This window comes from Pagrus pagrus, assembly GCF_965226575.1.
Source record: "Pagrus pagrus genome assembly, chromosome: 20".
Lineage (NCBI taxonomy): Eukaryota > Metazoa > Chordata > Actinopteri > Spariformes > Sparidae > Pagrus > Pagrus pagrus.
Window position 1 is genome coordinate 23,600,073 of NC_140207.1, and position 72,089 is coordinate 23,672,161.

Genomic DNA, 72,089 nt, shown 5'->3' on the forward strand with positions numbered 1-72,089 from the left:
GCACATTATCACTATATTTCTTTTGTACTTAATGTATTTATTTCATTTGTAGAGGGACCATCTACAATATTAAACATAAATGTTGCCATTTGATGCATTGCACCAGAGTTAGCTTAGAGCTAATTTACATCTGCAGTCCCTTGTACATCTGCAGTCCCCCTAATCAACACAATGATACTGCGAAAGAATATGGTCAAACAAAAGGCTATTGCAAGCAAGTTGTACATGCTTTACATGCAAGTACTCCCCCTGCATGCTCTGCCCACTTCTGTTGTTTAGATTCCTGTAAAGCATTTAGTAATAATTCATTTCTTTCATGAACATGCCGATGTTTGTGAGGCCTCAGATTAATGAGGCGAGCTGAGTTTGTGTGGGTCTGTCTCATTGCTGCATGCCAAATGAGTGTGCATTCTTGGCATGGGGATGTCGTGTCTGTAGAGGGCATTTAACGGTGCCGCTCCGCCCCTCGTCAACTCTGTGACTAGTATAAGCTCCAGTAATGAGGTCAAACTAGCAGTGTACTCTGGCAGCTCTGGATACACTAACAAGCCCTCTTTTATTCCATTGTTCGTTATATCTCTGGACAGACTGGACTGGACTCTGATGTTGTTTGCCTTGTAACCATGTTTGCCTTTGCAGAGCGAATCTTTCAGTTCCCTTCAGCTGCTATTACTTTTAATTGAATTTTGCATTATTGGTATTGACTTTTGTTTAGGTTAATGAGAAAGATGCAGTGCATTCCAGCAAGTGCAAATAATGGCCACGTGAGAGAAACAAACATGAGAAAAAGCCTGTAGAAAAACCTTTTTCATCATCCACATGCCTAATGATGGTCTCCATCAGCCTCAGCAGGAAAATGACCTGCGAGAAAAACTTGACTGCAGAAAATTACATAGTTGTCAACAATGTTCCACTTTAGTGCGAGAAAATCGTCACCCACTCCAATCTATATCTTGGGTTTTAATTACAGTGGATGCCCAATATAGCTAAATGAGATGTTATTCGAGGCCAACGAGGTACTCTAATTGGTATAATTCTGGACGTTAGGAAAGCTTTGATTGTACAGCACATCGCTTGGATTTGAGTTCTCCTTGCTGTAGTGAGGACCAGCTGAGGCTCTTTATGTGATGAAACAAGAAGAAAGCTTTGGGGTAGTCACGTTCATAAGACTACACAATGGCGGACGTGACTTGGGGAAGTCACGTTCGAAAGACTATAAAATGGCGGATGTAATTTGGAGAAGTCACGTGCGGACACAAATTCAGGAATGATGATAGTGATTTTGCTGAATCGTGTATCTTGAATTCAAGAATGGCAGACGTGAATACGTCACCCACAGGTGGTCACTTGAGCGAATGTGCAGGATTTGAACAACGGCAATGGTTACAACACCGTTGGCTTCATGTGCATTTCTGAGGGGAAACCTCCTTCTGCAGGGATATGAGAGAGGCTGGTTGCACAGCTCTTCTCTTGATCTAGAACCTGGCAGCGAGATGAAAGACTGCGGCCTAGGTGGGTTAAATCCAAACGTTTGTGTGCTCCCTTTGAGTAACAGTTGCAGGCGAAAGCCAATGCTTGTAATGGACGCTGTAGGAGAGATGAAAAACGTCATGGGAGAGACAAGAAGTGAGTAAAAAACACCCTTAATATGTTTAGAACTACAAATGAACTTATATTAGTGCAGTAATTTATTTTAGACAAAGAAAATTTTACATTTACATCAGTCTGTTCCAGGCCAGCATTCTGAAGGGCCGTCATTCCGAACATTCACTTTCATGTTTCAGAATGCCGGCCCTTAATTATTTTTGAAAGAAGGGCGCCATTCCGAACCTGAAACCCTAACCATAACCCGGTCGGAATGGCGGACCGTCGGAATGGCGGTCCTTTGGAATCGGGGTCACCTCCCACATCAGCCAGCAGCGGTCTTGACGTGGAGGGGTGAACTTCTGCTCTGACTGCAGCTGGGAGGGACTATTGCGCGAGGACTGGACCGCCTGTGAGTGCTTTGAGACGGGGGAAGGGCCCACGGCAGCACCCGCTGCTCATTGAGAAGAGTAAGAACGATACGTACTTTCATGTCACAGTCTCCAATAATACCAAAAAAAGTCGCTAGATTTGTCGCTAGTCGCTTTTTTGAAAAAGAGTCGCTAGAGGGCTCTGAAAACTCGCTAAATATAGCGACAAAGTCGCTAGGTTGGCAACACTGCTGCGATGAAACTGGCGTGCAGCTGTAGCTATCTTCTCTGTGTATCTGGTCGCTGGGGAACTGACGATGTGTTCAGGTGTAGAAAATGGGAGATGGGAGGTGTCAAACCGGGGGGACTGTGACAAGCAGGCGCCACCTACTGGACATTAGGGTTAGTGCACTTTCCTTTGCTTACCAGGCTTTGTTAGTGCAAAGAGGCCGCATTTAAGCTTTGGTCTACATGCAGGCCGCCCAATTGTCGCAACCAGAGGGTCCCAACAGCTTTCTTGTCGAGAGTTCAACAAAAAAATAAGTACTACTCTCATGTCTGTGTGCTAACTATTGAGCTGGAGCCAGTGGGCAACTGTCTAAGTTGAGCATAAAGACTGGGGCAAGCTAGCCAGGCTCACTCCAAGGTTAAATATTAAACCTACTAACACTGCAAAAGCTCAACGATTGATATTTGTGTCTCATTTGTTTACTTTCAACACAAACAGAAATGTAAAAATTAGAATTTGGTGGCCAGACGCTGTTGTTGGAGTATAACCACAAATTGTTGTTGTTACATTTCTATTTGTGTAATGATTAAACAAAGAAATAAAAACAAATTAACTATGGAGTTGCTAGTACATGTTGGACACTTCTTTAACTTTGTACTGAGCCAGGTTTGCTGTTCTCCCTGCTTTAAGTTTTTATGTGAAGCTGAACTAATGGCCCTTAGCTCCAGCTCTGTACTCTGTACTACGTATTGATCTTCACATTTAATGCTGGTAGGAAAATATATCTGCGTATTTCCTATTATTCCAACTCTACTGTTGTTTTAAATGGGCATATCCTGTAATGCTCACTGATGGAGAAAGACCAGCAAAGAGTAGAAGGGTCAACAGTAGTACAGTGTGTGTGTGTGTGTGTGTATGTGTATGTGTATGTGTGTTGAATGACCTATTCCAGAGTGGATGTGATCGTGGTACACTTAAATTCCAGACTGACCCCATAAACTACATATTAAATCCTCGCTAATTACAAGTGCATGCTTTCTGCAGCCTCTGGAAACAGCCCTGGGAAGAGTTAGAGCTGAACTGTAAAAAAAATGTTTAACTTTGTCATTCAGGCCCGGTAAATTGAGATCTTTTGACTTGTTTCCATGGTAAATCAGTGTTTCATTTAGGGTCTTCTGACACTGCCCAATAAAACTGTATTGGAGAAGCAATTTATGTCATAGTATATTGAATACTGGCAAACACAGTTTATAGGTTCAAACAAGTTTTTTTTTTTTTTTTACTGTAGACTATAAAAAGGATGCGGTATTATTGTACTGTGTGTTCTTTTTTGTGAACATGCAGTACACACCTTTACTTGGTTTCATTTTGTGTCATCACATATTCTGCTCATGTTGTGATATAAGAAACACTTTAAATTTAACAATAATGTCATGAACAACTCCATGTGACCTCACCATGTGACGTGGTTTTGTTGTACAGCCATCCTTTAGTGGAAGTAGAAATGCAAAACAGGTGTAAAAACTGTGTGCTATTCAATAAGGGAAACTGAATGTCAGAGAGATCTTTTTCCTAGGCTGTGTTTTTCTAAGATTACCGAGACCTGTGATGGTGCCAACCAATGAGATATTCACATCTGCAACTAATTATTGTCAAGTAACAACACATTAAATGAGACGGTTTGGCTGCGAGCCAGTATGAATGACACAACACAGTTATTTTCAATAAGGTCATGGTTCGTGGATAATCATAGACTTCTGGGTAGTGATTGTGGCAAAAGATCTACTCAAAACTTTCAGCAGTTAATACGTTTTAATATTAAGATAATTCACAAAGAAAACAGGGTGGATGAAAATGATAAACTTTAGCTTTTTTAACTGCCTTCTGTCTTCAGTGAGATGCAGTTAATACTTTCTGTTTGATCCGGCTGTATGGCATTCATTCACAGTGCCATTTCTGCATCACATTCAAACTTTTCAGCCTTTCTTGACCCTGCAGACATGCAATGGGGTATCAATATCCATCAAACCACACCTCTTGTTCCACTCCAGCAAAAGCAAAGTCACATGGAAAAATGAACAATATTTGGGAAAGCATGTGCCCCTGCAGTTCAAAGGAAGAGTAATGACAAACATAAATAATGCAACAGCTCAGCAGGCCGTGCAGATTAGAGAGAGAACAGAAAACAATCCGCTCGTTGCTTACAAGTCAGACTTGTGTTGATGGAAGGCTTTGCACGCAAGAGAGACACGACAAGAGAAAACATGAAAGAATGGAGGGGATAACAAGATGACAATAGGAAAAGTGGGGAGGAAACACAAGTGAGAGATGGCTGCGTGAGTTGATGATTAAAACAATGTGTGTATGTGTGTTTACTGTTATTTCTGTGCTTGTGAGGACCAAACCTGAGATTTCACAAATCATCAAAAGTGAGACTTTTCCTTTGTAATCTATCAAGGGGTAAAGGTTAAGCTTAAGTGTTGAGGGTAAGGGTTTCTTTAGGCTATCTCATATCCAATTGTTACCCCTACCCCTCATTTGTAAGTGCCCTCTTGCCACTCAGAACAGAGTTACAAGGAGTAGTGGTTGAAATCTCTGCTTATGAGATGAGACATCCCTTTGAGACCATCATACGTCATCAGTTGTAATTGATGGCATTAATTTAAACAGATGCAACCAAACATTACCAATATACCATCTTCAGCTATGGTGATTTCTCTTGTGTTACCATCAAATCCTGATATTATCACAATTCCATTTGCCAAGTCATCAAATAAAAAAGAACACTGCTTCATTACCTGCAGTGCTTTATGGACAAACATTCGCAACCCGTGCTCCTACCCTGCCAGTCTGCACTGACTGAAGATAAAAAAATGTCAAATTGCAGGACTGTCATGCAAAGATCAACAATAACAATGTAACGAAACAAAGTTTTATGCTTGTACTGAAGGAAAGGACCATAAAACATTGAAATAACAGAGAGTTCTAATAACTCTTATACTTATACTTATGAAGTGAGTGTCTGAAAAAAAATCTGTTTTGAGGGCCATGTAGCCAACCATCAGGTTGCTTGAAACACAACTCAAAATGAATGCTAATGTTGCCCCATGTCTGCTGGATGTGTGAAAAGTCAACTGTTTCCTAACACATTCACCAAAACGTGTAAGCGTGGATTATCTCATCATTTTACCTTTTTCAGAAACAGTGTTTCCTCAAACATATCTGCGGTATTTCTTTACTTAAGTTCAAGTTTAATTATCGTTCCTCATATATACTGATATACTATTGGGAAACCTTGGGTGCTGGCATTCATGTGAATGCCACTTGACACGCACCACCCATCCAAACACTGTTGTGGACCAAGTACACCCCCTCATCACAACAACACTACCCGATGGCAGTGGCCCCCCAGCAGGACAATGTGTCCTGACACACTGCAAACACTGCTCAGGAACAGCTCGAGGAACACAATAAAGGGCCCAAGGTGTTGACCGGGCCTCCAAATTCCCCAGATCCCAGTTTGATCGAGCATCTGTAAGATGTGCTGGAGCAGGTCTGATCCATGGAGGCCCCACCCCCCAACATACAGCACCCAGAGGGTCCACTATAAAACGCCCTGGTGCCAGACACCACAGGACACCCTCAGAGGTCTGAAGTCCACGTCTTGACAGGTCAGAGCTGTTTTGGATGCACAAGGGGAACCTTCACAATGTTAGGCAGGTGGTCATAATGTTATGCCTGATTGGTGTATGTAAAAGGATAAAATCATCCTGGATGATATATCAATGAGGCTCTAGCAACACAACTCAGTGAGTGTATCTATCTAATATTCTAATTCTAATATTTAGAGGGAACTGCCATCTTGTTTTGTTCTTTATCCTGTCTGAAGTGTTTGTGTTAGTTGTTAGCTGAGACAAGAGGGGTTGTTGGTCTAACAATCAGCACAGGTGACAGAATGTCCGGTATCCATTGCTAGAGAGAGTTGACGTAACATTAGTCATGTTTAGCAAAGGAACATGCTGATTCAAGGGTTTTAAAGTTGTTATTGTTGTAAGTTGATTTGAAACCACCTTAAAGCTACATCAGTGGATTTGATTCTGACCGTTATCCCACCTATAAAACCTCTGTATGGCTGAATCGTTTTTCATTTTTCTTGTCGAGGACCACAACACCAGACTGATGTAAATCTGTGAAAAAAACTGTAGATGTGTACGACAATTTAGGCTGTGTGTGTGAGTATGTGTGTTTGTGCGTGTGCATGCACCACTGATTTATTTCTGTCAGTATGTGAACGTTCGTATGAATCTATTTTGTGTGACTGTTTGTGTCTTAGCTGGTCTACTTGTGTGAGCGAGTTTATGCCTCATCTGCCTGTGTGTGTTTATGACTATGTGTGTGTCAAACAGACTTCCACACAGATCCAACCACTCTGGTTCCACAGCTGCTTTGTCACTGTCAGATCATGACAGCAACACAGTGGTGGCTTGGCCTGTCTGGTCGCTGACTTTCTGTCTGTTGGGTTGCCAGATCCAGGGTGGTCTGTACCACCACGCTCATCCCACCATGTCTGCTGTCAGGAGAATTATGCAGATTTAGGAGCACTACCTCTCTCCTTTTATCCTCTTCAGACCATGCATCCATCCCTCTCTGTCACCTCTCATGCCAGTCATGAGAATATCCTTTCCACTGATGTCTGAGCAGTTGACTCATCACGAAGATGTTTTCTTTAGTGTGTTCATTATTATTTCATCCTGTGATGTACGTGGGGCGAGGGCCCGTTCATCGCTGCTTGCAGTTTTAATTGTATCAGGGAAGGACATAACAGGGAAGTTATGTGAATGGCTGTCCACTCATGCAGACCAATACAATAGGCAGTCACACAAATGGCTTTGCTGATTTGACAGACAAGACTTTGTGTTGAAAAGTGGCAATATAAGACTAAAAAAGGGGGGGGGGGGGCATTGAAATATGAAATACAAACTAAAATTGTTTTTTAAATTTAGAAATTTAAAAAGGATTTAGAGTTTTTAAGAAATATTAAATTATTTCACAATTTCTGGGTTCTGTTAATATGCCATCTGTTTGTCTTCCTGTCATGGTTTGTTTCATTGTGATTCAATTATTTATTTAAAAGTTGAACATTTTTGGCCTAATGGTAACAATGGTCTAACAGAGGTCTTTTTGGACACATTTGTTGTTATGTGATCCTTGGTAACAGCAGATATCAATATCACGATTTGTCTGTAGTTTAAAGAATAAAAGAAACCTCCCAGACTTAACACAATACATGTTGCTCCAAACTATTTATGCTTTTAGCTCTCTGACCATAGAGAGATCAACTACAGGTCCAGAGATGTTTCCACCATGTTCCCTGTTGGTTTCTGTACATTTAATTCTGGGATTAGGAACACAGAAGTCATTAGCAGAATGTCTGCATCATCCTGGGTTTTATGATAAACCTAAAAGACATACAATATATATATATATATATATATATATATATATATATATATATTGTAGCATTGCATGACACCAATGCAATAAAGTTTCTTGTTTTTTTCTTTTTCCAAACTCAAGTTATAGTCTGGTTACAGGAGGTATTACATGGGACTTGTATCTTTGGGATAAGAAAAGTAGTGTACATTATTTTACAAAGCTGTGACAGAAACCACAGTATTTTCTTTATTGGAAATTCCTTAAACTGTGACATACGCATGCACTGAAACTACAACAGATGTGAAAAACGCCAACAAGTAAAACTCCACAGCACACAGATTGAGTTTACGAAAAAAAGCCAAGATGTAAAGTATTGACAGGACAAACCTGAGTGGTCTTTCTCCCAAACCAAACTCTGCTGCCACTAAGGACTCTCCAATTCATCTATAATTCATGGTTAAGCCTCTGCTGGAAGGCTGGAAGGCCTTGCACTGTTTGTGGCGCACTGTTAGCCAGGCTGAATAATTAAAGACAGACGTTTCCTCTCAAAAGCTATACACTGTGTACCTTTGTAATTTACATAATCAGTCAGATGGATACAAAAGGGAGGGTTCTCAGAAAATGGCAGCTGGCAGTGCAGGACCTGGAAGCTACCATATACTGTTTTTCTTAAGAATGTGGCAGCTGTTGTTGGTACACAGTATGTTATGTAAAGTTTCTCAGCTGGCCAGGCATTCATGTTGCTCATCTGGGTGTACTTTCACAAAGTGAGGTAATGTTTTGCAAACAGCTCTCCCAAAACTCTCAGAGCAAATTATTTTGCAATGTCATTTCAAGTGGCGTTCAACTCAGGAAATCGAAACAGCTCTGTAGTGTTGCCCTCACTTTATGTTTTCTCCTCTGCTCAGTCTGTACAGCTAATGAAAAAATTCTCACCAGAACAACAGGCTCTGTGTCGCATTTCTTAGCCATGATGGAGACCAAACAAAAACAAGTTTTCTGATTTTTGGCCACATGTGAGAGAATGGGTGGAGAGGAGGAGGATGATGTCAGTTACAGGGGTTGGATAGCCTCTTCCCCAAGCCCCTGACCCCTTTTATTGAGATGCTAGAAACATTCAAGTCAACAGTGAAATTCCTCAGTGGAAAGACCACAGTGGTTTAACAACAGCTGGATCTCTGTGTTCAGGAGCTGAAATATTGTGTAAAGAAACAGATTGTATAACACTGAGGAACTAGCTTTAGTAGACAATAGACTGATCCTGCTACTGGCTGAAAAACTGTATTCGTTGTGAACAGAAATACAAATTTCCTGCAGTGGCCTCATCATCATCAGTGCTCCCTCGAGTGAAAACAGGGCTTAAAGCCAGCTGCTGGCTGTCCAGGTGCCTGTCAGTCAGAGTATGTTCTCAGCACAAGCTCACTGATTTTTACTGTCAGCCCCCAGATGACACATCTTTACATCTGGAAACATATCGCCATGGACAGATGGGTGGAGCCAATCAGTCTAAAACCATGGAAGAGCGTTTCAGGATTGGACTCCGATGAGAGGTTAGGATGATCCCTAACTCAGTGTTTTTAGCTCTTTCACAGTCTCATACATAGAAATCAAAGAATGTAATTCTGACCAAATAACAGTATGGTGATTATTACTCAGGAATGAATGGGTTAAACAGCCATTTGTCTGTGGAGACTGAGGTACACCTAGGTCAGCTATCCTCGACGAAGGAGCTGCATGAAGCTAGGATAGAACTTTTCCCAAAGGTCTGTTGGACCTTTCAACAATCCATCTCCAACACTCACCCTACATACACCTATACAATCTGCAGATGCTTTCTCACCTTGTGATCCTACTGTTCATTCATCTGACAGACAAGGCTGGGATCCTTTTTCACGCAAATCAATTGGACAGGTAATGGCAGAAAGACTACAGATGTAATGACATTTATAATGTGTACAAGACTATGTGAGATGCCTCGCTGGCATTTACACAATTAAATAGAATAAAGCCATCACTAATATTATCAGTAATATAATCATCAATATTACCCACCGAGGGTGTAGTGCTATGCTGCATGCTGCACATGCGATTCACACTTTTTTGCTTTTCCAAAAAATGAAAGGATGTTTTGCTGCCTTCATCCTTAAAAGTTCATGTTAGATAGCTATAAACTGGTCTTCACAAAGACCACCGACATCTTTTAAGGTGGATCATTTTCTTGCATGCAGGGCCGTAGCCAGGATACTGAGGTCATGCGTACTAGAAGGAGCAGTATCATAAACAAATTAGAAAATCTTATGACAAAAATCTTTAGCAGCACAATGACCCAGAAGAGACTGAGTTCTCCCCTCATGCAAACAAGACTTATTTATTGCCCTGATATGATCCTTCTTGGAAGCCCTTTTCCACCAATTAAGACTTAGCCCTGATAAATAAATAAAAATATATTCTAATGGTAAAACATAATTTGGAGGTAATGAGTCATGAATATGAGATTAAAAGTCATAATTATGAGTTAGAGAGTCAAAATTATGAGTTTAATGTTGACATTTTATCTCATAATTATGACTTTCATCTCAGGATATCAACAGTTTTCTTACATATCTACAACTTTTTATCACATTCATTGGAATTTCTATTTAATCATTTTAACTTTTTATTCTCTCTTCCTTTTATCTCATTATGATTTATCCTGGGAATATTTTTTTCATCAAGCTTAGTTTTCATCTTATCCTTTTTTAACAGGCAGGAAAGGGATAACAGATACTGGCCTAAGGCCTAGGGCCGTCACACACTCCAGGGCTTAAACAAAATGTTATTAATGAAAAGGCAGTTAAGACCACGTTCCGTCGCATGTCTTGATGCGAGTCCATGCGTCTTGAAACACAGCAAAGCATGCTGGCTTGAAAAGATGTTGTGGATTCACTGGACACTTGCTAATCTCAGCAGATTTATCTCAAACCAGTGCAAGTAGTAAGTAGGAGAAAAAGAGTGATATGAGGGTGTTGAATATTACTCCATGATGCTGCTATAGCAGTAGCTCCCTCTGTTGGCCAAAACACACGATTGAGATTGACCCTGAAAGCTCTGCTGCTTGGTCTTTCTTGCCATGTGAAATGTTTTTTCTCTTTGTGGCCTGTTTTTAAAGCACAGTTATAAGCGGGGACATTTCCGAGGCGAGGCCACTGTAAACATGAATACTAATAGGTTATCCCTCGCTGTTCAGCTCAGGGCATTTACATTTGACTTATTTTTAAAAAGGAACAGTGTACATTTATCAACAATCAAGATAAATGTAGTTTCTTTTAAAAAATAATGAATTCATGAACCAATCACACCCAACGCCCATGGTATTCATTATCAATACATGCAATGTGGAGACTTTTATTTGACAGCGCTCTTAAGTGAACCATCTTTACCAGAGCTCTCCTCCATTGATGTGCATCATCAACCCAAACAGCAGCAACGGTGGAATCGGGTCATTTAGGTCATTTGGATCGTCAGCTTGGTGGATCTTCTCACCGGTAGCAGAGTTGAGGAGATAATGGTGGATCAGATGGATAGAACTGCTTTCTGTGTGTTTATGCCCTGAAAAGAGGTCTTAAGCAGAATCAGCCATACTAACATGGACACCTGTGTTGGTGTATCCTATATTTATATTATATTTGCAGGGTCTGTAATCTGCTTTATACACTTTAAACACCTCTTTCTGGGAAATAATCTGCATATTTATGTACCAGTGATCAACTGACAGAAGCCATCATAGCACATTAGGTAGAGCTGATGTAAAATAAGTTATCAACATAATTATCCAGAATTCAACAAGAAACACCCAAGAAGTACATACAATTCTGATAGAAAAGTTTTTTTTATTAATGGAAATGAAATTATGACAAGAGGAAAAATGAATAATAATAATCAAAATAATTATTTGATCTTCAGTGTGGATGACAACCCCTCAAATTTCAGATAACATGATCAACAGGCCAATGGAAACGTTTTATGGAGCTGAGTGACTAGGGAATATTTTACATGGGTGGACAGAAGCATGTGACTGGTGCTCACGTTTGTTTTGTTTTTTGTAGTTTTGTTTTTTACCTGAACGGTAAATCTGATTTCACTCAGTTCTGTTCTTCCCCACGAGCAAAATGTAGTGGATCTAAAATGACTAGGAAAAAGGCAAACATTGATGTCATCATTAATCAGTCCTTGACTTTGTAGCTTAAAGCCACAACAGATCAGAGTGGCACTGAAAAATTCATTCACGAGTTCTCACAAAAAACAAATGGCGAGTTTTTTTAAGGCCCAATACATTTCTGACCTGCTGCTACGTTATGAACCATCCAGACCTCTGAGGTCGTCAGGTACAGGTCTGCTTTCAGTCCCTAAACATGGAGAAGCAGCACTCAGTTATTATGAACCACATATCTGGAACAAACTCCCAGAAAACTGCAGGTCTGCTCCAACTCGCACCTCTTTTAAATCAAGGCAGAAAACCTTCTTGTTTACCACTGCCTTTTATTGAAGGAATTTTAAGGCTTTGATCAATATCTTGAACTTAATACTTCTTGTATGCTCAGTCATTTGGTTCTCACAAAAGTCAGCACTTCCACAACGGTCACTTTTTCAATGATAGCGTGACCAGTCCATTACACCCTGGCAGCTACACCTGATGCAGGACGGTCATGCTTCAGGGTCCTTGATGGAAATAACATATTTTAGGCATTCGGCCAATAAAAAAATTGTCACATGAGCAATGTTGAAAATACAAACCCACCGGGATCTGACTCTCCAGCTCTGCATAGCAACAGTCTGTGTCCCTACACCAGCACTGTTATGTGTAACAACATGTAACAACATACACATGTTCACCACCATTGGCTAATTCAGGTTTCGGTCAGATTTTTTATTTTTACTCGTGGGTTTCTTGGGAAACGGCTTTCTCTCTTTTTTAACACTCTTCTGAATGCCTGAGTGACTGATATGTTCCTGTTCCTTCGGACAGCTGCCGACGAAGTGATAAGGAAGTAGGATGATAATGGATTAGGGCCAATTTATAGCAAACTTGGTCACACAGAGGTGATTTTCATGTCTCATTATTTCACCACAGTTTTCCTTACTTCATGGAATATGTAAGAGGCCTTTATTAATATTTGGCCTCAAGAAAAAGGGTGAGGAATGAACAGAGCAAAAATGTCAGAGGAGGAAGGAAGAAGGCCTTCATAACATTTTTAAGAAAACCACAACTATGTTGTAATTATATCATAAGTGACAAGATAACTGATCATTAGAAATAATCACAAAAAAAAATAGTCACAAAAGACAAGCCAAAGCTTAGTGTATTACTATTGTTATTTCAAGATCTCAATTATTGCCAGCCAGGGCTGTTGTCAACTTCTGTCAGCTGTGGTGTGACTTAAATGAGAACCTAGAAGGCAGCCAGAAGCAACACTTGTGTGAGTGCACATCTCGGAGGTAACACATTGTCCATGCATACTTCAGTATTATTATGTGCAGGACACAATTTACTATGGGACGTGATGCCTCAAAGACAACTGTTGTATCATGTCTCTACTTGCTATCTTCTGTTGCCGTTACAAGCTATGATAGCATGTGCAGAGATGATTAAAAAAGTCTAGTATACTCCCACTTTCATTTCAACATCTTCACATCCGTAAAACTACTTAGAAGTTGGCAATGAAAATTACAAGTTTTTATATAATCAAACTGAACAAATTAATGGTTAGACAAGTGATTCTTTAAATAACAGAAAACAGAGAAAACAAATGATTAAAAACATTATTCTCTACTTTTAGCTATAACTTCTGAATTGAGTGCAAAGAATTAATGGACTGGTTATATAAGAGCAGTACATCATTTGCTACTGTCAGCAGTCAGTTACGAGCCAAACTCGACAGTTTCCTCTGTGATGGGCTTGAACTCGTAGTTCCCTCTCCCGTCCATGTGGAGATAATACTTCATGACAAGGGAGAAAAACACAAAAATAATATGTCAGTAAGGAGGAAAGTAAGAAAGAAAGACGCAGCAAGTACAAACTAGCTGAAACAGAGTAAAGGCGCAGATATTTGAGCAAATTGTATTCTTCACATACACTGTTATACCATAAATAGAAATGCTCAGTCTGTGTTAAGTATTAAAGATGGTTATAAAGAAGAAATATAAAATATACACAAGCAGTGGTTTAGCCATCTTCACGAGCAGTCAGCAATGAAGCAGAGTAAGGGTGTTCCGATTTATTGGCCACCAATCGTTATCGGCCTGCATTTGTTCTAAATAGTTTGGTTAGTGGTCTCTTTGAAGGTAATCAGGTAAACACGAGACAGTTTCTTCTGTGCACCGCTAAAATATCATAGCATGCTGCAGGGCTCGAGACTAACAGCCTATCGTTGTCTCCAGGTTGGGGACGACACAAAATGTGCTTGGGACAAACGCGCTTTGCATATGACAAGTTGAACTGACTACACTGAATACAACGCAGCATGTCTTATCATGCTGTTACCATAGGTATGTCTCTCTCCACAGTGCTGTGTCAGCATAGTTAAAATCACTGGCTGGCTGCTCTGCACGAGGCTTAAGAAACATATGAAGATTGAGAAAAGTCCTGCTGGCAGGACCTTACAAATATGTTGTGCTGACTAAACCAAGAAGGGGCTGCAAATCTGTATTGAAATCAGCAGGAGGAGAACTAGTTAGCTAATAGCTTACAATGGAGCTAAAAACACAGCAAAACTGAGTTTATGTTCAGAAGAAGATGAAGTATTCTGTTTAATGCGACAACACAACAAGTATACACTAAAAACATTTTCAGTGAAGTACGTCAGCTGGGAATAGTTTGGAAGTAGAAGTACTTAGGGTCCAACATTTACTGTAATTCTCTGAAAACAGTCTCTCACAGTCAACCCCACTTCACACAGATTGGTCAATTGTGTGGAGGTGTGAATTCTGTCTGTTATTCTTTTTTTTCTCCAGCTGATTCTGTCCTGTTTCATGTTTTCAATTGGTGCAACGAAGCAAGCTCTTCACGCCGTCTTCCTTTTGACATCATCACTGACACACTGGACGATCTACTTTGTTTCGTGCATACAAATCAAAGAGATTAGGCTGATGGGCTTGTCAGTCTGACGCAAGACTGTTTTCCACATCATTATCCTGTGTTGTTCTGTGTACAACAGGTAAAACTACATTTTTAAAAGCAAAGTCTGCTCAGAGAAGGAAACTGTGACAATGGGGGATTTCATTTGAACTTGTAAGAACACAGATGACATTCTGTCCTTACCTCATGATGCTTCCACAGGGACTTTCTGTGGGACACTGTGAACAGGGTGATGCCCACCTGTGGAACAAAATAAACAAACAAGTATTAGCCAACTTGACTCCATACCAGTTCAACATTGTACAAATAAAAAAAACTCACTCTTATAGTAACTGGGTCAACCTCGACCACCCTGAAACTCAGAACTCAACTGTGACGTCAAAGACTCATCAGCTCCACTGACGTAGACAGGGGTGTATATGTTTGTGTAAGAGGGCTACGGTAAGGTGAGACCTTTAACCCCAAGAACACCAAACCTACTGTCAAAGCATGGTGCTGGTAGTATTATGCTGTGGGGCTGTTTTGCTGCCAGTGGATCTAGTGCTCTAAAGAAAGTACATGGGATAACGAAAAAGGAGGATTATCTCCAAATTCTTCAGGAAAACCTAAAATCTCCAGCCAGAGATTGGGTCTTTGGCGCAGTTGAGTGTTCTAGCGGGACAATGATGCCAAACACACATCAAAAGTGGTAAAGGAATGGCCAAAATCAGGCTGGAATTGAGGTTTTGGAACGGCCTTCTCAAAGTCCTGACTTGAACCCCATTGAGAACATGCTGACTGTGCTTTAGAAATGTCCATGCCAGGAAGCCAACAAATTTAGTTGAACTCCAGCAATTCTATCAGGAGTAGTTAAAAATTCAGCCAGAGGACGACCAGAAGCTTGTGGATGGCTTTCAAAAGCACCTAACTGAGGTTAAAATGGCCAAGAGACATTTGAGAGGTGAAATGTCTTCAAGAAACTGAAACAAGTCCAGTTGCCTACGATACAGCATTTACATTTACCATGACCTACTGTAGATGACTGAGAACCTTCATCAACAGATAGTTGTTATACTTATGTTCTTACATTTATTACCATTACCATATTAACAATTGCAAAACCATTTTAAAAGAAAAATGTGGCTCTACTGTTACAGCACAAATTAAGAGGCAGCGTGGGAGACGAAAGTGCAGCAGATTTATGTCTCATTCTCTCGGTTGTGTGCACCAGTGAGGAGTCTGATGTGTTGCAGTGTAAAGCAAAAGGGAGAGAGGGGGCTTTGAAAGTGCTGGAATTCTTCAGTAGATCACCCTGCTGATGGAATGTTGCAAAATCCCTACAGGCTTGACACACTGGGTGCATGTGCAGTGCTGCTGATTGGCGTTACCTTTTGCTTTTCATTTTGGTGTCCATGTAAACAGGTTAGACTGTTCGCACAGGATGCTTGAGATGTGCATCTCACGCGTGTCAAGTGTTGTCTATTTCTACCGCGATCATACCAGTGTTTCACTACAGTTTTAATGTCTGTATGTGTAGAATCTCACTTATCACAGGCACACTCCATGTAAACAGAGAGGGCAGGCAGGAGCCGCACGAACACGCAAGTAAGCAAGTGTCATCTTTGCCCTTCCACCGTTTTCTTTCCAAAAGAAACACTTAAGGTTCTAAGTCCTCTACCCTACTTCAGTTTAACACCTTAGGAGCTCTCTTCAGGGCCAAGATGCATTGGGAATAACTAATCTTTACCAAGATCTAAGGAAATGTTCATACTTTCAAACTTCAGAATTCTAAGAGTTGTCTTAGAATGTTGTCACTAGGAGCAAATCTTTGAGCTAGGAAGCTTTGTCAATAAAGCCCCAGATGTTTTTCAGCGATGTATTGCATTTGGTTGTGTGATGTGTTGTTGGGTCATACCGTCCTGCAGTGGCTGTAGATATAATCCTCCACATCCACACTCACTGCACTGGTGCACTCATCCAGAATGGCAAACTGGGGCTTGTGGTAGAAAAGTCTGGCCATCTACATACATAAAGAGAAACAGACACACATTGTAATACCAGAATCATTACTACCTCATTAAAAGGTGAAAAAACTTTATGTGTAAAGCCTAACTATCAAGTCCAGTATTTCCTGCTGATGGATCAAAGAGCCCATAGGCTGGCCTTATTCGTGTTAAACTGTTACCTCTAAAAAGATTTTAATAATAAACTTTATAAACCCAGTGACACACTACAAGTATTTTGGCTTAATGACTTTTGACCCTCAGCCAATATGATTGTCAACAGTGTTCTTTGACATGTTCAAAAGTGAGCATTTCTACCATTATATCTATGTTAGTAATTGAGCTGCCCCACTGCAACTGTAGTTTAAAAAAACATCTAAAAATGAGACCTGGGATAATATGCTTGCTTATCTGGTGATTTGATTTTACCAATATACCTGGATGCTGATTCTATTCAGAATCTCAATTCAGAACCGATTCTGGATCGAATGAACAGAAAAGACAGGACTTTTTCAGTCATTTGCTCCAGTATACTGTGTACCATTCACTGGTATACACTGCTATACATGAAACATAACTGGCAGATAACTGATTCTTAGTCTTTTAAATTTAAAAGTTTACTCCATTAATTGATGATTTGTTTTGAAAGCAAATTACAAAATCTCCTGCCTTTTTGAGGACAACAGTATGAGGGGGAGGTGGAGTGCTCCACAGTGTTGTTAGCATCATGTCTCGGTAGAGAGCGGCCTCTCTGCTGCACTGTTAGCTCTGGTGAAAGCCAATCCCTGTTCAAGACGCTTAACAGGCGCAGGGTTTTTGAGGTCATTGAGGGAGAGGGCCGGTGTTGTGTCAAAGTCCGTTACCCCATTGATATGTGTCACCCCTCACCACCGGGACACGATACAGTTCAAAACTGGCAATTTTTCTACTAGATCAGTAAGTAACAAAAAACTTACCTGCTTATTAATATGAGCAGGTGTTTTCCTCTGCCTTTTCATAGCACCGAGATCAGGTTTTCTAGGTAAAATTAAGTTTTTTGTGCTTTGGACAGTGGCCAGGCTGCTAGCAGTCCATGTTAATCCTGTCTTTGTGAGACTGTGCTAACAGTTGTGCCATAGTGAAATGTTAGGAGGGGGACTGTTGAAAAATTGTCTTTTTTTTCTTAATCAACATAATCATAATCATTTGTCGGGAATACATTAGTAAACACTAATCAGCAAAATAGCTTAAGCAACATTTGGAAGATCCATGTTTTTTGTTTGTTTTCTGACACAAGTGAACAAGCAACAACATTTTAGCTTGAGGTACGAGTATGAGCTGGGATAGCCCCACACTACCCTTAGCAGGATAGTAAGTTTAGAAAATGAATGGCTGGATGGCCTAGCTTGTGTTTTAAGTAATGTAAACCAATCCCCGCGTCATGTTTCCTGCTCAGCTTGTTGACAGGGAGTGAATGAATCCTTACAGCCATCCTCTGTTTCTCTCCTCCACTGAGGACGTCCATCCAGTCCTGGACTGAGTCCCAACTGCCCTCCCTGTTCAAGATGTGACCAAGCTGAACATTGTCCAAGTATTCCTTCAATACCTGGGCACAAGAAATGGCGAGACAAGTTAAGGTATACATGTATAACACATACAGACAATGGAAGTGAATGGGAAGTGTGTTTTGTGTCCCACCTGATCAGAGATGCCTTTCCTCCTCTGTTCCTCACAGGTGTCAGGGTAAATGACTTGGTCCCTCAGAGAACCCAGAGTCATGTAGGGTCTCTGGACAAACACAACAGGTTTGCATGAATTCCTCCAATTTTAACATTAAGGTTGGTGTTACTTTTTACTTTAGATTGGCGTTCTGGAACAGAATTTTGGTAGATACTACCCCATTACATTCACTACACAAGTTCACACAACTATAGACATTGCAGTCCAAAAACAACTTAGTGAGAGAGTGAAGTTTAATATTCAAATGTACCGTTACTGTGATCTTGTTTATTATCTGTGAAAAAAGGTTTGGTCGTAGTACATGTATTTGTCATTGTATTAGACTTAACTGATGAGAGCTGGGCGATATTGACCAAAAATCATATCTTGGTATTTTCGGGCTAAATGGCTTAATGTCAGCAATCTCAGTAATTTCTACAAAGTCGGCTACATGTTCAGTTGCTGATCAAAATAAAATGCATTGGCCGCAACTTTAAAACCACTGACAGGTAAAGTGATAACATTGATCATCTCGTTACAATTGAATGTTCCCCTGTGAAACCTTGGGTCCTGGCATTCACTTGACAAGTACCACTAACCCAAACGCTGCTGTAGACCACGTAAACAACCTCCTGGCTATGGCACTCCGCAATGGCCATTTTTTTTAACAAAAGGCCAAATGCATGATTAATTAAAAAGTGATTTGAAGTCCACGAAAATAATGAATTTAACTCCCTTTGCAAGTTAAACGGCAGATAATCGGGGGGCAAAGCAAGGTGCATGGCGCAAAGGGGCAGTATTGAGACTGAACATTACTCAAGGGTGTGTTTTTGGGCGTAACAGTGGAATAAACTTCATTGATTATTATAAGTCCTCACTCGCTGACATGATCAGTTAGTATCTAGTAGAGTCAAGATTCATACAGTAAAATAGTTTGCAGCAACTGTAACTGTAACTGTAATAAATTCTGACATCCTGTCTAAAAATACTTATTTCAGAAGATAAAAGTTTAGGTCTGAGTCAGTCTGGAACAAGCAATGGCAATGCAGGTGACTGCCTGCACAATGACACGCTTTGTGCCAAGCATAAGATAGAGCCCACTGGTGTCAAAATTCTGTATTGACAGGAAAGAGGCAGAGGAGAAAATGGCGAAATAATGCTGGGGCAGTGCAGGCAGGGCATCAAGGCCACTTTGGTTGAAGGGCATGTCATTTTTTGAGGGGCAAAAGGCCAAACTGAGGGGGCACGGCAGCCATGGCCATTGTGGCCACTGTGAAATCCTTACCCTGGTAGGCAGGGTGGAAACTATCAGGGTGAATGTAATGCCAGAGCTGCTTTTTATTTTTGCTGCCTTAATATAACTGTTTAGTATCTCTATTCAAATTCTTGGACAGGAGTTTTCCAAATTCAAATTTTAATATCAAAGGCCCAGAGTGAAACTCAAAGTTCTCTGCTCCCACACAAAAAAGGGTGGTTAGCCTCAACTCATTTTAAAAGTTACTATTACTACATGGATACTGTTGCCTCTATATGACCCACATAAGCAATCAACACAATCAGCAAGAAGATTGGCAATTTCTATACAATCATAGTTTTTGTAAATGCCTGTCACCGGGTTGGATTCTGATTCACCCTGGTGGGATACATCATAAAATTCAAACTATGTTATGAATAGTTGATGTAGTTGTAGATGTAGTTTTGCCAGCAAAAAAGGCTTTTGATACAGGTAAAATGGAGAGAAGTAAAACATTTTTCACAAAAAAATGTGGGAAATCTGCAAAATTCCTGTTTATGGATGTGAACTGCATGTAAGTAATAACTTGGGGATGGCAACTCCAGAGGGATATGCATTTAGTCTTCTGTTCTAATTACTAAGCAAAGTGAATATACTGTAAACATTTAATTGGATATTTTGGGGGGATGTGAAAATATACATCACTTGTCTTTTGTCTTTGTCTTACTTTTGTCTTACCAGTTTATGATATATTATTTTATTTTTATGTATGTAAAGCTGTGTGAGACTTATTGTCAAGCAACTATATTAATAGAGATCTTTACCTGTGGCACGTAGAAGAGTTTCCCTCTCTCGGGTTTTGTCAGGTGTCCACCAAATAGAGGCCACAGCTTAAAAAACATGTATAAAAAACATACACGTAGAACATGAGTACATTATTTGTCAGACCAAATTGCTGAATTGTGCTTTCCATTTAGTCGTTGTTACTGGAAGGTTTCTTACCTCTCCAAGTGCTCGGAAAAGAGAGCTCTTTCCACAGCCATTTGGTCCGCACACAAGAACATTTGTGCCAGACCTCACCTCCAGAGGACAGAGAAAAAGTTGGAATATAAATGGCCTCATTCAATTTAACTCACAGGTGAGTGTAAATGTCCATATGGTAAAGAAAAAAAAAAAAAAAAAGACTAAACCAAATGTCAGCTCAGTTTTTCTAACAAAAAGAATTCCATTATAAATCAGTCAATGATAGTTAGCCTGTCTGGCTGAAATATAACAATGAAAGAGGAAGTATTTTACCTCAAATGTGAGGTCTCTGATCAAGATGTCTCCGTTAGGTGTTGCAAGTGGGGTATGGTCAAATCTGCAAAATAAATAAAATGTTCCTGTAAAGCTGAACTCATCAAAAGAGAATCAAAAGGAAAAAAAATATGCTGATGTAATATTCAAGTGTTGAAAAGAGACCTACTTGATGATGTTATCTCTGTTGATAATCTGACCACTTCCAGGCACCAGTGTGATTTTCTCTGCATCGGCTGATTCTAAGATGAAGGGAATAACTCAAAAATCAGGCTGGTTGCACAGCTCCACTTATCTAACACATCTATGTTTTGTCAGTTAAGAATCATGTGTACCCTTCTCCTGCTGGGAGACCATTGTGCGTTCATATTTGCCAGCATTCAGCTCCTTCAGGACTTTCATCAATTCAGTGATACGAGCTGTAAATCTGTCAGGGGACATACATATTAATCAAAAAATCAGATTAACAGTTGAATCTAAGCTGCACCTTTATTGTTTTCTAAAGCTACTAGTTGATGATGTCGGAATTGGTTCTTAAGTGTTTAAAATTGTGAAATAATGTGTATATTGAGTGAAGAAACTTAGAATATTTTGTCCAGACACAGCTGGACAATAGAGATGACATGCTAGCTATCACTCAAAGCAGCACTGCCCATTACTATGAATATTTTTACACCTTCATATAAATTTAAAATGTGAGTTATTTGAAAATTCACCACCTATACAGTTGTCATGAACGAGGAAAATAGCTATTAAAAACTATTTTTCAAATGTTCATTTTGGCTGTAAAGTAACTTGTGCAATATATGATAAATGTGCCTGTGCAAATGTGCAATGTGCAGGGGTCCTGAGATAATTAAAAACACCAGAACAAAAAAACAATCAGTCTTTGTGACATGAAGTGTATGGTTGATTCAGTGGAGAAAGGAGGTGTTGGGAGCTGTGGTGGTGGTGTTGTGTAGTCTGATCGCTGATGGTATGAAAAAGCCCCCCCGAGCGCTTTGAGGCACGTGGTTGGATGAGTCTGTGGCTGAACGTGCTCCTGAGTTGCCTCAGCTCAGCGTAGAGAGGGTGAGAGGGGTTGTCCATTATAGCTTGCAGCTTTCCTCTCATCCTCCTCTCTGTCACCGCCTCCACACTGTCCAGTTTCATCCCCACCACAGAGCTGGCTTTCCTCACCAGACTGTTCGGCTTAATGGCACCACCGCTCCCGATGCCACTTCCCCAGCACACTGCTGCAAAGAACATGACACTGGCTACCACAGACTGGTAGAACATTCCTAGCAGCCTAGTGCTACATTGAAAGACCTGATCCTCCTCAGAAAGAACAGTCTGCTCTGTCCCTTCCTGTAGAGGGCCTCAGTGTCTGACCAGTCCAGTTTATTGTTCAGATGCACCCCGAGGAACCTGTAGATGTCCACCATCTCCATCCCCTCCCCGTTTATGGAAACAGGTGTTGGGGGGTTCTTCCTGCGCCGGAAGTCCACCACCAGCTCCTTGGTTTTCCCGATGTTGAGCTGAAGGTGGTTCCTGCCACCCATCCCACAAAGTTCTCGACTAGTTCTCCGTATTCCTCCTCCTTATTGTCTGTGATGCATCCAACAATGGAGGAGTCGTCAGAGAACATCTGCAGGCAGCATGTCCGGGAGTTGTATCAGAAGTCAGAGGTGTAGAGGGTGAATAAAACCGGTGAAAGAACAGTTCCCTGGGGTGTGTCAGCGCTGCTTGTCACCACATCTGACAGGCAGTGTTGCAGCCTGACATACTGCGGCCTGTCCGTGAGGTAGTCTGTAATGTGAACTGTGAACAGCTCCGGATCAAAGCACAACGTGATTTGAATCTGGGTGTTAATTCCTTCAGAAGGCCTGACTCTGCATCCGACTCTCTCCTCGAGAGCTGCCTGGCTCCAATTAGCTGAGCAGTGGCAGCTATTAATCTGTTCATGTTCTTTTTTTTATAATCTATACCACTCACCCTGAGAGGCGGGTCATCTCTCTGCCAGCAAGTACAATCCTGCCCAGGGCCTGGGACATTCTCAGGAGCATCCTCCCGCTCTGGTAGTAGTCCTACAAGCCACAGAGGTCCAGTCACATTACTTAAACTTCACAGTCCCAAAGCATAACTTCATAACATTTTCATAGCAAGCTGTACTGTTTATATGATTTCTAGTAGGGATACATTGATGATTCTTTATTTTAAGGTGCCATCACTGGAAAAAAATATGTTTATTATTGGCACGATGATTTTAATGCTGTGTGCTTTTGCAGTTTTATGTGCTGTATTGACGTTTTTGCTGCACTTACATACAAGACCAGGTTTCCATATGTTTCCATTCACTTCATTCATTCATTTTGATATTGTATGGAATGAACTCAAAAGTCACACCTGTCTCAGCATCATTTAAAACATCAAAAACAAAATGTGTGTGTGTGTGTGTGTGTTTTCTCTGACCTCCAGCAACTCATGGTGTGAGCTGTGCAGGTGTCGGGGATGTGACAAGTTTAGGAAAGGCCGGCTTACAACCAGGTAGCCCACCACAGTGGCAATGTCTGCATGCGGACAAACAATGAACAGAGTATTAAAACAAATAGCAATTCTTGATTTGAGTGGGGTACAATTCATTAATGATGGTTCACACAAACACTGTACTGCATGTTTTTACATAAATTTTATAGAATTCACCCCGTCACATGGCCAGAGGAAAGGGTATTGCCTCTCTCACAACTTTGTTTAGTGTTGCAACGTTGTGTCATAACCATGCAACAACAGTCACAAAAGTTTACAGATGTGTAGTTAGAGATCAAAATAAAGGCCTAGTTTAAAGATGGGCCCCGTCAAGAGAAGGGGCCCATCACAGCAGTAGGGGCATGTCACGCCACACCCCCACTTTACACCCTGGACCACAATCGAGGTCCTGTTGACACCTGTTGTAGCGAGAACAAGCACAGAAGCATTTTTGGGTCTGTCAGTGAGTGTATACAGAGTGTACAGACTGCATCAAAGCTTTTCAAGAAATGACATTACTTAGTAGGAATCAGTAGTTCATTCAGAAGTGTTCTATTTTGGGGGCTGACTTAAAATTGATATCATCTTGCTTTTGCATTTACAAAAATAATTCTATTTCTGTAGCAACTGTGTATTACTGACAATGTCATCAGGATAACCTAGCCTCATGCCCTCTCACTGTCAACCTTCCAAGTACACTCACCCCAACTGTTCCTACTCATCAATGCCACTGCTATGAAGGACAACCACAGAACAGAAACCATCACTGGGAAACCGAAACCAAACAGCAAGGCATCATTATACTGCCATGTGAATGTAAATGTGTTTTATTGACAATTTTTAAAAAATTATAAGTTAACATCCGTTTTATTCACAAAAAGGATCGACCCATGTCAAAGGGCAGGTGGCTCAACCCTGATTGGTTTGTTTATCTCCCCAAACACCTCGAGATGGACTCCTCTGAGGGTGGGACCCCTCACCAGATGCCTGCTTCAAAAAAGCCCCAGACGATTAAATTCCTGCATTCTGATCTTTTATATTCACACATTTTTATATTACTTATTATGCATTCATTTCTTAATTTGTAACATATTCAATATGTCACATTTAATGTTATATAAAACAATAAGCAAGTTCATGTAGGAGCCATTTTCTTTCTACCCAACTACACTAGATCAAATGTGCATTTTCTCATGGACAGAGGGTTTTGTCGATGACAGCAAGGAATGTAAACATTTATGGCACATCCTTAGCTGAGCTGTAATATTAGCTAGCTTAGCCACATAGCCACTCATCTGTGAGGAGAGGCATGCTACCTTCCTACATGAAACTGCTCACATCAAAGTCTGTAGAGTATCTTAAGTAACCCGGTCAGGATTCCTGATTAGACACATGCTGTTGAGTGTTTCAAACATACTTTTTTGGACACTTTAAGCACTGTAAGTCGGGTGCCATCTAGTTCCATTATATGCAAGAGAATGCAGGCATTCCCACGGCAGATATCTCCAAAACTCGTAAACTCACACCAAAAAAAATTGATGAATAAATTGCACTACAGGTAAGAGGAAAAATATGTATTTTTAATTTTGGGGTGAACTGTCCCTTTAAGTATGTGAAAAACTCCCAGTGAGGCTAGCTACAACCATTACAGACATAATTCTAATACTTTCAGAAATAGACATCCTGCACAGAGAGGACTACTGGACTCTGCGAAGGTCTGTGTTCTCCGAGGGCCCTTCTAGTGTACAGTATGTGTTTTTGTTTGCTCCGTGTTCTGTTGACATAATGTGCTAAATATGCCTTAATAGGATTTGACCTGAATTTTGTCAATTAAAGTGAGGAATACATTTACTTACACTTGGCAATTATGCTGTCCACAAATCCCATGGAGAAGCGAAAGAATATGAAGTTATGCAAGTGGTCCACCTGAAAGAGAGAAAATATGGTCACATTCTGAAGTTGGCAAACCATGAGTGCTGTCAATCATCCTCCATGATCCCATTCTAAGGTCATTTCTAATTATTTTTAATATTCAAATTATAATCCAATTCTTGATGCTCAAATTTAGACTATGTTTAAGAAGTACCGATACACTGTATGCAAAGGCTTGTGCTTTGGCAATGGCACTATGAGCATACAGTATATACATACATACATATACACATATACATTGCACAAAAAAATTAAGGGAACACTGTAATCCTACATCAGATCTTGATGAATTATTCAAGTTGAAAATCTTTACTGACGTACATTGTATAATTTATTGAGAACAAAATGACAAAACGGTCAATGGAAACTGAAATCATCAACTCTTTTAAGGGCTGGATACAAAATTACACCAAAAATCAAAGTAAAAAATTGAAATCACAGGCTGATCCAACTCATAATGTGTCTCAATAGTGTGTATGGCCCACGTGTGCCTGTTTGCACTCCTGATGAGTCGGCAGATGGTGTCCTGGGGGATCTTCTCCCAGACCTGGATCAAGGCATCAGTGAGCTCCTGGACAGTCTGTGTTTGTACCAGCTGTGGAAGGTGTGTGCTGCTGTCCTGCATCTGCAGATTTAGTTCACTGAGTTTCTGAAACATGTCACTGAGGTATGCAAGTTTCATGAGGAAGTTGTCGTTGGGGCAAGTTCATTACCCTCTTCCTCCAAGAAGAAGAAGATTCTGATCTCATCCTGCGGTTCAAACACCCTGGATAAAACCTTCCCCCGTGACAGCCATCAGGACTCGCTGTGAAGCAAAACAGCTGTGTAGGCAGATCCCATTTCCTCGCACAGCGCGGAAAAAATCCAGGATTTGACGGGTCTTGTTTTGTTATAGTTTACAGCGGCAATGATGTCTGTAATTACATCATTCAGCTCGGGACTCAGCTGTTTAGACGCTAGCGCCTCTCGGTGTATCATACAGTGTGTCCACTGCACATTGGGGGAGACGCGCTTGATTAGCGCTTACAGCCCTCCTCGTTTCCCAGCCATTGCCTGAGCCCCATCTGTGCAGATCCCCACACAGTCCTCCCATTTCAGATCAGCCTCAGTCGAGTAAGTGTCAGTGATTTTGAACAACTCGTCTGCAGTGGCTCTGGCAGTTACACGTTTGCAGAAAAGCAAATCCTCCCTCAAATCTGCGCCATCAATGAATCTAACATATGCTATTAATAAACAGTCCCTGTTACTGTCAGTCGCTTCATCCATCTGCAACTCTGTACGCTACTTTGTAGGAGGCGAGTTGGACATTTGAAGGCACAGATGCTGCTTTAGTAAAGCAACTCTGTTGTGCACGGCAGTTGAGTAGTTTTTTTCTGAAAAAATCGATGGGCTTCTCTTTGTGCTCGGGATATGAGGTCTCCAAGTGGCATCTTGACTTGTTCGGCTTCATACCGTACTGCACATTCCCATTTTGGGGGGTTGTCTTGCGTTTGCTTCTCAACTGCACCCGTTGTGACTTTCATTTGAACCAAAGCAGGTGAAATTGATTCACAATCACTTCTATCTTAGATAGATGTAATATGCAAAAGCTACTGAGGTTGTGAAGGAGGCGAACACCTTTTGTCAACGCATATTCTCACCTTGTAGGACACACAACTGAACTGTTACCTACCAGTTTCTTGAATGTGGCGTGAATGGTCTGTTTTTCCCTCATGTTCCCATTATAGAAGGCAATCTCCTCGCTAAAGAGAAAGAAAGAAATATCAGTCAAGTGTTCTGGTAAACAGAGTTTTACAAAATACGTTTTGAGCAGATGTTGCCGTGTATACCTATTGGTAATGAGGCGAGAGTTGACATAGCGATACTCTCCCTCATAGCGTTGCTCAGTGACGGTCATCTTGCCTATTGGCCTCCTCAGTCTGGTCAGGAACAGACCTGAGATCAGCAGGTAGGCCATCATGATGGCTGGGCCCTAGTTAGGGGAGGAGAGATGGACAAATAACAAATAAGGTCACTGTTTAGCACTCAGAGCATAGCATCTGTGGTTAATATCATGGTGAAATATGTATTATGTAATATGTATGTAGCCACAGCATATATTATTTATTTTGAACTATTCTCTCTTTACTCCCACATGCAGTCAGATTTGGGGTCTCATTTAGAAATGTTATGTACGTACAAAAAAGGGTTTGAAATTGTAGCTAGCTAGCAAACATTACTCTCTTGTCAGACAAGTTGGGTTGCCCAGAGCAGTCACTGCAGAACATTACCCCATCATCAAAATGCACCCAGGCAAATTAATCTCTCCAGCTGTTGAGGAATTTTTGCTCTCTCTTTGATTCATACAGTTGTGAGATTAGTTCTGGTGCTTCCCCTGTCACTTGGCCTTAAGGAACATGGCTGCCACTATACATGAGGTAAAATGAGAACTGCGAATCAGGCATTCCAAGTAAAACATTTCATGGGGCAAAAATGCATCAATTTCAAATCAGTATTCTGAGCGTGCGCATTTGACTAAATAGCAGATTAATAAGTGGCACAAATACACAAACTCTTTTTTTTTTTTTGTTTGTTTGTTTATGTCTTAACTTAGCCCTGAATTTGCTTACCTGAGCCCCGATGGCACTTGTCAGCTTGAAGAGGTACAGACCAATATCTAACAAAGGCTGCAGGACAGAAAGAGGAGAAGAAAGATTCACAGATACTCTAATACTCCCACGGTCTCCTGAAAAATTCTTAAGGATGGAATTGTTTAAACTTAGTTTGGTGCAACATATATATATATATATATATATATATATATATATATATATATATATATATATATATATATATATATATATATATATACATACATACATATATATATACATATACATATATATATATATATACACATATATATATACATATACATACATACATATACACACATACATATACACACACATATATATATATATATATATATCTACACATACATATATATACACACATATATACACACATATATATACATATATATATATGTATACATATATACAGATATACATATACATATATATATACATATATACATATATACACACATATGTATATATACAGTATATAAAATCACTGTAATCAATGCATGTAGCCAACTCCTTCAGTAAGTTTGGTACCTTGCTGAGGTTGGAGTAAAGGTCGACCACACTGTTGCAGAATTTCTCCACATCCTGTGTCAATAGCTGGTCGGCATTTGCTATCCGGTTATCCAGGTTTCCCATCTTGTAGAAGGTGAAACCTCTGAAAAACCAGAACATAGGGTGAAGACTCAAAGAAGCCAGGAAATATACAGAACATGTGCTTTCATTTGTCACTGAACAGCGAGAGGACAATTGTGCCACATTTGTAGAAACTCTATATATTATTGATCATTTATTGATATTGCATTCATGAGAATGGTAATGGCAGATATGAGTAAACAGGGACCATGACTTTTGTCCACCGAAACCTACTCAGTTCGTCTTTGAGTCCAAAGTTTTAAAATGTCATTCACAAACATTTTTTTGTCATAGTTTTTGTAAATGAAATTAACACTGAGTCACAGTGACCTTGCCCTTTGACAATCAAAGCCTAATCAGTTCTTCTTTGAGTCCAAGTGGACATTTGTGCAAGACCTGGAGTCATAAAAATGACAAGGCGCATCTAGAGCAATAACTTTCAGGTAGAAAATCCCCAGCTCGCATACAATTTAACTGTCTTTTTAAATCATGTTATTTAAAAGTGTGCCACTCCATTCTTTAGAGACATGCTATACCCCCTTGTTTGCATCATTCTGGAGAAGGATTAAGAGTGGAGCACGATAACAACCCCAAAAACACATTAAAGCTTTGCATGAATGACTTAATGATGAAAGAGAACCAAGGAGCCCTGATTGCATGGACTTTCCTCCACATTCACCTGACCTCAACCCCATTGAACATTTTTGGGCATTCTGTGAAATCACAAGTTTGGATGGGCATTTAAAGCAAAACTGCTATTCGATAGCCACCAAGAACTACTATTTTATAATTCAAAGACCTGCTGGTTGCATGTACTGTAGCATATAGAGGCACGTGGCATGACCCATCCCTAATCACAAAAGCCCACTTGGAACACTGTCAAATCATGCTGAGATTACATGAGTTATCAGGTGCTGACACAATTTATGGAGTCCATGCTAGTTCAAGTGCATGCTGTCAGTAAGTCAAAAAGGGCACTTACCAAATACCAAGATATTCTGAATTTTTTAAAAGATTCAACTTTTCACTAAATTGTTACGCTGATATTATCATTTGTAATGCAAAAAAAAGAATTACATTCAGATAAAAGTATCCTGACTAGTGGTCTTAGACTTTTGGACCCTACTGTTGGGTTCGGGATAGGGTTCTGCTGGTGAGTTTTGTCACTGCCAATTTAAACAATGCAGCATATAATGGATACAGCCTATACAAGGTGAACTTACTGGTGCATTTAAGCCACGTTGGATTTATTCATATGAAACTAATGTCACTGTTAAAAAGAGAATTTAGTCAGTTCATACACTTAAATGATGGACCAGAGAATTTTCCCACTGAGCAAGTCTCTGTTATCTGGTGTGTGCAGCGCTGTTTTATTCCATATGCCATGCGGCTTCACATTGAACTGGGAACATTTTAGGAGTGTCATTCATGCATTATATTTTTGAGTTTCTCAGATTGTGTTTATTTTGTCATTTTTCCTTGATTTTTGTCCTTCTTCTGTGGTTAAGTAGACTAAGGAGATAAAACATTTCATTATTTGTCTGTTTTTAGTGTATTTACTGGTATAATTTCCAACTTCGTTGTGCTATAGATCCTGAGACTGCACTGGGTGTTTCATTGTGAAAATTGGCTGGATGCACTATGCCGTTCCGATGGCTTGATCTGCTCCGTGCAGCTTGACACGGCTGCGGTCCGGGGCGCTACTAATGGTGCCGTGGAGCAGCCAGCGGAAAACAGGCATCGTCTTAAACTGCTGTAATCAGCTCCCTAACGTGATGAAGACAGGCCCAGTGGAACCTGGGGGTTACACAGTATAACACAGTGTAACATATGTCAGTCCACCTTGCTTTACTATTTAACTTTAAATGTTATTATTACAGTTGAAAAAGAGAAAAGAAAGAAAGAAATTCCCAATTTCATATATCTCTTTAATGCAGATCAACAATCAGATGTCTATTCGGAAGTGACTGTTGTTGTTATATTTATTTATTAATTATAATATTTATTCATTCAAAATGATTCATTCATTTTGATATATGTTGCTTATATTCATTTGCCAACTGACTTAAAAACATGGTTGTAAATGGTTATAAACTGGGACGGACACATAAAACTTGAACGATTAAGATTTAAACCCAGCATTAATATTGGTTCTTTCATAAATACCAGTGCTACAGAATAGACCAACTAGAATCAAGACCTCACATTTCTATGCTTCCGCCCACCAGTCAAGTTGATGTTCATGAGCTATGGGGTTGAAAAATGGCCAGACTATTTTTGCAGAACTTTATGTCACAGTGAAGTTTGACCTCATAACTTTATAATTTTACCCTATTAGACATTTGTGTAAAATTGCGTCACAATTATCCAATGAATCTAGCAATGGATCAGTCAAAGAAGTTTCAAACCTATTTAGCATTACATGACCCTGATCAAAGAGAGGCTGCTGTATAATATCGACAAGTAAGGTTTCAATAAGATTGATTTTTTTAATTCTTGCTTGTTTTGTCCTGTTTAGCGTATACCTGCACATAATCTTTATGTTGTACACTGTTGGAGGTCAGCCTGCCTCTTTTCTGTAAGTTGTAACTAGTTGAAAGTCATTGTGCAACTAATGTTTATTTTGGTAATCAATTAATCTACTGATTATTTTACGATGAATTATTCAATCAGGAAATGGATTAAAATGCCCATCACAATTTTCCATAGCCTTAAGGAATGTTTTTAAACTGCTCCTTTGATGCAACCAATATTTCTCGAACAGTGATGTTTGCTGAAGGAGGTAAAAGCTTAAATGATAATAAGAAGATCTCATGTGAAGGGAAAGCAGCTTTACAAATGCTGTCATACTTACTGCAGGTACTCGTCGTACAAGTTCTTTGTGAGCCTCTCACGGAACCTCAGCTTCAACTCATTTAGACCCAGCTTCAGGAAGTTGTTCACCAAGGCTATCTGAAATGACCCAGTCACACATAATATATGAATGTATCCATCTTTCACAAGAGGCTCTTTGCTTTAGTATGGTGAATAAGTGAATAGGTGAATTTAGTATAAGTGACAAGGTTTTACAATCCTTATAATATTCTTGCTTACTGTTTGTTTTGTTTTATTTGCTATACAATTTATATGTCCATCTTTTCATGGGATTTGCTTAAAATACATAAAATAAAATAGAACATTGCCAGCCTTATAATTTTACATTAAAGCATACAAAGGTTAGGGCAACAGTGAGAGATTGCTCATGTGATCTTAAAAGAATGATCATGCTAATTGGCATGAAATGACTCAATGAAATTAGTTATTACACAGAATGAGACAGAAATTTCAATGTTTTTCATATCAGGTCTCTGTACACACTGCCAAAAACTACAGTATGTGCAACAGTACGAATTGCCACTGAATTACAAATGTGTTGCAGAATACAGAGCATATAGCAATTAAGATCACAAACGTGCAAGACAAAAATGAAATAAAGAAATCAACACACTTACAAGTGGCATGAATTTGATAAAGCTGAACAAGAAGATCTTGAAATCTTTTGTTGAGCGTCCAATAATTGCACTGCAAACCAGAACATGCACAAAGATGAGCAAACATTGCCAAGAGCGTCAGGTAAAATACTGAGGTTGATGAAACATAATTTATGTTTCCTGTGAAACCAATGCAGCTTTGATAAACTGCTAAAAAAAACACACACAAAAACATCTGCTTAAACGTTAAGTATGAATTGTTTTACTGATATGAAACAGACAGTAACAGAGACCTGACATAAGTGAACACACAATACCATTCAATTTATGTATTTCCATGTTATTTTCATACATTTTCAAAATGACTTTTTGCTAGATTGTTGGATGGCTGTGGAGCCATATGAAAGTGTGTCTTCAGAAAATGTTTTCCTGTTAAGCCATACAAATAGAGTCAAATCTAATACAGTGGCAGGAACCAGGCCTTTACTTACCACAACAAGAGGGAATCAGGCCTTGAATTTAGTGCTTGTTTTTTTCCATTTGCACATGTTGTACTTTAACAAACTCTTCCTGAAGTATTAACCTGATTGAAGTCAAATTTTGTAAGGTCATTCTTAACACCTGTGGGATCAAAGTTATTAACCGCTTCAACTTTCATTGAAGGGCATGGCAATTTTTGGATGATTCGCCATGAACCGGAAGGTGCTGTAAAGCCACTGTACATGGTCAAATCTGCACCAAACTTCACACATTAAGTAAGAGTCACGCCCTGAACACCATAATATGTAAATATTAAATTACAATCATCGCGTCTTCAACTGGCAGCAGGAAATTACATTCTTTGAGGGGTGAGGTACTGGCTTGATTACCAAATCTGTCTCAAACATGGTGAGTAAACACTTAAGACCATGATGATGCTGTATTGTGAACAATATGAGTTTCCGTTGAAGGGCATGGCCTTGGCAGCACAGCGAAGGCTGATGTAGCGCCATGAAACAGGAAATTGCCATAACTCCACTGTACATAGTCAGATCTTCCCAAAATTCATGTTTGATAAGAGTCCCAGCCTGAAGACATTGACATGCCAATACTCTGTCACAGTCATAGCACCACCCAGTGCCAACAGTGTAGAGATAGGAACCTTTGTGATGTATGTTGTAGCAGGGGGGACCAACTACTCGCTTATGGGACCTGCACCTGGCTGGCGTGTCTCTGATGTGCTCCGTGCCTCCTAAGGTTTTAGACGTACCTAAGAACGATCTAACATGGTGTCAGAAGTTAATTAAAAAGTCAAGTTAGTTATTAGTTAGCTGGCGGTTTGTTATTTTTCATTATAACGAAACACGCAAAACGAGGCGACAACTACAGTTAGTGAGCTAATTAGCCACAGTACCATTACCGGGACAACGTAACGACAACGTTCAACAATGTTCAACAATGAACCAGCTTCAAGTCACCCCACCGGAGAAATTCAGGCAGTGGACTGGCCAAAATGGATCTAACAGTTTTACAGATTTTGCATCGCTTCAGGATTGGAAACTCAAGCAGACGAAAATCAGGTCAATGCCTTGATCTACACAATGGGCGAGGAGGCGGAGGATATATTAACTAACTCACTTTGTCGCCCGCAGGAACATGACATTTGAAAGGGCAAAGTTTAATCAGTGGCAGCAAGAGATGGGCGAGTCGGCCGACTCATTCGTTACCGCGCTACATTGCCTAGCAGAGCACTGCAGATACGGGGCTCTGCATAATGAGATGGTGAGTGACAGACCTCACCTTGTGGTAGGACTGAGAGACAAACGTTTATCAGAGAAATTACAATTAAACTCTGAACTGACACAAGAAAAAGCTGTCATTATAGCTAAACAAAGGGAGCAGGTGAAAAAGCAAAATGAACTGCTAAAGTCTAACTTTAAAAGGAGGCATCGTGAACACGCAGCTAGACAGCATGCACGCATGTGGTGGTGCAAAAACAAAACAGGTTAAGCCACAGTCCAAATGAATGCTCAAAAAAGCACAGAACAGACAGTGCAAGAGATGTGGGGACACAAGAGGGCACAGCCTAGACCAATGTCCAGCAAGGGATGTTTCATGCAACCAATGCAGAAAAAAAGGACATTATGCTAGAGTTTGTAGGTCTAAAAAACTGCATGAAGTGAAGATAGCCACACTGTTGGAGGATACTGAAGATGACTATCGCGTCGCCTTCCTGGGCTCAGTAGACGACGTCAGCCTGGATGCAAAAGAAGCGATAAAACAAGAATTCCCAAAGCTTTTCTCTGGACTAGGAAAGATGGAGGGTGAGTACACTATCATACTAAGGAATGATGCAAAGCCTTTTGCGGTCTCAATGCCCAGGCGAGTTTCACTCCCCCTCCTACCTAAGGAGCAAAAAGGAGCTAAATCGCATGGAGCAGCAGGGTGTGCGCCCATGGTGGTCGTGCCCAAACGTGCACAAGACGCTGTGAGGATTTGCACAGACCTCACTGAGCTGAACAAGTCAGTGGAGAGACAGAGACATCAACTTCCCTTGGTGGAGAACACACTACGACAACTAACCAGGGCCAAAGGATTTTGGCAGATTCCCCCAAAGAATCTTCTCTGCTGACTACAATTATCACTCCGTTCGGACGGTACTGCTATAACTGTCTATGTTTTGGCATTTCATCAGCATCAGAACATTTCCAGAAATGCATGCAGCAGATCCTAGAGGATCTAGGTGGTGTAGTGTGTCACATGGATGACGTGCTCATCTGGTGAGCCAATCAAGCCGAGCACGACGAGAGGCTGTGCAGTTTTCAAAAAACACAATTAAGTTCATTGGGCAGATCATCAGTAGAGCAGTGGTCAGCGCAGACCCCGACAAGGTGAGCGCTGGCAAAACTATAAAGAAGCCCAGAAATGTCAGTGAAGTGAGAAGCTTTCTGGGGATGACAAACTACCTGGAAATTCATGCCTCACCGAGCTGAGAAAACTCACCCACTCAGAGAGCTGACAAAGAAATCGAACATGTGGGTGTGGGGGCCGCAACAACAGCGAGCCTTCGACAGCATAAAGGAGGACCTGACTACCCCTTCAGGTCTAGCTCTGTATGATCCAAACGCTGACGCGCTCATCTCTGCAGATTCCTCATCATATGGGATGGGCACTGTTCTCCTCCAGCGGCGAGACAACACAAAAGAGTGGAAGCCAGTAGCATACGCTTCAAGGGCGCTCAGCAGCACAGAACACAATACGCCCAGATCAAGAAGGAAGCTCTTGCCTCGACATGGCCGTGTGAGAGGTTCACAGAGTTCCTCATCGGGAAAAACTTTCACATAGAGACTGACCAAAAACCTCTTGTTTCGCTGCTGGGCTCGAAAAGCCTTGACGAGCTGCTGCCGCGCATCCAGCGTCTATGCATGCGCCTCATGAGATTTTCCTACACTTTATCCCATGTGCCAGGGAAAGAGAATGCTATTGCAGATGTGCTATCCCAAGCGCCTGAAAACAGCACGTCTGCAGGGCTGACGGAGGAAGACATCGACTTTTATGCCGACTCCATCATAGCTAGCCTACCAGCAACAGAGAAAAGACTCAAAGAAATACAGACACAACAGAACTGAATGGTTTCTCTCAATACTAAACTATGTTTGATGACTTCATTTTCTATTGCTCTGAATGGTTTCATTATTTAATTAGATTCCAGAAAAAGTTTATTGCTTAAATATGTTGCACTTCAACATCAGCAAAACTTTTGTTGTTACAGAAATGTACATTTCAATGAAACCATAAACACATAAATTGAATGGAAGTCCATGTGAACTTTATGGCTTGAAGAAAATCGAGACCTCAGACAGTAAACGATGAAAAAGCATGACACGAAACTAATGCAAAGCAAAATGTTAAAACCACAGGGTTAGTGGTTTACAGCTTGATTATCCACTTCTATGAGAACCATGTGTTAGAAAGTTACCCCTGGTATGACTGATGCGTAGGAATAAAAGTGCCTCTTGAATAGAGTGACATCTCTGCTTATAATACCGCTGTGAAGAATAAAAAAAAAAGTTATCAGTTCCTTCAAAGATTCAAACAACAATGCAAGATGGAAAACCCCACCCACTGTCATTATAATCTTAATGAAGAAAGCCACATGTCTGCATGGAAATCAGTATTGAATGTCCAATAGGCTTGCCACAGTAGTCAGTGTTTCAAGTGTTACACGGTCGCCGCCCCTCAATAGTTGTTTTTTTTAACTTCACTGGATGATGGAATCTACAGTTACAAACTGCCGCTGCCGTCTACTCCGTGCAGTAGCAGGGCCAGCAGCAGAGTTGCACTTGTAATGTGCGGAGAGTAAAGACAGTTGACTGACAACACAAAGGCAGAGGATTTTCTGCCAAAAACGTGTATTTGGCAATTTCCGATTTAAAACCAATGCTGAAAGAGAACCTGATAACATTAATGAGAGAAAAGAAGTTGATACCTAACTGAAAAGTTGAAGATGTGCAGCCTGCTGCCTTCCGCTCTTCATCCAACAAATCTTGTTCCATTACTCCCACAGACTGTATATTTAACTACTCCCTGACATATTTAAAAATGATCCACTGTCAAAAATGATGAAAATGAACAATGTTTTGCTCTGTAGACGCATTTTTGGACGAACGATAGCAGTGCCAAACTCACTGAAGAAATTGCATTTCATCTGACCAGCCTACTTCAAAATAAAAGTCAACTTACGTTTCAACAGTTAAAAACTGCAGCAGTAGTAAAGGTTCTGTTTGCATTAGCAGTAAATTAGCATAGTGCTCTAAAGACAGTGAGCGTCTCTTGTAAAAAGCTGGTGTACTGGGTATTACCAGTTTTGGTACAAGCTTAATAGTTGGTGGAAAACATTACATCACCACGGCAACCCTCATGTCCAACTGAGAATTGAGGAGAGGTGAACAATTTTATGGAACATTACATTTGACAACTTCAAGGAAATCAGAAAGAACCTGTGCAGTGTCAGCAGCTCCAACAGTCATGACAAACAAAAAAAAAAGTGAATGCAAAATAAACAAGCCTTTACTTCATGAAGAGTGCCCCTGTCTGAAGACCATACACTGTACACAGATTCCCTGGACATGCAGAGGACCAAAGTACCAGCTCCAAAGTCGAAGTAGAACCAATCTGATCACATTGCATCTGCTCTTAGATCTTTGCATCCGCTTCCAGACAGAATAGATAACACAATTTTCCTTAGAAAAGTTTGTCTCTTAAACCTCTCAAATTTAAAGTTGTTGAAGCAGCCTTTGGGTTTTATGGGCCTGGAATGACCAAATAAAAGGCATTACATGTACCGTTGCTATGACAACTGCTGGCAATGAGCTGAAACCAACAATATATATTTTTTTAAGTCATAAATTGCTAATCTTTATTTTGAGCTTTGAATCTAAACATTAAGTCAGACTCTGACCTTTCAATCATGGTGCCGTTCTGGATCATCCATACGTCACAGTAGGTCCTGGCCACCAGCATTGCCGCAATAAAGATTAGGTACCCAGTCTAAGGTGAACACAACAACCACAGAGAATAATTAGAAGAGCCTGTAAAACACACAGATCATTCAGTTCTTTATCATCCTGCCCTTCAGTCTCCTCTTATCTATTGAACTGACTGGATAAGACTGAATGGAACCAGAGGAGCCATGTGGCTTTGACCTTGGCTTATGGTGCTGTTGCATCTGTGCCAAAGGGCTCTGCTGTGTTGTGGGGTTTAGAGGTAAGAAAAGTGAGGTTGGGAAATCGTGATAAATATCAAAATGAGAGGTCGTTTTGTAACAACATACAATGTTTCTGACATCTTTTAAGTTGTGAATTGTCAAAGCTAGAGGTAAAGCATAGGGCTAGCGTTAGCACTGAGTAGCTACTAACGCAGTATTAGGTAGTAATGTTAGCCTATGTACTGTGTGAAAAACACAGATAATGCTGTTAATTTGAATAAAGGTAGTGCTGTGTATGTGTGTGTGTGCGTGTGTGTGTGTGTAGACGTCTGCTTATGTATTACAGGCGAGATAACAGAGGCAGAAAAATAAATAATAAACAAAAGAAGAATTAAGCTTGATGCTAACAAACAAGAACCCTAGCAACAGTTGCTATGTTAACAGTTAACGAACACTGGCTACAGAACAAAAAACACAAAACGACCTCTCATTTTGATATTTATCACGATTTTCCAACCTTACTTTTCTCACCTGTGTGCTGGGTCCAGCAGGTGAGCTGTCTAAAACAGTACTCAGTACTGTCTAAAACAGCTTCCACATCTCACATCTAAACAGCCTTGGAAATTAAAACAGTTTCAGCCGTGCAGGATATTAGTGCATGGTGTGCAAATGGAAGTTTGTCACTGACAGCAGTTTTTTCACTGCCAATCAAGTGGTGTAGCCGAATCGTTTTCGATCCTACGTTCCCTGAAGGCAACCTGATAGGGGAAGGTCTGTCTCAGTTGATGCCACGCCCCCCACGCTAGATCAGGGTCAAAAGTCTGAAACTGAAAAAGAAAGATCTGAAACTGAAAAAAAGGTTTGAAACTGTAAAAAAAAATAAGATCTGAATCTGAAAAGATAAAACATGCAACTGAAAGAAATAGGATCCCAAATATCAAAACATATGAAAGTGAAAAATGAAAATAAATGATTTATTCAAAAGAATTACCAGAGTTGATCATAATTATTTTTAACCTGAAAAAACTTTTTGTACATTTATTTTTATTTTGAATACGTTGATGTATTTTTCAAAATTCAAGATCAAAACTTGAAATTTCAGTTTCAAATTTGACTTTTTCAAGTACAAAACATTTGACCCCGATTTAGCTCCATAGGTTACCATAATCAAATTGATAACAATAAATATTATAGATATTATATTATTACAGATATTAAAGATACACTCCTATTGTAATCAGTCAAGTCGTCTACACTTGCAACTTAATGACTTTAGTTATTCTCACTATATATGCTTAAACTTTATCCCAAGCACAGTTTTACATGATGGGGAGTTTAACTATTTATCAGTCTCAGTCAGCTGGGATGCAAGTATGCCGTTGATAGAAGTGCAAAAATGTTTAACACACCATACAACATTTTACTGCCCCTGAGATCTCACCAGTCTGTCTAACTTTCCTACACCAGTTGGGATGAGTGCTGGAAATATCAACAACATGGTAAAGAAAATATCAGAAGTTTGATGTCATACCTCCATGCAGAAAAATCGAGGTACCATGATCCGCAGTATCTGGAGGATTCGGAGAAAGAAAACCTTGTCCACTGCTGCACGGTCTTTCTTGCCATCTTTCTGTATGAAGAGAGAATACAAAAATGCGATTCACAACAGCTAACTATTTAAGACAACTTTATAGGGCCCAGACACTCAAACATGGCAGACTGATATACCTCAGTGCTCAGCAGGAGATCGGAGCCTCCTTTTCTTCTGGAAAAAAAAAAAAAAAACAATAATTCAGTCAGACAAATTATATTTGTTGTTAGGAGTGGGCAGTGTCCACTGAGTGTGCTTGCAGACATGTATGCGTGCTGCCCTCGCTCACATAGTCACTGTTACTGCTGGACTTATTACTTGTACATGTAGTCTAAGGAGTACTATGAAGTACTTTTACTGTGTACTTTTTGCGAAATCCTCTGTCGAAGCCCCTTATAGAGAACAAGAATAAGGCTTTTTGCCTGGCTTTGATTTGGGATGAAAACTGTAGTTACCTACCGTAATTCCAGATTTTAGTATAGGCAATGCGCTCCATGACTATTGCTTGTGGGTACCTCATGCAACTACGCAGCACTGACACACTTAAGTGTACACCCACCTATGAGATGGGCTCCACTGAAGGTCTCACTTGGAGCATAAATTGCACTGAGACCAGACAATCTGCTCCCGAACAGAGTGTGCACACTGGATACGGTGTATTTTTGCTGACATCAGAGACGAAAGTAGCACATTTTTGGCTGACAGAAACTTAAGCCAAACCTGATCCAGAGGTTCGGAGGGGGCTTTAGTCAGTGAGCGAAAAAGAAGCGGCTGAATGGGAATTTGGCCTTCAGCACAATTAAAACTAACAGCTGGAGAAATATTAGCACATCAGGCAGTGGGCCTGTGGTGCCCTCCCCAAAACCTGGGGCCTGCCTGCTGAAGGCACATACCTTTTCTCCATCAGCCCCTCTTGACTCTAGGTTTTATTCTGATGTTCCGATGTTCATCTCAGGCAGGTCTATCATAGGTAAGCTTTGCCATTTGTTGATTCACATGCAGCTTGTAGAGCTGATTTTTTCTTCCACCAGCCACAGGGGCTCAAAGCTTCATGGTCCTTGATAGCCTCCAATTAAACATTGTTGTGCCCACAATAAAGCTATTAGGCTGCATTCAGACAAAACGCAAAGGAAATATTTGTGAAGAAAAATAACCTTGAAAGCACGGCACCCAGCTGGATGCATATCAGCGTCTGGGAGCCTGGATGACTGCAGCTTCCAGTGCTACCTGAGGTTGACCGGCACCAAGTTCCCGCTGCAGAGCACCTGTTCATCTGTCTCCGCTGCTTGTCAGAAACCCCTGTGAAATCCTGTGGCACAAACAGCTGGTCTGCCACCAGGAGGGTAGTTGAAGCCCTCTGTGGGTGTGAGAACAGTACGCGCTGCTTTTCTGCACAGGTTTTTGACCATCTTTACAGCTGACTCTGCTTTGCCATTGGCTTTGTGATGGCATTCTGTTTTTGAAGCCCCACCTCCTTGCAAATGCCCAGAAGGTGCTGCATGCAAACTGACATCCGCAGTCAGAGATGACCTGGTTCAGTATACCATGGCGTGTGAACTGAGCTTTGCACCTCAGGACCATGGTTTCAGCCGAGAGGTCAGGGAGCAGATCAACCTCTCAGAGATCAGAGAAGTGGTCCACCACACTCACAGAAGTAATCCTACTGTCTCCCCTGTCATTTGCTTTTGGGTCCAATACCTGTTAATCAGCATAGCAGCCATGACAGAATGAACTGGACTGGCGGATGAATCCTGACTTCATAGTTAGCCGCTGTATTACCTGATGCCCTGTTGCCAGCCTCCTGCTCTTGTCTCCAGACAGGTTGCCGAGGGGTTCCACCTTCACTGCTGCTTCAATCTGCTCCTTTTTCTTGTTCTCTATAAGGGTCTTTGACATAGGATTTCTAAAAAAGTACTCAGTAGAAGTACATCATAGTATTTCTGCATGCAGTTTAAGAACGCAGAGTCCAAAAATATTAGGTTCATGACCTACTAATTTTTTATTCCACATCAAGTCAGGTGAAAAGACTGCAGGGTTTCCCCCAGAAAACTTGTTAAGCCCGGTGGTAGGGTGGCCCACCAACGGCCCACCGGTGCCCAAGCTGTTTTTTTGTGTCAGGGGCCTGACCATTGACTGATGGCAGGGCCCTATAGGTAACAGATTCATTAATGGAGTAGTAGAAGTTAGAAGGAGTGATTCCATAAGGCTTAAGATCAATGTTAAAAGTTGACTGGAAATTTGAAAATATTATCATTATCATGTGTTATTATAAGACATTTATGTAACACCAGGTCTTACAGATTGCACTCTTGAAATGCTGTTCAACCAACCACAAAAATAAATAAATAATAAAAACACTATTTAGATAAATAATATCAACTGTCTGCACTAAAAACTAAAAAACAACTGCCTGGTGTCTCCAGAGATTTTTATTTTTTTCCTCAGAGATTTTTACAATCTGGAGTCACATGAACATGACCACGCGTCTGTTTCCGGTCAGTCGTCATGGAAACGTGACAATGACGGATCTACCAAAGATACTCTGTAATCTACTGTTTGGACCAGAGAAAACAAACGCGAACCGTAGGAGCTGAAAAATGAAACGCTGGGTCATTTTCACATCTGGTGAAAGCAGCTCGGCTCACAGAAGTCCGGAGCTCTGACGCTGCAGGGGACGACGTGCTAACAGCTAACAGCTACTAGCCGCTGCAGCAGCTGGCTGAGCGTCCAGAGCCGCGGCTCGGCTCACATTAACCGCTACGAGGTCGGTCAGCTGGTGAAGCAGCGGTCTGATGAGCATGATGTCCATGACATGTCCCGTTTTGCGAACGAAGTTGTGACGTTGTCAGGTGATGAAAAAGACACCTGATCACGTGTTGATGGAGCGCAAAAACTGATTTAAAAAAAATAAACAACACTTAGCCTGGCGGGGGGGCAAGTAAGACCTGGCGGCCCGCCAGGCTTATAATACACTGGGGGAAACCCTAGACTGACATGGGATTTCTCAAAAACTACACAGTAACAGTACTTCATATTACTTGTATGTACGTGCATGTAGTCTAAAGCTTGAAATATGCTTCTGCTTTGAGTTGACATCATACCTACGGCGTAAGTATATGCCTTACGCCGTAGCCTGAGGTCCACTTCCCCAGAAATATAACTGCGTGTCGCAGCGACATGGACCACAACAACTGTGGTTGGTCTGCTTGGAAGCATCACATTTTCCGCCTTTTCCTCCATTGCTTATAGCGGCAGTGCAAATAACTGGGATTGTGACCTGCAGTTTCCCCAGGAAACACACTACACTCATCGGCTGTTGCAGTCCCTCCTGCAAAAAGTCCAAAAATATTAGGCACATGTAGATGTTGATGAAGGTACCAAATCGTAGACAACTGGACTTCGATATAGCAATAAGAATTAGGCTCACAAACTACTTATGGAAGAATGCCTTTCATTCCCACATCGAAGTCAAGCGAAAAGACTTAACTTTGACAAGTGATTTCTGAAATTCTCCACAGTAAAGTACCAGTAGCCCCATTCACACTGCCCTTTGAGTGTGGGGATCCTGCGCCAATTCTCCGCATCCTTCTCTGTGTGAAAGTCTCAGATGCGGTGAGGGGTGAAATTTCGCTGCACCTCTAATGCGCCTCCGGAGGTGGTATCAGAGGCGCAGAATTGGCAAACCAAACCAGTGTGAATGGATAAGCTGGTGGCGCGGAGTGGGGGCGTCTCGATCTGATGGTGTTCACAGTCTGATAACTAAACAGATCCTTCACTCAACAAATAAAGAGAAATGTCCTACAAAGCAACGTTACATGAACAAACAACAGTAACGTAGTAACTGGTAGTGTCCTTGGTAATTTATATGAGGAAAAAAATACCGCAGTTATACGTGGAGAAGTGTCTGTCCTACCAACTCTTTGTCACATTTCTGCTCGAAAGACAGCGTCTGTCCCCGGCAAAAACTTTAACTCACCATGTGTTTGTCTCCTTCCACTATTGTGTTGTTGTAGTTACTGTCTTGAAAAAAATCACTGCGACGGTCAGCCCTCCCAACGGAGACTTCAGTGAACTTTCCCCCAGAAAACAGCATCCCTCCCCGCGACTGACAGAGTCAGACAGTGTCCTGAAAACCGGAGGTTGTCAAACGTGTATCCTCGCGTTTACTTCGCCAACCCGACGCAATTTGATATATTTTTTATATTTGGTGTGTTTGCGTCGTGTATAATACACTGCATGCCTTCTCTTCGGGTAAGACTTCCATAGTGCAAACTTTCCTTTGGAAATTGAGAGAAATGTCATGATAGAGTCGCTAACTCAGCTCGCGGTGAGCAGTTTCTATGCATACCATAAAGGTCAGAATACGGGCCCACTCCATATTTAGGGGTGGCTGATTTGACAACATAAAAACGCGAAGCGGCTGGATTGTCCACAGTTGGTGACTGGGGAAACACTAGGCAGATGAATTGTGTTAGGTTGCTTTTTCCTCCGACCAAAGTGTCAAAGGAAGACAGATTCTGCTTAGGAGACAGAACAATCTATAATCTGGTCATGACGGTCTGATCAGTCAGCATGGTGGCCATCCTACGCAAACCACCTAACATTCAGGAGTGTCCCTGGAGCAGGTCGCTGTCACCTGTCAGAATGGGGAGCTAGCAGCTGCTTATTAGCATCCTGGCAGACGTAACAAACCTACCTGTTGGCCGCGTTTTCTGCACTTCAATACGAACATCGACATTCTTGTACTACTGTCCACTTACCCGACCTGTTTGGGCGCCCGTCGTCTGCGTTTCAGCAAGTATAAAACCAACAAAATACCGCCTGCTATGGAGGAGTTTTTCGCTGTCAGATATTTACTGAAAGTCGCCATGTTTCCGACACAACGACCGGCTTGGTTTAGGGTTTACTTCAGTTCAACAATGGCATTCTGGGAGTCTCACGCCATTTCTTCTTCTCCTTCTTTTCTAAATAACAGCTCCTATCGCCCCTAGTGGTCGGAGGACTTAAACTACCAATATCAGAAAAAGATAATTGGCTCAATAATAAATAAATAATAATAAATAAATTCAGAGCCCAATCACTATTCACTATATCACTATTATCCAATATCCTGAAGCTGACATACTGTGCATGTCAGCGCAGAGTATGTTTGAACACTACTGGCCTACAGTGAAACTACTGAGCTATCTTGTTGGCATGGCATGTATAGTTGGGCCATGCACTCTGATGTTGTTTAAATCAATAGGTGAAAAGCTGACCCCATGACACTCTTGGAATGACCCTTAATTTGCATAAAGAAGCAGATATGTATCAAGAGATGTAAAAGGCAAATATATAAATAAATACGTGTAAAAACATAAATGAATTCAAAAATTAATAAATTAATAATTTAAATGGGAAAGTACATAAATAGCTGAATTAATGTAAAGGTAAATATATACAGATTTGATTTGATTTGATTTGATTTGATTTAGAGCCAAATTAAAGCAGAAATATCCATGCAACGTTTTATAAATTAATTATTCCTGCATTTTTTAATTTTGTTTTTTTGTTTTTTGGTGCATTGTGCATTTGTATTTATTAAGCCACTATTTATTTATTTATTTATTTATTTATTTATTTATTTCTATTTCAGTCATACTTGTGGACCAGATGCAGTATTCTCCAGTTTGACGTTGTTCTATTAAAGTACCTGAGTTAAATGTTGTCTGTTATGAATGTAGCACCAAATGTCATAGAACTATTTTAGTTGTATTATACTCTCACACTTTTAAAGATAATAATACATTTTAAGGGGTCTCCTTTTTCATCCTCAGATTGTTTCAGTTTAAACCACACTGTCTGTATCTCCAACACCAGAGGGCACATCTGCCAATGACTCTGATTAGGCTATGCCGCCTGTCGGTGAAAAAATGTAACCTATATTGAGCTAGTCAGTTAAATGTTGCACTTGGTTTTGAATTGGAACTGAAATAAGTCATATTTCATGATAAATTGTTGCTTTTATTTATTTCCTTATTTATTTACACCTGTTTTTCTAGTAAAAGTGTGTTTGTCTGCATAGACTTATCAAGCGTTCTTGTCCACAGTAGACTATTTGTTTGTTTGTTATTTGTTAATTTATAAATCTACATGGGTTCTTGTTTTTTCATGCACTGACACTGGTAGAGCCCTGGTATAAATCTGACTTTTAACTGCAAAAACAACTGTGGAAAGCCTCTACTTATATACATGTTCTAATTAGTTGAAAAATATAATGTGACAATTTACGCTGCATTGTGTGACAACATTCCTGGCGATGGGGCAATTTGTCACAAATACACATCCCGTACTTAACCATTTATAACTCTAGATTAAAGTGAGAAATTATACATTTGTGTACAAGAATGTATTATTCAATTTAATAAGACAAAATTAATGACTGTGATGGAACGTTCCCCAAACTGAAAATTGTGCCCTCTGTTGCTACTTAGAATACTGTTACTAGCTATTTTAGGTCATTCCTTAAATTAGGCTACATATGATACGAGCCCAGCTTTGACTGTAAAATGTCGTCCACTCAGCTATGCATTAATTCCTTGTCCCCTTCCACACACTGTCTTATCAACTGTTTCTTCCTAGGTAATCATTTTTGCCTGTTGTATCAGTTTTGGGGGCGGCAGTAGGCCTGAAGAGGTGCCAGTTCACTTCTGGGGCACTGCCAAGGTGCCGTTGAGCAAGGTAGCAAACCCCTTACTGCTCGGGGCATCTGATACAGGGCAGCCCCATTGCTCTGACATCTCTCCATAAATGAATGCTTGTGTATATGTCCTTTTCTGCTTTTTGGGTCTGAAAAAAATAGCAACCGAGCGAAAAAAATGAATTTCCTTGGAAGTGATAAATAAAATGCCACCCTAAGTGTCTCTCAATGAGGTTCTACTTAATTAATATTCAATTAAACGTGTGTATCTCACAAAACAACCACAATGGAACAAATGGTGAAAGTCAGTTATATCAACTGCAAAATATACCTGGGCGCGAATAACTTTCCTACATTACCAGTTTTAGTTACCTTGCTCAATCTGGGCTGTGATTAAAAGAGACAGCAGGATAGTTGGCAGGCTGTGTACTGTGACTCAAACAAAGGGGAGACGAAGGCTGAATTTCCTTAGATTACTATTTTATTAGAGCTAGGCCTACAGTTAAACAAACAAAAAGTTATCTATTTTATATATTATTCTATTTTACCTCTTCAACAGACCATACCAGCCTATCACAAATCTACCAGGATTCAGGCAAAGAGACACTAATTGCCCTTGTCTGACTCTACAGGGCAGTGTTCTAACCTCAGATGTCAGCCCTTATATCAGGATATACAGTAGAGATCAACAGAGGATGCACAATTACAACAGAGGTTGTTAAAGACTCACTGAAGTGGAAGTAAGGATCTCACACACAGTGAAAAATCTACTTTTTCAAAATGCTGCGTTGTTCCCATATCTCTCAGATGCATAATTTTTCCAGCTCTTTGTGGTTCCTTCTCTTGGACTGAGGGAAGAAATAGTCCCAGTTGACCCAAATATGGCACCAACACCTAATTAATGGCATCACAAATACCCACAGCCACCCTATGGTTGTCTGAAAAACAATTAACAGTAGTTCGTAACAATAACACATTTGCAAATGGAGTTTCATGATCAATCAGCACCATCAAAGGACTCACAAAGAGACAATGGTCTGAATGTTAGATATTTGTTTCAAGCACGGCTGTTAAACTTCACAATCCGGCCGTTTTTTCTACTCATATACTGACTATTGCTAAGTGCAGTCTAAAACAGCTTGCTAAGCAGAAGTTTGTCACAAGCATCAGTTTTTATGTTACGTTATGTTTATTTATTTGATATGGACATCACAAATACATTGAGACTGTTCCAGTGGACAGACCAGATGCTTTGCTTAGGTGTGTTTAGCACATGTGCTAATTTTCAACACCAGTCCATAGGCGGCTATTCTAAAAGCACAGAGCATATTATCAACAGTATGAGATAAAACCAAGTGCATGACACAACATCACAAAAGTAGCATACTAATCTAAAAATACAGAGCACAAGATCAACGATCTTAAAGATCACTTTATATGATGAATATGATGTATAGAAAGTGTACCCACATTTCCTAAAGGCAATGTAAGTGAGGAAGGCCCTAAGCCATCTTCGTTATGCTGTCACTCATGATTCCTCGCCCCTCTCAGCTGATGTCATGCCCCCCACGCCATATCAGGGTCAACAGTCAGAAGGTGAAAAAATTAGATCTGACTTTGAAAACATTACAGTTTTTCTCAGTTGCTTTGGTGCTTTTCTCAGATCAGAATGAACATTTTCATAACTATTAGTTCAACCTCCACAACATTTAGTCATTTGTGCACATCATAGTAGCAATTTCTCCTTCCTCTGTCTGCTGATTTTGAAACACTACTACTGGGCTGCTTACTCCAGGACTCTTACCTACTGGAAATGCAGAGGTGAAAGGAACCCTTCATGGTTATAGCTAGAAGCCTCTGCTGTTAAAAATCATTCACTTCCTGTGTTTTTGTTTTCAAGTTCTGCGTTGGTGAACAAGTCAATTCAAAAAACAAAACTTTTTAAATTCTTTGCAAATATTATTTCAGATAAAAGTGGCTCACCAAACTCCTAGTGTTTCCATACATTCTCCCATATGCCAAAATTACTCATTCAAGCCTGGACAGATAGATGGGGTGTTTGCAGTCTGGAGAGAGAGAGAGGTATCAGGACTTTTTTAGATCTGTACATTGATGGCCAATTTCCATCATTTATTCAATTTAGTACTAAGTTCAACCTTCAAAATTCTCATTTTTTTATATCTTCAAGTCAGACTAAGGAAAAGTGCCCACGCCCACCACCCATCCTTTTCTTGAAAGTCTCTTGCTCCCTCAAGATTCCAAGCAGCTAGTATCAAAATTTAAGAATTGCTTTTGTAACCAGAGTAGTTTAACCCCAGGTTATTACTAATGTATTTTGAGAATTTAGCTAGCACTTTAATTAATTGTTGAATTAATATTAATGTGCTTTTATCCTTCTGAAAAATAAAATTTCAATTTCACAAGATGATAAAGAGACATGGAAGCACTGTGAGGATCATGTTCTTTGATTACTCCAGTGCTTTCAACACCATACAGCCTGCACTTCTGGGGGACAAGCTGGAGCTCACAGGGGGTGGACCAACACCTCACGTCCTGGATCCTCGACTTCCTCACCAACCGGCCAAAGTATGTGAGGATTAGGGACTGTGTTTCGGACACAGTTGTCTGCAGTATGGGTACCTCACAGGGAACAGTCCTAGCCCCTTTCCTGTTGACCCTGTACACTGCAGACTTCTCCCACCAATCACCCCACCGCCATCTACAAAAGTTCTCTGACGGCTCTGCTATCGTTGGCCTCATCAGGGACGGGGACGAAATAGCCTACAGAGTAATTATTAAGGACTTTGTAGACTTCTGCCAGCGGTACCACCTCAAGCTCAATGCCGGGAAGTCCAAAGAGCTGGTGGTGGATTTCCGCAGGCACAGACAACCCTGCACACAGTGGAACATCCAGGGAACGGACATTGAAATGGTGACATCTTACAAGTACCTGGGAGTTCACCTGAACAATAAACAGGACTGGACTGATCACACTGCAGCAACATGTAAGAAAGGTCAGAGCAGACTCTGTCTGCTGAGGAAACTCAGGTCCTTTGGAGTGCAAGGGGCACTCCTGACAACTTTCTATGACTCTGTGGTGGCATTGGCCATTTTCTATGGAGTAGTCTGCAGGAGCAGCAGCATCACAGCAGCAGATAGGAAGAGACTTGATAAACTTATCAAGAAGGCCAGCTCCATCCTGGGATTCCCTCTTGACCCAGTGCAGGTGGTGGGAGAGAGCAGGATGATGGATAAGCTGTCATCACTGCTGGTGAAGGAGTCCCGCCCCCTGCAGGTCACTATCACAGCACTGGGCAGCTCCTTCATCAATAGACTGATGCACCCCAAGTGTGTGCAGGAGAGGTATTGCAGGTCCTTCCTTCCTGCTGCTGTCAGACTCTACAACCAGCACTGCTCCCAGTAGACCACCACCAAAAACTCCCATATTTATTATTTATTACCAACAATACACTGCCACACTGTTTACAATTACACTGTTCATATTGTACAATGTATATGTGTGTATTCCTATTTCTTACCTTTTTGTTATATTGTTTATTTTTAACTATTATTATTGTTTATTGTAATATTACTGTCCTTTGGCTGCTATGACAGAAATTTCCCCATTTGCGGGACAAATGAAGGAATTCCGATTCTGATTCCGATTCTGAAATATCAAACTCAGGCTATGTTACTGTCCCTTTAAGTGAAGTTGATAGTTACATGCTGCTTCAGTGTGCAGAAGGTGCTAGGAGTGGTCATCTTAGTCTGAAAAACTATTTTAGTTTTTCCCCTCGCCAGCTGCTCAGTTCTGTGTGGATGCTGGAGTTAACTGAGTGCTGAGCTTGATAAAAATAAATCCTAAGAATTTTGAAACTGAGGAAAGACATTGATGTACAATAGACGATTGAGGAGCTGCAACTTCGCTTAGAATGGCTTAGAACATTAACATTGATATCCCGGTGAGTAATGGCTGCTACTTAATATGTTGCATTAGCATGCTAACTGCAATAACAAACACTAACAATGGGTAAATAAAAGTTACAGATGAGCCACGTATGCTACTTAAAGTCAGGATAACCTTGGACAGGTCTGTTTTTTTGGGGAGCTCTTCAGTTGGAACTTCCTGTGCGTCCACCGTCATCTGCTGTCACCCATTCATATCCCACATCCAAGTTGTCCTCTCGCCTTCAGCAAGGGATCATCCACGTCTCCCCCCCATCAAGCCTGCAGTAGTCACCTTGGACCACCTTGTGGGACATTCATTGTAAAGAGGGCAGTAGGACTTTCTGAGTGCGCTCATTTTATTTTCCCTTTTTGTTTATTTTTTCTCTATTCATTTGAACTTTGACATCATTTTTATTTCCTTTTCTCTGAGATCTCAGAGGTTTTTGGGTTAAAATAATTGGTTGACTAGTTTTGAGTCAGCAGGATCTGGAAAAAAGGAGACATTTAAAGTGTGGCAAGGTTTTGTAAATCCACTTGTGTGATTGTTATATAATTATTAAGATTGTTGTTATACACACCATTTTTGTTGTTACTTACCTGATTTGGTGAAAAGAGTAACAAGGTTACTTTAATACGTGTACTTAATAACTTTCGCATTCTGAGATACTGTGACCATAGGATGTTTATTGGTTGCAATATAATTCCCTAAAATCGCCAGTCCATTGTCAGGTGTGTTATTTGGGGTGGATGTCACAGGTCTACTTTAACGGTCAGACAAGTAAATTTAAGCCCCCCTGTCTCATATGTAGATATTCAACACCATTAAGTAATAGGTTCGGGGCATTACACTTTACTATTTTGTTTTCTTCAGATCATATTAGGAAAGCCTGGGCCAGTGACTTGAATGCAGAGTTATCAGCAGAGTTCTGGGAAAAGGCAATGTCCCGTGTTCATTGTTTCTCTATTAATCACGTTACAGGTTAATTCAGTACAAGGTGATCAAAAACAAAATTGAACCGCATCTTCCCATCAGTGTGTTCTGATTCTGACAAGTGTTGCTCTGCAGTAGCATCACTAGCACATCTTTTCTGGTTTTGCCCTACATTATACATCTTTTGGACTACAATTTTTGAGTGGCTCTCAAAAGCCTATTCCAGGGAGATTCAGCCCAACCACGACCTGGCCATCTTTGGATGCTCTGCAGAGACTTTTGAGCTACCGTAAGACATGCAGATTGCTCTGCAGCTAGGAATGGTGGTTGCTAAGAAACGTATTCTTCTGACTAGGAATTCTACCACTCCACCCTGCTTTGTGAATTGGCTCACAGAGATGTTGTCTATTATACAAATGGAAAGACTGTGTCTGCACAAACCCAACACACAAAGTAGATTTGACATAATTTGGAGACCATGTAGTGTCATATTACCCTGCATCGGTACTCTGACCTGCCTGGCTACATGAGTGGGTGTGGTGTTTAACTCGATTCATTTATTCATGTCACTTTACCTTGCTCCCGAGTAACTATTGTGACAACATTCCGGAAAGACTATTTAGGTCATTTTGTGAACTGTCTGGCAGCCTTTTGTCCTGTTTTGTTCTGTTTGTGTTCCACTTGAGGTTGTAGTTTCGTTGTATTGTTTTGAATGTCATTTCAATATATTTTGCCATTGTAAAATTGTGTCAAAAATTGAGCTGCCTCAAACCTCCGCCTGTGCTTCTGTACTATAGAAGGCTGCCAGATAAAATATTTGGCGTCTCTTAGTGGTAGGAGTGAAAAGGATCTGACAAAAAGGAATAACAATAATCCAGCCTGGATTATGGACTAATTATTCCACATCTTTTTAAGACAGGATGTTCCAGTTCGCCTGAGGCAATTAGGAGTGAAAAGAGTCTGGAGCAGGGGGAGCAGGATTTGGGTGTCTGGCTCTGTAAGTTATCTTATAAAGCTTACCTACAGCAGCGCTTAAAGCTTGGGTATGTAATTCTGTTCAAAAGCATTTTCTATCATATTTGTATAACATTTCTTAACATTCAAAATATGAAATGATTTGAAAAAAAACAGAACAAAATGGTCTCTGGCAGCTACAGGGCTGTAAAAACTTCATTCAGTCAATTTTACCGGCCCGTCAATATTTTATAGACGGACTATCTGTCAATCAATCTGCCTTTACCTGACCACCCTGCCCACCCTGTGCTGACTCCTTGCATCACTCATTGCGCATGACCGGGTCCATGAAACACACTGCTGGAGCTGTGATAGACTGTTTACGACTAGAATGGCAGAGAAACTACAGCCACACTTCTCATCACCAGTGGTACCTACAGCATCTTACACTGCTGAACAAAGAAAGAACAGAAAGACACGACTTCACTAACTCTCTCGACCACATTACAGGGCCGAACCCAGGTGCTGTCCAGCTTGGGGCAGCGGCCTTTTACCCTCTTAGGTCCATACACCCAGGCAAGATCCCCAGCCTGGAAGTCCTGCCCTTTGACATGCATGTCATAACATCGCTTCTGACGGACCCCCGCCTGCTGTGCCTGGTGTCTGGCAACCTGTGGGCCATTTGCAAGCGGTCCTGTAACTGTCTGGCATACTCCGGGCCAGCCATGGCATCTGGTGCATCGGGCGGTCGTCCGTAGACCAACTCTGGCAGCGTTCTAAGTTCCCTGCCCAACATCAACAATGCAGGAGTACAGCCAGTGGACTCTTGGACCGCACTGCAGCACGCCATGAGGATAAGGGGCAACTGCAGGTCCCAGTCACCCTGATCTGGGGCAGTGGTGAGAGCTAATTGGGCGCTTAAGGTCCGCATGACTCACTCCACGAGCCCGTCCCTTTGCGGGTGAAGTGGAGTGATTCTTGTCTTTTGGATACCAAGCTGGCTACACATAGCAGCGAATCCTTGTGATTCAAAGTTCCGCCCTTGGTCTGAGTAGAGTTCTGAGGGTGTTCCAAAGTAACTGAACATTCCTTGCACCAAGGCTTCTGCCACGGTTGTTGCTTCTTCGCCAGAAAGGGGGTATGCCTCTGGCCACTTCGTAAAGTAGTCGATGGCAACCAGTACATACCGGCTCCCTCTAATGGTACGGGGAAGTGGGCCCAACACATCGAATGCCACCCGGTCCATTGGTGCCCCAACACGGTGCTGCTCTAAACGTGCGTGGGACTGACCTTGGGGCCCTTTATGGGCGGTACAGGAATCGCAGCAGCAGCAGTAGTCCTCAACATCTCTCCTGCTCTGGCCCCAATAGAATGCCTGCCTCAGCCTCTATAAGGTCTTTGTGACCCCAAAGTGACCTACTCCGGGGGACCCATGATGTGCCTCCAGCACTTCGCCCCAGAGGTCTTTTGGCACAACCATCTGCCAGCGTGGTTCTCCAGTGGCTGGCTCATGCCAGCACCTCTTTAGGACTCCTTCCTGCAGCTCCAACCAAGGCCATTGAGACCACAGACCTCTGACTGTGGCTGACTGCTCCACCACACCTTCCCAGGGAGGCCGGCCGTCTGCTTCCAGCCACCCCATGACCATTTTAAGGTCAGAGTCTTCAGTTTGCAGCTCACCCCACCCCCTGACATCATTGGGTAATATGGCTCGACAAATCACCTCTCCTGTCTGTAGATTAGCTGCCTCCCGTTCTTCAGCCCGGTTGCAGTGTTGACAGCCTGGGGTACATGGTTGACGGGAGAGGCTGTCTGCATTTGTGTGACTCTCACCGGCTCTGTCCTGTATGGTGAACTGAAGGGCTTGGAGCTGTTCAAGCCATCTAGCAACTTGTCCTTCCAGCTCTTTGAAGGAAATTAACCATTTCAAAGCAGCATGATCAGTGCGGATTGTGAATGGGAGGCCGCAGAGAATGTTCTTGAAATGGTTTACTGCGCTGATCGCTGCCAAAAGTTCCCTGCGAGTGACACAATAGTTCTTCTCCAACTTATCCAGGGTACGACTGTGGTAAGCAACAACCCGTTCTCCATCAGGGGTCAGCTGCGAGAGTACAGCTGTTTTACCGGCACGTGGCCGGGGAGTTACGGGTAATTGGAAGGGGCTTTTTTCTACAGCGTCGGGAACGTCGTTTTCTTTTCTCCTTACAACTCGGCTGGCCTCCGTTGGCTTTATCCTCGGTGTTTCAGGTGGGGTGTGCGGGTTGAAGAGGTCGGACTTTCCAGTTCGTTCAGCCATCTCGTCCCGCGGTGTTAGCTAGTGGTCGTAGCCTGCATATGTGTGGGAAATGGAGGCTTGGCGATCCCACTTCTGACACCAGTGTAGCGTTAGTGGCCCAACAATGCGGGCTAGCTAGCAATATGACATGGACACCATGATTGAAGTTTTAACCAGAGGACCGGGTTTTATTCCCCTTTTGTACAGGCTAACAACAGGGTTGGAGGAGTGCCTAAAACAACAAAGGCTGATAGCCGAGCTATCTAACTATGGTGTGTAGCAGCTTCTCTTCATAGGGTTTTTCCCCGAACTCCTGCCTTTTTCCTTCCACTTTTCCTCTACCTCTCTGACCCCTCCCCCAATCCCAAACTAGCCTATCAAGCTGAACTAGGAGCAACTCCTCCCCCCCATGAACTCCCCATCATTCCATCCCATTACTCCTGCAGGGTCGCTACATTGCCCACCCCCCCCTCTAATTCCTTATCCCCGAGGAAGAGCAAAGTCATGTTAGCCTACTGCTTGAGACTATTGCATACTAGTAAGACATTTTTAAAAAGAAAATAGACTTTGCATTTCAATTCATGATCTGACTGTCAGCTGACCACAGTAGAATGTGGGAAACACAGAATGCACCCGACAATCCCTATGAATAATTGCTTGCCACCCATCACATAAGCTTCCCATCACCCACCTAACCCCAGACTTCTTTTTTTTTTTACATAGCAACAGTCCTGTGTTGTCTTTGACAGAATCAATAACATTTTTAGGCCCCATAAACACATTAAGTTCTCCATCCTTATCCAGATTTCTGTAATTATTATAATTTTTTCAGTGATGATGGAACTCCTTTCTCTTAGGCCAAGTACTCCGAGGTGTACAACAAAAAGTCCAGCAAGTAGAGCTTGTACACACTACTGTTAAAATGCATAGAAAAATAATGAGAATGTGAAACTATGTAAATTACTCTGACAGTGACATTTCCCAAAAAGTAGAATTGGTAAATATGAAATGTCTGTAAATGGCACAATTCTGATGTAACAGAGGCTATTTCTGGTTGTTTTCAGGAATATTTGTCACTGCATAAAATGCAACTCAAGTTGTGGTATAATAAATTGAGAATAATGTCAAGGTCCTTGAAGAGCTGTATTTACTGTCAGATAAGTAATTGTGCTATTCTTTCTACAGGACAATCACTGCCAAAACAGTAGAGGATTGAGACAGCACCGACATCAACAGCCTAACCTGTTAGCCAACACTGATCTGTGTTTCTAATCAGTCCAGAAACCTCTGGATGTGCTTCCTGTATATAGTTGTTTATGCTAATTGTACTGTATATTGTCTAAACGATAAAAGGTAAACTATTTTTGTAGTGTTGTTTATTAACATGTGTTCCAAAAAATGGAATAAACAAGAGTCTTGCCTAATTCAGTTATTATTATGTATGTATGTGTTATGTATTATTATGATACACTAGTAATAATTGTAATTTATTAATCACTGGCAATTAATAAAACACTCGTTAATGAGGCACCACCTCCGATGTTTTGTCTATTTGAATAATCCGGAGGTAATTAATCAAATCCGACTAAACAAGGTTAACTTGTATCAATTCTAATCAATTTCAGATCAATTTATTCAATCTCATAAATGAATTAGTGAATTCTACACAGATCCATCGGTTCTCTACAATAAAACACAAACCTGCACAGACAACGACATATGGTTAAATAGGTTTTTTACTACAAAATGGAATAAATTAAATGGCAATTATATGTACAACAAAAGTTAACAGACAATGTGGAGACTATAATGATCAAACTAATGGGGTTATGTGAAGATATAGGCTGCGATGGTGAAGTCGTGATTCGGGTGAGGTAATTAATCAAATATTACGAGAGTAATTTCTAATATTAACAAAACCCTAATCGAACTTCTCTTAAGCTAAAATTAAGAACCAGGAGCTAAAGATGACACCGACCATCTCATGTGTGCAACCAGTAGTGTGCGGGATAGCTTTGTCCTACTTTGTTTGGAGAGTGGAGGTCCGCGAATTTGGGTCTCTTCTCCGGTATTCGTAGCTTGACTGCGGGCTCGCAGTGTCAGTCCAAGAGCCAGAGGGGAGCCGCTGTTCGTCCGATGTCACGGTGGGTGACTCCCTCATTCCGATGTCGGATGAAGAACGCAGTCGGCTGGCACTCAGCTGATGGCAATTTTGGCTCAATGCCCAGCGGGTGGCACCGCTCGGGATCGTTGGGGGCAGAGCTAGCTTGGCACAAGTCTTTCTGTCGTTGAAACCAGTTTGCACGGATTGTTGAGGCAGCCAGTTACTGCAAGTCTTTATCACTGATGATGGTCTTAATAAAGATGTCTTCGTTGCACCGAGTGGTGGTTCTTTAAGCTCTGATTCGTGAATTAATTCAATTACTTGAATAAAATAAAGAAAGGATGACTGCTGGCCGGGCAAATCTTCCGTGGTTACTTAAGACAAGATAACTTCAACTGAATTCACTTCCACTGAATAAGGTTGTGATACTTAACTATATATTTAAAAGAATCAAAAATAAAAGCACTTAGAGAATGTGCATCACTAGACTACCGCAGACTATAAAAATGAGAAAATATCAACACGTGGTTGATTCTGCGGAGATCGCTGTCTTGGAGCGTGTTGCAAAGTAAATAGTAAAGTAAAGGGTTGAAAAATCAAAGAAGAAGAGAGTGCGAGTGTAAGAGTAAGAGCGTAAGAGAGAGAACGCAGGCGGTGTCTGCCTTTTTGTTGTCCCGTCTGGTAGGCCGAACCAAACGGCGGCTGACAGCGTTCATGCTTTAAATGATATTATAAGCCTAAACTCGCGGACTTAATTAAACTAAACTATTGTTTTTAATGTTTCAAGATCGTGTTTCACCCTTTACACAAATTCACCATAGCAAAATATGTGGACTTCGTCTAACAATGAAATAACATGACATGACTAAAATCACTGAACAATTAAAAGGAGTTAAAACTGGATCAAAAGTAAAAACACACATGAATATACCGTAGAACTGGTAGAATTGATCACTTATACGTATTCCTCCTAGTTTTAGCTTAATACTTGTTAAAAACAAAACATATCAGAGACACTTACTGGTGATAACAATAAACATATTAAACAGAATATTTCCTAAACAGCTTGTCCAACTGTACCAGGACTCACCATCAGGAGGCGCTGTGGTTCCACCAAACACAAGACACATTCAAACATTAAACTTGATTTCAGTCAAATTTCATAACAGAGAAACGGGAAGAAGATCAGTTTTATGAACTTCTTTTAGTGACTCTTAATTTGTAAGAATTAAGATGGTGAGATCCTGACTTAATGGTTAATTAGAAATGGTCTGAAATCTGGAGGAATACAAAGACCATTTGGGTGGATTGTCCCACAGATAGTGAAGCCAGATTTGTCGTAAATAACAAAAGACAGAGCAAGAGCATAGAACAAGTCAGAAGGTGTCTGGTGTCCTTTCACTCTAGAGAGTGTGTTTGTGCATCAGAAGTCAGAGAGACAGAGAGGGTGAGAGAGAGGGAGAGACATCAGACATGTTACCTAATTTGCAATTGCAAAGATTGATATTAACACGTCTGATCACCAAATAGTTCCTGTCCCTCCTGATGCGGAGAGAGTAGGTGGCTCCATGTTCATTCAGACTGACCTGTGAGAGAAGAATTTATCTGTTTGGAGGGGAAAGAAAGTTGAAAATGGGAGTTTTAGGTCGTAAATTAATTAGAGGTGTCATCATCTGACGGCTTTATGGCAGGAAAAAACACTGTCCTCTCTGCCAGGAGATAAGGTGGCAGACAATAAGGCGCCTTGTTCCTGTGAATAGTCTTCTTGCAGGTGGAAAGAGTTAACAAGGATAAACAGGCCTCAACACCAAGAGTCAGAGGCGATAGGCCTTCCTACAATTACTTCATTACGTAAAGTGAAAGAACTAATGGTTGATTGTTTATGCTGGAAGTGTAAAGAAAAGGCTTTTATCATTTTCAAGACTTTATTCAAACAAGTTAGAGATAATGCACAACAAGGAGTAAATACAGAACGACAAATAAATAGGTGTCAGGCAGAGTTCCGCACTTGATGTGATTGCTCCAAACGTCGACGACATGTTTCTACTCATTGTGTTTATTGTTATGCACCAAAACACAAATTCAAATTGTGAAAAACTGCTTGGCAAAAAGTGTGATTCTGATTAGGGCACTTGTGTGTCCAAGTTACATGCCTGGTCGATATACTGTACAAACACAAATAATTGTAGGTGGTGTTTATCAGGAAAAAAAGCACCAGTAATGTTCTACTTTAGATGCTGACCTGCTCATGTGCAATCCTTTGAGCTTGAAGATCTTCTACTAGACGTATGAACATCTGCTTGACCTGTCGCCCTCCCACGTCCACGGCCTCTGCCTCCACTTCCTCGGACACTGCTGGTTGCCCTCCTGTCGTCCTCTGATGGGATGATGTGCTTTGCTCTGGCGTGTCTTCGTCATCAGAGTCAACTATGCTCTAATCATGGAAGCTCTAACATACAAAACATCATATCATCATGAGTCCAGTACAATATTCACGTTCGTCTGTGAATCACTGAGGGAAACAAAAAAATAAAACATGTAGTAGGCCCACTGTAACCAATGATAACAATAAGAATGAATTTACCAGAGTTATGGTAGAAGTTTACTACCTGTTCAGTTTATTTACAACCATTAATTTCTGAACTGAAATGCGTCATTCCACCTTTACACTGAATGCAAATGCTGAAAGTGCAAATCACACAACCATCACTGTAACCTTAACTCTTTATCAGTGTGTTGAACAAAGAAAATAAGAAAAACACAACATGCATTTCCCTCTTTCTGAGGAAACTCTGATTGAATTGAAAGTCTCTTTCTCAGCTTTTGAGAACAGTTCAATAGTCTACCGGACGGTCTTCAACTCAAAAATGAGAAAGTTCTCCATCTGTCTTTTAATCGTCTCTTATCAAAAAAAAATGTTTTGCTGGCCAGCGGAAAAGAAGAAAAAGAAGAAAGTCATATAGAGCTCTATATGTGAGTGTGAGGTGAAGGCTTTGCCTGAAAAGTATCAGACGAGATCCCATAGATGGCAGGCGGCAGCTGTCCTCCAGGCAGCCACAGGAAAGGCACCGTCACCGATCGACTGACCACTCACTAGCATGGAAACATCATATATATATATGAGAAGAAAGCAGGCTAACACAGAGCACCGTCGAGCAGACACATATGTGACGCAGTACTGCGCAGCAGTAATGAACCTCTGAGCCCAACAATATAACATACTCTTAATATAGCACTGCACAGAGTTTTAGCTCATTGCATTTCACATCTAACATACATTAAACACCATAGTACTAAGTGTAAAGTCCGCCTAGCATGGCGGCTATTAGCAAATTAGCATTTTACTGCTAACGTACAAATAACATTGACCTGCTACCAATTCAGTCGGTCGAACATAACCATATTACTTATCACAACACAGACAATTGCCACATGAAATATGAATGCTTACCTAGCATGGAAACATCATATATATATATGAGAAGAAAGCAGGCTAACACAGAGCACCGTCGAGCAGACACATATGTGACGCAGTACTGCGCAGCAGTAATGAACCTCTGAGCCCGCGATCCCTCAGTAACAAGCAATGCTATTGGCTATTGTCACGCTGCGGTAATATGACCCTGTCTTAACTTGTCTTAAAGGGGCACTACACAAAACAATGCTAACAAAACTCAGTTGGCTGACACTACAGCTGGGTTACATCCTCCCCCACTTAGAAGGTGACGTCCCCGTCACTGCTTATGACTAGAGACTGCACTAACCCTGCAATTTGTTGCTGCAAGGACATTAAAAAGTTATACAACACAGTCTGCTGTGTGGGGGGACTTAAACTGTGGTGTTTACAATAGGCTTTGTTGCCAACTTGGTAGTCACTGAGATAAGATGGTGGTACCCTTCTTCTCTGCGGCCTAACCTGCAATGGGGCTGGACTAAGTACAAACTCAGTGTCTGACAAACTAGGCTGGTCAAATGTGAACTCAGAGGCGTCAGGATTCAGGGGACTTTGAGAGTGACAGGTACACTGCTCAGGGGCTTCAGGATTCAGGGGACTTTGAGAGTGACAGGTACACTGCTCAGGGGCTTCAGGATTCGTGCACTGAGGTCCCCAGTCCGCCTCTTCTTCCACAGGAGCCAAAACCCCAGCAATATCTGCCTCATCAATCACCTCAGAAACTTGCGATGGGATGACCTGCACATCAGTATTTTCACGATCCAAGATTGCAGGTAAGAACCCACAGGGAAGAAGCATGTCACGATGCAGGACCCGTTCTCTGCCCTCTCCATCCTCAGACTTGACCACATAGATGAGGATACTCTCATCTGGTTGTTTGACGACAACATGCACAGTGGACTCCCACTTGTCTGAGATTTTGTGCTTCTTCCTGAGACTCAGGTTCCTTACAAGGACCCTGTCCCCCACTTCCAAAGGCAGAGCGGTCACTTTAGCATCCCAGCGCCGTTTGTTCAACAGCTGTCTTTTCTCAGCATTTCTTGAAGCTAGCTCGTATGCATGTCTCAGTCTTTTCTTCAGGTCACGCACATATTGTGAGTGCGTTTTGGGGTTGTGGCCTTGAGGGCTGATGCCAAAACAGAGGTCAATGGGAAGACGTGGCTCTCTGCCGAACATGAGAAGAAAAGGAGCTTCCCCAGTCGCATCATTTCTTGTACAATTATATGCGTGTACTAGGGGCCTAACATATTTCCTCCATTCCTCCTTCTTCTTCTCCTCCAGAGTTCCCAAGAGATCGAGAAGCGTTCTGTTGAATCGTTCTACCGGATTCCCTCTCGGGTGGTAGGGTGTTGTGCGAGACTTGGAGATTCCAGCATGCCTACAAAGCTCTGCTACAACTTCTGACTCAAAACAGGCTCCTTGATCACTATGTAGTCAGCGGGGAAAACCATAGTGACTGATGAAATTCTCCCACAACACTGTGGCAACAGTTTTGGCCGTCTGGTCTCTTGTTGGATTTGCCTGTGCATATTTTGTATAGTGATCAGTTATGACCAGTACATTTCTAGTGTCTCTTGAGTCAGGTTCTATTGACAGAAAATCTATACAAACCAACTCGAGGGGACCACTGACTTTGATATTAACCAGTTTTGAGGCCTTTTGCACTCTAGCTTTCCGTCTAACACATCTTTCACAGCTTTTACATTTTGTCTCAATGTACCTAGCCATTTTCGGCCAATAGAATCTAGCTCTGGCTAGTTCCAAAGTTCTTTCAATGCCCATATGCCCCACTTCATCATGAACACCTTGGAAAGCTCTTTCTCTATGACTCCTAGGTATGACAAGTTGATGAAAAGCTTCACCTCTTTGGTTGAGAACCCTGCGGCACAGCACGCCATCTTTCAAGAGTAGTTTTGATCGCTCTCGTAACAGTAGGGCTACTTCCGGCTCCTCAGTCCTCATAGCCAATGTCTCTGTGTCAATCCCACTTTCAAACATATGAATAATTTGTGCTAGGGCAGCATCCCCTCTCTGCAAACAATGCCAATCCTCCATGGACATTTCAGGCAGAGCAGACTGACCTGGCCCTGGGACTGGATCTTCCAATTCATCAGGAACAGCACTTTCATCACACAATAGTGTTTCGATTGCAGGTACCCCACTATCACCATCCTGTTCATCTTGTGAAACTGCATGAATATTGACACCATGGCGCATGCAAAGAGTGCTCACTATCTGCCCATCCAAGATCCTGAACTCATCAGGTGACATACTGGCACGATCTAACATGCTGGAGATTCTCCGGTCCATCTCTAGAGATTCCTCGTCCTCTTGGGATGGTTCATGAGGTCTCCTTGAGAGTCCATCAGCATCGATATTCTGCTGACCAGATTTGTAATGAATGTCGAAGTTGTACAGTGACAGGGCAGCAAGCCACCTGTGGCTTGTGGCATCCAACTTTGCACTGGTCAACACATATGTTAGAGGATTATTATCAGTCAGCACCTTAAAGCTAGCCCCGTACAAATAGTCGTGAAACTTCTCACTCACCGCCCATTTAAGGGCAAGAAATTCGAACTTATGCACCGGGTAATTTTTCTCACTTTTTGAGAGACCACGACTGGCATAAGCCACCACTCGAGTTTGACCATCCTGGACCTGATATAGCGCTGCATCTATACCCGTCATACTGGCATCAGTGTGGAGCAAATATGGAAGCTGCCAGTTGGAAAAAGCTAGCACCGGTGCCGATGTTAATTTTTCAATGATGAGGTCAAATGCAGCTTGGCAGGCAGCGGTCCATAGTGCCCCAAGTGGATGTGACTGTTTTCTTGGCCAGTGGTTAGAGCCTTTGTGCTTGGGTGCTAGATCTCCTTTCAACAAGTCATTAAGAGGCCTGACAATCCTTGCATACTCTCTCACAAATCGTCGGTAATATCCAGTGAAACCAAGAAATGACCGGAGCTCCTTGGCTGTTTGAGGTCGGGGCCATTCTTTTACAGCAGCAACTTTATCGGGATCAGGTTGGATTCCTTGAGCAGATATCACATGCCCTAGATATTTCACTGAGGTCTGGAAAAATTTGCATTTGGAAGGGGACAATTTGAGGCCGAAATCAGAGATGCGTTTGAGGACTTTCATCACTCTTTCCTCATGTTCCTCCAATGAACTGGAGAATATTATGAGATCGTCAAGGAAAGCAACAACCTCTTGGAGGTTAATACCTTCCATCACTTTCTCCATGGTTCGCTGGAAGGTCGCTGGAGCGTTGGTCAGGCCTTGAGGCATTCTCCGAAATTGCCATATCCCAAAGGGTGTCGTGAATGCCGTCTTTGGACGATCAGCAGGTTCGAGCTCCAGCTGATAGTATCCACTTTTGAGATCCAGAATGGTGAACCATTTTGAGCCTGACAGCAGTTTGTTGTTTCCTCTATACGAGGTAATGGGTAGGCATCTTTTTTGGTTAAATTGTTCAATCTGCGGTAATCCACCACCATTCGCAGCTCTCCATTCTTTTTGCGAACAAGGACAATTGGAGAGGCGTAAGGGCTATGTGATTCCTCTATGATGCATATAGCCAAGAGATCTTGAAGATGTCTTTTCAAGTCATTGAAATCTGCAGGTGAGACACGCCTTGTTCTCTCTTTGAATGCAACATGAGGTTCTAGCTCTATACGATGAGTGACCCCTGCAACACTGCCAACGTCTAGATCGTGTCTAGAAAATGCACCCGGCACTTCTCTATTGATTCGGGCCTGTATGTGCTCCTTTAATTGTGGTGCTATGGGGCTGTCCCCGAAGTCTAGATCAAGGGTTTCAGAGAGTGGATTAGTCTTTGCGTTATGGGACACCAACAAGGAATGTTTCTGCAGTGGAGCTGCCTCTAACTGCATGTTCTGCTCAGAGGACGAAACAGGCACCGCCCAGTCAATGGGGGAACATTCAGCAATGACAGTTTTTGGATACAAAGTGATGTCGTGTTGTGACATATTTTTGACAACCAGTTTAAACTTGTTGTGAGATTTAGGACTTACATCTACTATCTGGTCATAGACGATCAGACCACCTGGCATAGGTATCTCCTCCGAGCTACCTACAAGAGCTTGAAACTCATTATCACCTGATCTTGTGTGACAGATGCCCTTCAAAGTACAAAGCTTACCATATTTTAAGCGTACAGGAACTTTACTGCTAAGCTTCACACGCAGAACTTTGGCGACTTTTGTTTGGGAATCAGGCAGTTTGCCACACTCTGTATAAGCCATCAACCAGCTGGCTTGAATTGACAGGATTTCTAGAAATTTTGTTCCACCTTGCTTTATGCAATCTTGAATCATTGGACGTAGGACATTTGTACCAGCGATAAGAGAATACTTGTCGTTGTATGACTGGTCTGGGCTCACCAAAGCTAAGATGGGAAAACATTGGTCTGTGCCACATTTATCTTTAGGGAATTTAACATTCACTTCAATATATCCCACATATGGCACCTTTTGTCCAGCTGCACCTTCAATGTTAAGTGCATGTTTAATAGAAAATAACTGTCTGTGAGAAAGGTAACAAGAATAAAATGACTGTGATATGATTGATACTTGTGACCCTGTGTCGATTATGCAATCGCATTGGACTCCATCTAACCATGCTTCACTATCACAGGGCTCTCCAACAAGTCCATCTGGAATTTGCAAAGTCTCTGTTTCATTTGGGGGTTCGTGCATGCACTGGCTCAAAACAGGGGGACTAGTTTGACAATGAGCTCCTGCTTTTCCCACAGCAGGAGCTCCTATCTGTTTAAAGACAGATTTGGCTGGGGGTCTGTCTGTTGTTGGCTTTGTGGACGTTGGTTTTGTCTAGTTTGATGTCTCTCACAAAGTTTCTTTTGCACTAGCACAGCATTAGTCTGGTTTGTGCATAGTGGGAGCATATGCGAATCATCTCCACAGTTATAGCAAAACTTGCCACATTTTATGAAATTTCCTGGGGGCACGGCTTGAACTGATGAAGCTGTGAAGCTGCCTTTAGTCTTCTGTGAGAGTTTTCGTCCGGCTCTGTCCATCTTGGGGAAGTTGGCATTTTGAGCAGAAGCATTTTTTCTGAGCTCAGCCTCCAGCTGCCTGATCCTCTCCTCGAGTTGCTCCTTAGTGTGGGCATCAACCACTGTGGGGACACGGTTACTAAGGGGTTCGGACTCATCATTAGTTAAGTGTGTCTTAGTATAAACTTTGGTTGAGCTTGCCCCCATGTGACGCTTTCTCCTCATTTCCTTTAGTTGACTTTCTTTCTCATAATTTCTAATTTTGAACAGCAACTCTGTCTCTGACAGCCACTAATCTTGATGTTTTAGCTTTTCCATATCTAATGTTACCATAGCCAGCTGCTGCTAGCTAACCAGCAATGAGTTACAACATCAAAATACACTTTCACTGTCTGAATGCTAACAAAGCTAGCTTGACAGCTATCAGTGCTAGCAATGGCTATGTTGGTTGTTTACGTTCAATTTGATAATATTAGATGTTTACTTACAGGTGAATGAAACATGAGGTAGCTACTTGTTGTTAGATATCGTGATGAAAACGATGCACTGGTACTCTTCTTCCCACCGCTCGTGAGGACAGGGACTCCGACGAGTCCGGGAGTGGCTTTGGAGAGAGGCCTGAGTGCAGGGGACGGGGTTTACTGGCTGGATACTTTCAAAATCTAGCCTGGGCTTGATGGTTTTTCCAACTTACCGACCCCAGCTTTGACTGTAATAATGGTAAAAACACAGAATAAATGTGAAACAGTTGGCAGAAATGTTACTGGAGTCATTTGCTGTGTTGGTCGCAGTGGTCTGCTATTCTTATGTAGAAAGTCACGTAACTGATTGGCAACTGTTTTCTCAAGTATCGTAGAGAAAAGGGGAAAGTTAGATATAGTTTTAGTTAGCTAAAACCTCTGGATCAAGAGTGGGCTTTTTTAAGAAGAGGTTTAGCTACAGCTCATTTAAAGGACTGGTACAGCCTGTTAGTAGGGACGGACTGATCATCTCTAGTAGTGAAGTGGTAACTAGAGGTAGAACTTCTTTAATCAACTTAGATGGAATTGGGTCTAAGGGAAATGCTCTTTTCGATTAAGAAATTATTGTAGTTGGCTGGTGAGGGCCAATGGGAGAAAAGCAGTCAAGATATATATCTCGTTTTACAGCTGTTTTTTAACGTTTCTGTGTTAGAGGCTAAACTGGTACCGTTTGAGGTCAAAAGGTGATGAATTTTGTCTCTAATAAGTAGAAATTTATCATTAAAGAAGTCCATGAATTCATTACTGCTGAATGTTATATGGATACAAGGCTCAACAGAGCTATGACTGTCTGTTTTGAACAAAACCTGGGGTTATTCTTATTTTCCTCAATCAATGCTGAATAATAAGCTGTTCTGCATTACAATTGGCTTTCCTATGAGTTTTTGGGCTTTCTATTGCCAGTCCAAACAAGATTCTCAGGGGTCAGGGGTTTGGATCCTCATCTTCTCACTTTAAAATTTCCAGCATAGTTCACACAGTAAATGATTGTTTGCTAAATACTACAGCAAGTATGTATGTTTTAGACTCACAAAGCTGTACAGTTTTGTGCAAACCTCTTCATCGTGGAATGTGCAAAAGTTCAGAGAAATGGAAAAGAAGAAAAGAGGTGCACATCTTTTCCTCTTTTCCATTTCTCTGGTTTGGATCTACATCTGATTGCAAAGTGATTTTCTTTACCGCATTTTTTGCAGTGCTTTCCAAAGGCTGGACATTTGCTCTTATTCCTTTCATGTTTATCCCCACAGAACATGCATGACACCATGTTTGTGTTTTTGTCCTGCCCTGCTGTATGTTTCACCATGTGCAATTCTTCCACTGTATTTCCTTCAACGGTTTTGCTATTTTCACGTGACAGCTCTGTAGCTTTGCACAAATGTAGACACTTCACACGCTCATTCGCTCGGTCTCACCAACAAGGCAGAAGAACAGTTTTCCTTTTACATCTTCTGTCGCATCAGGCAAAGAAAGATCCATGTAGAGTGTAAACTCCTCCTTCCATGATTTCCATGACTTCGCTCAAAACAGTCCAAACACAATGTCGGCGGAGGTTTCAAAACTCCCATTTTTCTCTGCCGAATGCAACTTTCCTGTTAGCCCGTCCACTAGCGTTAGCTAGTTAGCTGCACAGTAAAAGTCTGTGTTTCTGCTCTGTCCTCTCAAAGTTGTTTTCCCGCTGCCACCATGTTTCCTTCTGTCCCCTCTCTACTCCAGCGGCCCGCAGGATGACCATGCTGTTGGCCGCAGCCCCTGCACCACATCACACACCCTCTCGGCCCTCCCCTTTGCCCTGCTCTAATCCTCCCTTTGCTTTCTCTCCCTCTCAGGTCCCAGCCGCTACGGGTGCTGCTCTCGACCCACAGGGGGCTCCTCAAGTGTCAGGGCAGGAGAACGGGCGGGGCTCACAGCCAACCCAAAGAAGTGTGCAGTTGGACGGGGGGAGGTATGGTATCTGGGGTACCACTTGGGTGGCGGGCAGGTGAGTCCTCAGGTAGATAAGACAGCTGTGATCGCTGCCTGCCCAAGACCCAAGACGAAAAAAGAGGTGAGGTGGTTCTTGGGGCTGGCTGGCTACTACCGACTGGCACTTGAGAGGGTCAAACAAGCCCTCTGTGGGGAGCCTCTTCTCCACATACCTAACTTCTCTCTCCCTTTTCTCCTGCAGACTGATGCTTCGAACAGGGGGCTGGGGGCCATTTTGTCTCAGCAGGTGCAGGGGGTCAATTGCCCGGTGCTTTGCATCAGCCGGAAGCTGTCTGAGAGGGAGTCACGGTACAGCACCATTGAAAAGGAGTATTTGGCTATACGGTGGGCGCTCTGTGGTACTACCTGCTGGGGCGGCCGTTCGTCCTCTGTTCAGACCACGCTCCCCTCCAGTGGCTTCACTGCATGAAAGATGCCAACACCCGCATCACCCTGGTAGCTGTGGTATCTGGCTTTGCAGCCTTTCAATTTCAGGGTGGTCCATAGACAGGGGGCACAGATGGCCATGGCTGAATTTCTCTCCTGCTCCCATGGGGAGGGGGGAATAGGTTCGGCCAGATGGCTCCCCGGCCTAAGTTGGGCGGTTGAGGTATGTGGAGGTGGGCGTGGTCGAGGTGCGGCTGAGGGAGAGAGAGAGAGGTGGAGAGGGCTCAGGAGAGCAGCGTCAGATGAGTGATTGGCAAAGCTGGCAATGGTTTACTAATCACGGGCTCCCTTTAAATGTAGTGGCGTGCTGGACCTCAGATGAGAGATGGAGAGGAGAGCAGTGGGGAGAAGCTGCAGACTGGCGATTAAAGACGTGATCGGACCCCTTTGGTTATATGATTTATGCTGAGTGTTTGGGAGCAAATAAAGCTGCTGTGATGACCAAGATAGGTTCTCCACATACTTCACAATAGAGTTCTTCTGATGTCTGGGAGTGCAGTCATGGGTATACAGTGTGAACAGTAGAGACATCCTGTCTCAAAAAGACGCAGAAAAGCTAGTCCATGCATTTGGACTATTGTAATTCTCTATTATCAGGCTGCCCTAACAAGTCTCTAAAGAGTCTGCAGCTGGTCCAGAATGCTGCAGCACGTGTACTGACAGGAACTAAGAAAAGAGATCATATTACTCCTGTATTGGCCTCTCTGCACTGGCCCCCTGTAAAATCAAGAATAGAGTTTAAAGTCCTTCTCCTCACTTACAAAGCTGTTAATGGTCAGGCACCATCATATCTCCAGGAGCTCATACTACCCTATTACCCAACTAGAGCATTACGCTCCCAGAACGCAGGATTACTTGTAGTTCCTAAAGTCTCCAAAAGCAGAATGGGAGCCAGAGCCTTCAGTTATCAAGCTCCTCTTCTGTGGAACCATCTTCCTGTTTTGGTCCGGGAGGCGGACACCCTCTCTACCTTTAAGAGTAGACTTAAGACCTTCCTTTTGGATATAGCTTATAGTTAGGGCTGGTGTAACCCATGTTAAAATATGACATAAATAAGAATAAATAGTTAAAAGCTGCATAAATAGTTTAAAAGTTAAAAGTGATTCATTTAATGTAAATTGATTCATCAGCGTTGATTAAAAATGTTAATACAACAATAATTTAATGTTAAAGATTAAAAGTATGTTGACCGAAAATTCATGTCGCTGCCCCTTTAAGAGACGAGTGAAGCTAGACGCGTCACCTCAGTGACGCTGCAGCAGAGACCTGAAGGAGAGAGCAGAGGAGAGATCGGACGGAACGAGCGGTGGTTAATTAGCAGAGGAAAGAGTGAAAAAGTTGATTTTGCGGTTGAAAAACATAACTTGCCTGGTCGGGAACTGACGGGGATTTTATGAAAACTAAGCCACACCGGTTTTGGTGAGTTTTGTGTTTATTGTCTTGCATATTTACCGTGTTTTCTCTGGCGGGAGCTAACGCTAAAACATAGCTGTTTACAGGGAAATGCTCCGCCATAAACAGTTAACCAGTTAGTATTGTGTGTTTATGAAGACTGTGAATGTTATATAAGTGCATAAACTGTAAGTGAAAGACATGTGCAGTAGTTGTGTGGGAGACGGAGCCGTGAGTTAAGAGATCGCTCCGCCGCCATTTTGAGATGGAAAAGCACCGTAGCAGTAATGTAACTCATGTAACTCAGAGACTGTGAAATAATTGTTTGTGTAATCTGAGGATTTAAAAAGAGATTTATTGTTTTTATGACCTGTTACACAGGTCAGGTTTTTTTGCTTGGTTTGAAGCTCGGTCGGAGCCAGGATTGGTCTGCACTGTGCGGGCGCGCACATGCACAGACGGGATTCAAGATGGCAAGCTAGACCCAGACCTTCATCTCACCTTCTTCATCGCATCAGTGAGGAAATCTTCTGCGTGTGGTGACTCGCTGCCAGAGTGGTAGGAGTATCAGGAATTATTTTTGAACTGAACCAAGAACTGATTGGATTATTATTTTTGAACTGAACTGAGAACTGATTGAATTATTATTTTTGGACTGAATCGAACTGAAACTTTTCATTGAACTGAACAATTGAAGTCACATTTGGACTTGAAATTTAATTGAAGGTGTCATACTTTTATTTGCATATTGAGTTCATATTTTGAATGTGATTTGAAATGATTGTGGTCCACTTTGATTGACTGTGTAATTGAATGGTATTCTCTTACCTGTGAAAAAAAAGGAAAAAGAGTTAACTCAGGAAGAAAAATAGGAACTCTAAAATAGGTGTAACCTAAGGAAAAAAGACTGGTCTTATTGAGCTTAGATTAGCTGACTAAAATAACTTAGGTGAACTAAAGAACAAAAGGAGTGAAATACCTTTTCATTTATTATATTTACCTCAATGTTAAGACTCTGGAGAGTATTGTTTTGTTTGTGTACTGTATTATATGTGTTTTTTGCATTCAGTAAATTGCTGGCCTTTTGTATTTAAAGTAACGGTCTCTGGTGTAATTATTTTTGCTCCCCACTCCTTAGAACCTAGAACTAGTCCAGTGGCGCAGTAAGTGGTGTGATACCGGTGCTACACTGGCCCAGGCCCGTCTTGGACCAGCTCTTAGTTATGCTGCTATAGGCCCAGTCCGGGGGACAAATGACACACTGAGCTTCTCTCTCCTCCTCTCCTCTCCATCTGTATACATTATGCCTGTATACATGCCCCATCTCTGCATGTCACTGACTTCACTTCTTCCCCGGAGTCCTTGTGCTTTCTAGTCCTACAGGCTCCCATGGATCCTGGCCGCGCCCGGGTCGTGGATCGTGGATGCGCCTACTGCCATGGCCCTGCCTGATCGTGGATGCGCCTACTGCCATGGCCCTGCCTGACACCCACCACTACTGTTGCTAATATTAGTCATATCTCTGTTACATACGTTCCACTACTATTATTGTAATGCATTACTACATACTATCCTTACCGTTAACCACTACTACTGTTATTACTAGTAATCACATTTCCATTATGTGCATTTCATTATTATTGCTGTAATACCTCTTTATGTACTTTCATTCCTGTCAACCATCTATTATAATTGAATACATTGTGATCTCGTTGATCTGCTCTGTACATGCGACATCTATTGCACGTCTGTCCGTCCTGGGAGAGGGATCCCTCCTCTGTGGCTCTTCCTGAGGTTTCTTCCGCATTTTTTTCCCTGTTAAAAGGGCCTTTTTTTTGGAGCAAGTTTTTCCTCACTCGAATCGAGGGTCGAAGGACAGAGGGTGTCGTCTCTGTACAGATTGTAAAGCCCTCTGAGGCAAACTGTGATTTGTGAATTTGGGCTATACAAATAAAATTTGATTTGATTTGATTTGATTTGAACAGGGGCGGGCTGAGCACACAGCCCTAGGCAGCTCTGGTGTTGAGCACAAACGTAGAGGAGGTGCGACTTCCAATCTGAACTCTCTGGGGTCTGCTTGTGAGAAAGTCCACTATCCATTTGCAGAGCATTATGCTCAAGCCCAGATTGTTTAGTTTTCCGATCAGCTTCATGGATGAAATTGTGTTGAATGCTGAGGCTTTTTTGAAATGGCCTGTATTTAAAGATTTTTTAGTTGACCTGAAGGTGGCCCAGTATTATTATTATTAATCCATTGATTGAGGCATTTTGTACCAAAAATCATACCTCTTGTTTTTAGTGTCACAACTCAGTAAAACCAGAATCCAAAGACTTGACACGCATGTCTAGACAATAGAAAATAGACAGCTGCTGCTAGTAGATAGTCTGGCATAGAAGTAGACTAGATCCATCAAGTAGACTAGATCCATCAAAATGTAAACAGATTTTGGTTTTGGTTACTAATAATGTACTGACTCCTTGGCAACATTACACTTAAAAAAATGTGACAAAATTCATGTCTCAAAATGCTTCAACAAAATGTTTTTCATGGAACAATGACAATCTCATCCATTCATATACAGATATTTACCAAATGTGAAAAACTAAAATTGTTGGCATACAGGCCACATATAAATGAAATAGCATTTATATTGGAGGTGTGACACATACAATTATTATAATTATAATAATTACACCATCTGTATGTTCTGACACAGTGAGATACATCTTTTAATTCTACTATGGAATTACATACATTTTTTTTTAAATGTTTAAAAACACTTACATGCATGCAAGTCATAAACTCCACCATACCAGGTTTGAACCCTTTGCCAGACCCCTCACCATGTCCTGCCCCTCCGCCACCTCTGCTGACGACCAGACCCCCAATCAACTGTTGCTCCCTTCCTTCACTTTTGCTCCTGCCATCTTAACTGAAAACCTGAGCCATCCCCGTTCTGCAAGCCCTTCCTCCACAACTTCTGCATACCAGAACT

General features: G+C 41.6%; 1 protein-coding gene across 3 annotated transcripts; it reads right to left on the minus strand.

Annotated features, from left to right (window-relative positions):
• Positions 1-11,469: 11,469 nt before the first annotated feature.
• Positions 11,470-44,317, minus strand: LOC311249268 (ATP-binding cassette sub-family D member 3-like). 3 transcript variants are annotated; one of them, XM_084340175.1, is made up of 23 exons: positions 44,152-44,317; positions 39,529-39,565; positions 39,332-39,430; positions 37,555-37,643; positions 36,073-36,142; positions 31,499-31,596; positions 28,543-28,666; positions 27,991-28,047; positions 27,211-27,353; positions 27,054-27,123; positions 25,306-25,375; positions 23,396-23,493; positions 22,919-23,010; positions 21,280-21,371; positions 21,114-21,186; positions 20,945-21,008; positions 20,651-20,728; positions 20,473-20,538; positions 18,394-18,483; positions 18,182-18,301; positions 16,629-16,733; positions 14,918-14,974; positions 11,470-13,596 (listed from the first exon to the last, which is right to left on the minus strand). In XM_084340175.1, exons 1-23 carry the CDS (start codon positions 44,259-44,261, stop codon positions 13,519-13,521), a joined length of 1,980 nt encoding a protein of 659 aa, XP_084196301.1. In that variant the 5' UTR covers positions 44,262-44,317; the 3' UTR covers positions 11,470-13,518. The 3 variants fall into 3 exon arrangements, with proteins under 3 accessions (XP_084196301.1, XP_084196300.1, XP_084196302.1); XM_084340174.1 differs by lacking the exon at positions 36,073-36,142 and adding an exon at positions 32,136-32,205 and having other exon boundaries at positions 44,152-44,316; XM_084340176.1 differs by lacking the exons at positions 39,529-39,565; positions 44,152-44,317 and adding an exon at positions 32,136-32,205 and having other exon boundaries at positions 39,332-39,357.
• Positions 44,318-72,089: the final 27,772 nt, after the last annotated feature.

Excerpts from the sequence above, each read along its gene's own strand:
- LOC311249268 (XM_084340175.1), bottom strand. The coding sequence starts at position 44,261 with ATGGCGACTTTCAGTAAATATCTGACAGCGAAAAACTCCTCCATAGCA. Across the intron at positions 31,597-36,072 it reads ACGCATCAGTCATACCAGGG|ATAGCCTTGGTGAACAACTT; the intron begins GTAACTTTCTAA and ends GGGTCATTTCAG. Across the intron at positions 25,376-27,053 it reads ACGCCACATTCAAGAAACTG|GTGGACCACTTGCATAACTT; the intron begins GTAGGTAACAGT and ends TCTCTCTTTCAG.